Raw genomic sequence first — 72,089 nt, 5'->3', positions numbered from 1 at the left:
AGGTATTGATGAACCTCTGAATTTCTGCTGGGTCTGTTGTAATTTCACCCTTTTCATTCTTAATTGCATGGATTTGGGCCTTTTATTTCCTTTTTCTGATAAGGTTGGCTAAGGCTTTGTCAATTTTGTTGATTCTTTCAAACAACCGACTCTTGGCTTCATTGATTTTTTGTATCATTCTCTTAGTCTCCATTGCATTGATTTCTCCTCTGATCTTTATAATTTCCTCCCTTGTATGAGCTTTGGGGTTGTCCTGCTCTTCTTTTTCTAGAAGCTTGAGGTGTAGTATCAGGTTGTTTAATTGAGCTCATTCTGTTTTCCTAATATGTGTATTCACTGCTATGAATTTCCCTCGGAAGACTGCTTTCATTGTGTCCCATAGATTCCGATATGTTGTATTGTCATTGTCATTTAATTGAAGGAACTGTCTGATTTCTTCTTTAATTTCCTCTGTGACCCATTGGTTATTCAGAAGTGCATTATTCAATTTCCATGTGTTTATGAAATTTTTGCATTTTCTTTTGCTATGGATCTCCAATTTCATCTCACTATGGTCTGATAATATACAGGGGATAACTTCAATTCCTTTGCACTTATTTAAACGTGTTCTATGTGTGAGCATGTGGTCTATTTTGGAGAATGACCCATGTGCAGCTGAGAAGAATGTGTATTCTGATTTTGTGGGGTGGAAGACTCTGTAATCATCTGTTAAGTTCATTTGTTCAAGAGTTTGATTGATTTCTAGTATTTCATTACTTATTTTTTGTCTAGTTGATCTATCTATTTGTGTCACTGGGGTGTTGAGGTCCCCCACTACAATTGTATTAGTGCACATATGACTTTTCATATCTGTTAGTATTTGTTTTATATAGTTGGGCACATTAGCCTTTGGTGCATAGATATTTATGATTGTCATCTCTTCCTCTTGGATTCTTCCCTTTACAAGGATGTAGTATCCTTCTTTGTCTCTCTTAATCAGTGTTGGTTTGAAATCTACTTGATCTGCAAAGAGGATAGCTACTCCTGATTTTTTTCAGGTTCCTGTCACATGGAGTATTGTTTTCCACTCTTTCACTTTCAGTCTATGAGTTTCATTTTGAATTGTGTTTCTTGTATGCAGCATATTGTTGGATTTTGCTTCTTGACCCATTCTGCCAGTCTGCTTCTTTTCATTGGTGAATTGAGACCATTAACATTGATGGTTATAACTGAAATGTATTGACTTGTCATTGCCATGACTTTTTCTTTCTGTTGGGTTCTCCCCCTCTACATTTAATTTCTTGTCATGCCAGATGGGTTCATTCTGCTTTGCTTCCTGGGGTTGTGATCCTCACTCTATGTTCCTAGGATATTGTGTAAAATTCTTTGGAGTGCTGGTTTGGTATTCACGAAGTTCCTAAGGTATACTTTCTCATGAAAGTATCTTATTTCTCCATCCATTTTGAAAGATAGTTTTGCAGGGTACATCAATCTGGATTGGAGGCTGTTTTCTTTTAGGGCTTGGAATACATCACTTCAAGCTGTTCTTGCCTTGATGGTTTGTGTTGAGAAGTCTGCTGTGATTCTGATGGGCTTTCCTTTGTATGTGATTTGTTTCTTTTCTCTAACTGCTTGTAGAACTTTGTTCTTTTGTTGAATTTCTGGAATCTTAACAATTATATGCCTATGTGTACTTTTTTTTGATCAAGGCTATTTGGAGTCCTATATGCCTCACTTATCTGTATGTCAAGCTCTTTTCCCCTGCTTGGGAAGTTTTCTGACATTACTTCTGTGAAGAGATTTTTTTATGTCAGCTGCACTCTCTCCTGTTTCTTCATTGACTCCAATCAGTCTTATGTTATTCTTCTTTGCATCATCTAGCAGGTGCTGGATTGATTTCTTGTGTTCCCTTATAATTTTGAAGCAATTTTTCTTCTCCTGGTCATTAATTGCAATCTTATCTTCTATATCTGAAATTCTGTCCTCACATTTGCTCATTCTGCTGTGTAGACTTTCAGTGGAGTTTTTCATCTCTTGGAAATCTATTTGCATCTGTTTTATGGATTCCATTTGTTTCCTATGTTGGGATTCCATCATGTTCCTGAGCTCCTCTCTAGATTTATTAATTATGTCTTGCACTAGGGGCACAATTTCTCCTGTTATCTGAGAAATTATTTCTGATTTCATTTTTTCCAGATCCCCTTTTGTTGCCAGGTCAGTGGGTCCAGGTGGTTGAGTATCAGAGTGTTCCATCTCATTTCCCTTTGGGGTTGCTATAGGTGATCTGGAAGTCTGGTTTTGAGACTTATTTATGTGTTTTCTCATTTCGATTGGGAGGGCAGGGTGGTTCTGTTGGCCCCCGTGAGGTTCACCTTCTCTGAGTTGGGAGAGGTGGGACAGGGGCCGGGAGCGGCAGTAGGGATGGTGGCCTGGAAGCCCCTTCCTCTGTGTTGGGAGCAGCGGGAAGGATGGTGGCTGGGAGGCCCATTTTTCTGGACCAGGAGGAGTAGGATGGTGGCTTAGAAGCCCTACCTCTGGGCGGGAGCCCCTTCCTCTGGGCTGGGAGCGGCGGGACAGTAGGTGGTCCAAGAGCCCTTTCCTCTGGGAGCAGCGGGAGGGATGGCAGCCAGGAAGCTCCTTCCTCTGGACCAGGAGCAGTGGGAAGGTGGCTCAGAAGCCCCTACCTCTGGGCCGGGAGTGCTGGGACCTAGTTCCGTGGTCTGGTGGTCTGGTGTCCTCTGTGTCTTGGTAGTTTGGAACCAGGTGGGTGTACAGAGGAGTGGGGTGGTGGGGGCGGGGGGGAGGTGTCCAGTGGATTGCTGCCTGGTGTGGGCTGATTCGGCATGTTCTGCATGACTCGCAACCTCTGTAGGGTGTCCACAGACCTGCCTGTCTGCAGCGGGCTGATCCGGTGCATTCCGTGCAACTCCTGGCTTTTCTTTTTTGGTAGTTATCTGATAGGTGTTCTTTTTTTTGTTGTTGTTAATGCTCTGACCAAGCTGGAGACTGGATACTAAGCAGTCTGCTAATGGGTAGACAAACAAGAAAAATTCTACATCAAGACCTTTTATTCTATATACTTCTCCACATATGGTACTCTGTAACCTGAGTGTTTCTCCTAGGTCATTAGCAAATGAGGAGTTTCAGATAACTGGAATACTCAAGCATGTAAGCAGCCCCAGGCCTGAGAATCTTGGCGAGTAGAGCAACTCCGGCTAATTTTACCTAGGCAGCAGTCTCTACTGTTGGACATTCAGCAGCATGTACAGAATTTTCCCTGGGCAGAGAGCTGAAGGTGCTAGAAGACAAGGAAGGCCTTCTCATCTATTGGCCCCATGCCCAGAGAATCAGGCTACTGCCTGAAAGATAGTACCAAAAAGGGTAGGATAACCCCACCTGTCTTTAAATATATCACTTGCTGGGGTTGTCCTTTTGTAACTTATTACTAAAATGAGATAATGACACAGAAAGACAATATCAATGTCATAATTTATATAGAATTCTTAGCACAGTGTCTGGCACATAATGAGAAGTCAATAAATTTAACCCATAGGAATATTATTGTTAGCTGTCCCTATGAGGTAAGTCATTGAAGCTACTTTAAACAAAGATCAGCATAGTGAGCCATGAACAATCATTAACACTCAGCTCAGCAGTGGCTCTGTAGATTCAGTATGGAGCCCAGATAGGAACACAGGGAACAGTACATGAAAGAAATGGGATGGAATTCTATAATTTGAAAGATTCTAGAAATTGATAAGGACTGTGGGGTTCAGACCAGCATTTTAATGGAGACTAGATGAGGATACCAGAGCTCTGTTGGGAAAACAAGACTTAAAAGTGGAGTAGAAAGGTGAAAGTCACATAGGGTAACTGATGAGTCATTGCTCAATAACCCAAGATTCAGTCCCTATGCAAATCCAGGTCCTGGTTAGCTGTGTGACTTTCACAAGCCACTTAGCCTCTGTGGGTTTTAGTGTAGTCAATGTACAATGAAAGATGGGATTAGATTACCCCTGAGGGCCCTTCTAGGAGTAAAAATGGCAAAACTTTCCTCACTTTCCTCAAACCAGCCACTATACATAATAAGTTCATAGTATGCAGGGAAACTTCAAAAAGTTCTGTAAATATAAACACAGAGCTACACAAGGTGACTTATAAAAAACATTTAAAAGTCTATATCTTTAAAACCACGTACAGTGTCTGCCGTCCCATGGTTCCAGTCAATTTTATCCGTATGCTGTATTCTTGTGCAGTTTAAAACCAGTAAAGGCACATTGCAAATGATCTTTTTAAATAAATATGTTTAACTGGCAGGAAAGTAGCATGTCAGCACTTTTGTAAGCAGACAGAGTTTGAAAATAAACATTCTAACATTGCATGGTTTGTTTTTATTCATGATACATAATTTATTTTGAAGTTTTAAGTCATGTTAAAGAAAAGCATCAAATTATATTTATCAAAATTAGAAGATAAATCATCAGAAAGGAAAAAATTGGTTGTTTAAGGCAATATGTTTTTATTTTTCTATTTTCTAAAGAAATTAAAAGCTTTCTATTAACATCTCTCTCTTAATTAAATAATGACCTTAAAGTTTTGAAATGTTCATACAAAATAGAAGTGAAGGGGAATCTGAAAATTTTACCAAGCTCAACCCAATGATTTATGAAGATAAATGTATAAAGGACAAAAGGAAATGATATAGGATTATAATGACTCGAGTCAGATTCCTGGGCCATTGACAGGAAGTTGAGCATAAAACAACTGAGCAATCAATAAGAAAGTTGTATGTAAGTGACACCCTTGAAATTCACTTTAACTTCACGAAAATATAGTCTCCCCCATCCCACATGTACCACAATCATTGTCAACTTATGTGCAAAGAGCTTTAGCATCAGGTGCAATTGAATAGCCATGTCCATCTAATCACAGATACAGAAGCCACCTCTGTAATTAATTCCTTAGAGTATGGGCTTTGAGTTGGTTTGCTTGCCTGTGTGATACATGGGCTTGCAACTATCTATTCCCATTCTTTAGTCCAGGAGAAATATATTTGATTGCAAGCACAAATGTGCAGGCACTTACCCAAGGTCAGAATTATGGCTTGTGGTCCTGCTTCAGAGTACAGGTCATGTCTTATAGTGGGGATGAATCTAACCACTATGGCAGTTGACAATATTCTGATCAGTCTCCCTAAAATGCCTCTGATCATTTCATTACACTAGTCATTCACCTTGTGTGGCCACAGGACAACAAATTAATATATAAAGCAAAATATATTCTTGTAAACTGCAGCAAACAATTGAAAGATGGAACTTTCAGGTGTTATTTATAATAAAATAAAAATAGTAAATATTTGGGAATAAATCTTTTTATATAAATGACATTCAAGACATGAAATTTGTAGAATATTGGTCAGAAAAATTAAAGAGAATATTTTACATTTGATTGAGTACTGTATTGTGATAATACCAGTTCTCACCAGATTGATCTACAGCTTCAGTGGAATTCCAATAAAAAATTTAAAGTTGATTCTAAAGTTTATATAGAAATATGATGGACCTGAGTAGCCAAAATAATTTTGAAAACAAATGGCAAGTTTTGGGACTCACACTACATGAATCCAAGACAAACTACAATGCTATAGAAATGGTGCAAAGGTAGGAAAATATACCAACAGCAGAAAATTACAGCTACAGAAGTAGGCCCAAGCCTGTATGATCAATTGACTTCCAAAAAATCTACAAGTATTTCAATGAGGAAATGAATGGTTTTTTTGCAATTAATGCTGGAAAACTGGATAGACTTAGGAGGGACAAATAATAACAAACTTCACCTGCCTTTATACCACACAAAAAAGTTAATTCTAGGTCAATCACATATCTAAGGATGAAGTTAAAACTACAAAATGTCCAGTAGAAAACTTAGATTGGGGGGTAAGTGAAGATGAGACAGGATCCAAAAAGCTACACCCTTAGAAATCAAATTTTGGATTTCATCAAAATCAAAACTTCTGTTCACCCAAAGACATCATTAAGGATATAAAGAGGCAAGCAACAGGCCTGTTAATACAAATGAATTACAAATATACAGAATTTCAAACAAGAATATATAATGAACTCATACAACACAATTAGAAGTAGACAAATTACTGGGCATGGTGGCTCATTCCTATAATCCCAGCATTCAAGAGGCTAAGGCAAGGAGAATGACCACAAGTATAAGGCTAGCCTGGACTAGTGTGAGACCATGTCGGAAGAAAGAAAGGAAAGAAAGAAAGAAAGGATGGAGGGAGGGAGGGAGGAAAGAAAGAGGGAGGGAGGGAGGGAAGGGAAGAAGTTAAAAGAAAATAAAGAGGTAGAGAGCCTAATAAAAATGACTAAAAGGCTTAGACATCTAACAGTAACAACAAAATTTATGTGAATGACCAACAAGGGTATGGAAAGAAACTACATTAATTATGAAGGAGATGACAATTAAATTAAAAGCATGATCAGATATCTTTTCATACCTGCTAAAACGACTGAAATTAAAGGAAAGAGAAGGAGGGGGGTTGAAAGAGGAGTAAAAATTATCAAAATGCAATATGTATATGTACGGTTTTCCAAGAGGAACATATTCTAATATTTTAAAAATAAAATGTTCATTTTGAAAAATAAGAGCCAAGATTCATCATGTACAGGTACATGCACCCAATGATAAATGTAAACATATTATATACCTAAAATGCACCAATAAAAGAATCTTTAAAAAAAACAAGTGTATTACATACATGTATGAATCTTCCAAAATGAAATCCATTATGCTATGTAACCAATAAAAAAAGAGGGAAAAAAGTGTTCAGAGGCCAAAACCAAAATAAAATAAGACTGTCAACACCTAGTAAAAATGTAAAACAGTGAGATTTCTCATCCTGCTTCTTAGAATGTAAGAGTTCAACCACTTCAGAAAAAAGGCATTTTCTTATAAATGTATATCTAATCTTTGGCCATAAATTCCATTCTAGAGTTATTTACTCAAGAGAAATAAAAGCACATGTTCACAATAAGACGTGTACAAGAATGTTTATGCCAGTTTTATAAGTAACAGCCTCAAACTAGAACAAATTAAATGTTCATTGAAAGGGAAGGGACAAATAAGCTACAATATATTCTTACAATGAAATACTAGTCAAAAAATTAAAAGAACTATTGACAATGCAAAACATGGATGAACTTCAAAACATGCTAAATGTAAAAGACTGACATGAAAGAGTACTGTATTATCCCATTTTTATGAAGTTCCAGAACTTACAAAACCTTTTTATGGTGAAAGAAGTCACAGCATTTGTTGTCTATTGGGAGGTGAAGACTGACTGGAAAGAAATGTCATGGGAAAATGCTCTGCTTTGTTTAGAGAGTTAATTTGATTACATGGAGATATAGATATCCATATATCCACATATATTTTTTTCAGAACTCATAGAATTTAACACTTACAGACTGTGCATTTCTCTGTACACAAATTTTACCTCTTGTTACAGTATGGTTTTGGAAATCATGCAAATCTAAATTCAAATCCCAAATTTGTCACTAACTAGCTGAGTGTTCTTAGAAAAAAACCTTAAAACCTCTGTAAGTTTCCTCATCCATAAGATGGAAACAATATTGATTTCAAAGGGGAGACATGAGTATAAAAATGAGATTATATTTTTAAAGATGTTAGTATTGTATGGACATGAAATAAATTTTATTAAAGGTAGTTCTAAACACAAAAAGCAAACATTTTAACCTTACATTCAAGACCTTCTTAATTATGCCTATACCCTGTCTTTCCCTTCTTTCTTCCACTACTCTTCTAATTTCATTTGTAACCAAACCACAAAATACTTGGGAGTAGAATGCCTCTTTCCATCCACCCCATTCCCAACTTCTCAGCTCTTCTTTTCATTGGCTACGTAACCCTAGAAAACTATTTTAAACTCTATGAATCTCAGAATCCCCATTTAAAAATTGGTATCATGGTACCCATACCACAGAGTTGTTACAGGGATTAGATAGACAGATTCATAGATACTTAGATAAATAGATACATGGCAAACCTAGCAGAGTGCCTGAAATGCAATATGCACTCATTACATGGATGCCCTCTCTCTTCACCACCTATCTAACTCACAATGCATGACACTGTGACCTTACATTATCTTAATGCATACTTGAGTGGAAAAAGCTGCTCATAATTAGGAGAAAGAATCTCAGAGGCATCTGGAGTGATATAGTGGAAGGATATGGTTAAAGGTAAAGAGGCATAGGTTAAAAAAAAGTAGAAGCATCCCATAACAAACAGATCATTTACAGAACAAATCATCTGAGCACAGCTCCTTAGTTATTGACTTCACACAGCTATGAGTCTGATTAAAAGCTTAATACAGTAATATACATGTCCCTGGGAATGTATGAATACATATATTTATAATGTTCACACACTCAGTGAAGCACATATAACACTTGGGCAAAACTAAAAGCTCTTTGTATCTGTAAAACAACTCACCTTTTTGTTTAAAAATATAAAATAAACCTGCCTAGGTACTTCAACTGTACAGAAATTATTGTACCAACAAAGCACAAATGAAACGTTTTATTTCTTTAAAAACAGAAAGAAAATAGGTTATTCTGAAGATAGCAAACCTAGAAAAAAGAACACTGGTAGGAAGTTAAGAAATGTTTTTCAATGTCGTGATGCTGCTAATAGTAACTTAGACAAGCTTCCCAATCTCTCAACATCGCTTCCTTCAGTGGCCACACTAATTGGTCTTCAAGCTTCAGCATTTCCATGGTAGAACTTCCCCTCTATTGTGTCTTATGAACCAGAAAATCTGCCCAATCCTGTTGCTAATAATAATAAATATTGAACTATTGCTATAATTTAGATTGAGTTAGTTGACCACATTATAAGTAAGAATTACAAAAAAATTACTAATAAAAGTCCATACATTTGCAAATTTAGAAATGAATAGGTCAAAGAAAAAATAAAGAGGTAAAGTTTTAAAATATTTATAATGAAGTAATAATGAAAACGATATTTTTCAAGACTAATAGATGTAAATAAAGTTATTTAGGGGAATAATTTGTGGCATTAAATTTGCTTATTATTAAGCAAAATAGTTAAAAATTAATGAGCTAAGTGTCAAGATTAAGAATTATAAGAAGAAAATCAGAATAGACACAAAGAAAACAGGAGAAAAATATTAAAGATAAGAGGAGACACGAAGACAGGATCTGCAAACCAAATATTTAGTCATTGACTAATAAAATTGACAAATTATTAGAAAAACTAATCAGTGAAAGAGGAAGAAGACAAATGATAAGTGTCAACCTGCAGATTTTATAGAGATTAAAATGATAAGATCAAATGAAGAATTATGTGTCAAAAATGTGAAAACAAATAAGGAAAAGTCCCTAGAAAAATATAATTTACCAAATTAGCTTAACGGAAAATTTAAAAAGCCCTGACACTCTAACCATTACAAACATTTAAAAATTTTTCCCATACATGTAAAGCAGGTTGGAAAAAGTAGTACCAAACATTAAAAGAAAAAATAATCTGAAACATATGCTAACTAGTGTAGGGCACAGAAAAGAGGAAATATTCCCTAAGTCAATTTATGAGGATAGCATTGTCTTCGAATTAAATTGACAATAATATAATAAAAAGAAAATTAAAGGTCAGTCTCATTCATGTAGTTTTAAAGATTCTGAAGTAAAATTCTAGTAAACTAAATTTAGCCATATATAACAATGTCTAAGAAAATAATGCATCAAAGATAAGTTCGGCTTTTCCTATTTATTGGTTAGAATTAGTTAACTTCTATAATAAATTCTAAAATGTATACTGACTCACATGTTAGAGGTTTTCTTTTGCTCACTAATGGCCAAAAATGGGTGATTTCCTTCCATAGAGAGATCAAGAGAGCCAAGTGCCTCTCATCTTCCAGGTCCACTTTCTTTAGTGAATGGCTTCCAACGTCTCATGGACAGTGGAGAGATGAGAGCACACTGCGGATAGTTTCAGGTCAAGCATTGAAGGGATGCTTGTCACTCGTAGCTCACTGGCCTAACTCAGTCTCATATGCCACCTGACTGCAAGGGTGACCAGGGATAGCTGTGTGCTCAGAGAGAAGAGGAATAGATTGGGAACACAGCTAACTTGTACTTGCAACATCCCATTGATAAATTTGCACATTAACTTCTAAAAGGGAAGAATACATACAATCATCAGAATGGATACAGAAAACAAACATATAATGTGTCATAAGTTTATGAAAAGAATGTGTCAAACTAGGAAGATAGGGTCACTACAAAAAAATAAATAAACCCATGGCAAATACTATATTAAAAATTTTCTGATAGGAGAATCAAGATCAAGATAAAAAATTCTCATGATTGCAATTTATATTACATGCTACATTGGAGCATATGGTAAATACAGGAATAATATACAAAAATCAATAACGTGATAGATTGGAAAGTAAATAACAAAACTACCATTTTTCACATATGATACAGTTAACTATATAAGAAAACCCAATGGATACTAGAGAAAAATAGAATTAAGAGAATTTAGCAGGCTTTGTGGATAAAAAGGTAATATAAAAAATCTATTATATTTTATATACCAGCTACACAGATCAAAATACATGACTTAAAGTGCCATTTAAAATATTACATCTTTAAAAATATAAAATATGCAGGAATGACTCTAACAAGTGATGTCAGAACTTCATGGGAAATTATAAACTTTATTAAAAGAAGAAAATGAATATACTGTGCAAGGAAGACTTACTATGTATGGCAAGGAAGTCTATTCATTTTAGTGGATGTAGAGATTTAATGCAACATCAATTAAAATCCCAGTAAGATATTCTTGGTCTTTGACAGGATGATTATAAAATTTAAGAGAAAAACCAAAATATCAAGAGGTTTTTAAAAGTCTGGTAGAAGAAGAATATTGTGTAGAGATTTTTCTGATGTATCAAGAGTTATTACAAAGATATCAAATTTAGTTTGACCAAGACAGACAATCAATTCAAGGGAAAGAGCTTAGAAACACACCTATATAAGTCCTCTTTCCATTAAAATTCTGTGGAGGAAGGAGAAACTAATTAGTAAATAGTGGCTGGATAATGAATTATCCTTATGCAAAACAATGATAATGAATTCTTATCCAACCTAATCAGTTCTGAATGGATTAAAGCATAAAGGTAAATGGCAAAATATGAAATTTTAGAATAAAATATAGGAGAATATATATGACTTCATGTTAGGGAAGGATATCCTACAATACAGACCAAACATCAAGTTGATAAATTCAACCATATTAAAGATAAAACTTGTGTTCCTTAATAAACAGAATGTCTTTTCTGTTTGTGAAATTCAACATAAAGAAAATGTTCAGGAAATCCAGAAACTAGAATGAATATATGTAGCATTTCATTAGTGAGGATTACTATTTTTAACATATTAAGATTACCCAATAGCAAATGAGTAAGTATGTAATAGAAGAAGAAATAAATGGTAAATAAATATATGAAAATATACTTATCCTGATAAATAAAACCACAGTGAGGTATCACTTGGGAAATGCTGAGAAGCTGACCACACACAAATGTTAAGATTGAAGATCAAAGGCATCACTTTATTAACTGATAGGAGTATAAATTGGCAGAGTCACCCTGACAGTCATCTGGCATTAATGGTATCTGGAGAAGTTGAGCATGTGGTACACTGAGAACTTTTCAATTTCATTTCTTTAACTAAAACCTAGAAAAGCTCTTATATGTATCATAAGGCATGGGCAAGAATGTTCAAAACAGCACTGTTTGCAGTGGTAAAACTGAAGACTACTTTTCACAAACAGAAGAATAGTAACTGAATTGTCAGTGTAACATAGCACTGTGCCAGACAGAAACCATCTGCAGTAGGTTACATGCACCCATGTGGATATATCTCACAAATGTAAATTGAACCTAAGCAGCAGATTGGGGACTAATGTGCTCAGTATGGGCCCACTTATAAGAAGTCAAGGGAAATTAGGGTATGTGGCTTTTTTAAAAGAAAAAGCCCAGGAAAGATAAATACAATATTTACCCCAGTACTTAACTCTGTAATGGGAAAGGGAAGGGCTTACTGGGCCTTCAAATGATCTATTGATAATTATCTCTTTCCTGTTTTGGGGTGGTAAGTGTGCAGATGTTCCTTTTGGTCTTTTTCTTAATAATTTACTCACATGCAACAAATATACTTTTGAATACATAAGAATTTAAATATTTTTAAAATTCTCTGATTTTCTGTGCTTGTTAATCCTAGATATTTAACAGAGGTCACTTAACCCCTGACCACAGTGGTATGATAAAAGACAATATATTTTTTTCAGCATAACTCCCTATAATTAAATGTCTTTTCCTTTTTTTGTTTGATTTGACAAGGGATAAAATAAATATCTTTTAGGGAAAAAAGAGATCATTCTAGATATCACCTCTGAATTTTGAGACATAGTCACTCTTTAAAGGACAAACATCCATATCCTTTGGTTGTTTTTCCAAATTAAAAAGTAGATAGAAAAAACAAGGATCAAATCCCAGCCATGAAAACACAAGACCAGCCATAAAATGTCTCTTACTTTTTTAAGAGCCTTTATGCCATTAAGTTAATTCTTAATACATACATTTTACCAGTGAGGCTTATAAGACTCAGAAAAGAGAAATGAGTTGGATAGAACTATCAGCTTTTCAGAAGAGAATCAAGCAGGGGATTCAATGTCCTGAATCCTAATCTTGCATTCTTTTCTTCAAAAAAACACATTAATTTGTACATGAAAGATAAATGCACCAATGATTCAAAGAAATAGCCAGCTAAGAACCCAATAAAATATTTTTGGGTGAAGTATATTTGCCAAGCCCACTCACATGCAATCATTCCCATTTTCTCTTCCTCCCTTCCTCTTTTTCCCCTCTCTGTTTTCTCTTTCTCTTATACAAACACACACACACACACAGACACACACATACACACACACACACACACACACACACACACACAGAAGAGTGGAGACATTTCTGTCTACACATCCATTTTTTAATGGACCTTAAACTACACCATAGGCAGTTGTTTTAATTTTCAGGACTAAATGATTTGCTTAGTATGCCTCTATCAGCTTGCATGATCAGGCCCTTCCTGCTTCTTCCATAAAAAGCCAGATCTACTTTATCTCCCCAGCTCTTTCCAATATGGTCTTATATGGTCTTATAATCTCTTCCTTCAGGCCAATGCTTTTTCCTTCTTCTCTCCTGGAAAAGTAATTTAATGTGAGCCTCATTTTCATCTTTTGGAAAATAAAAATTTTATCTAGTAGTATCATCAGTTTGTTACAAGACATTGAATGTTCCAGTGGGGAAGATGATAAACCATGGGGAGAAAAACACAATAAAAATAGAGACTAGGATGAGGGACAAGGGAATCAGGAGGAAGGGTATTATAATTGTGGTCTACAACTTGTGGTGGTAGCTCCATAGAAATATCAATTTTCAAATTCATATTTAAATGTACACTTAAAATATTTCCATTTGTTTGCATATATATTATACTTATGTAAAGTTGACTAATAGGAGCTTACCTCCAAAAATTTGAATCATTCACAATGTCCTCCCCTAATTTCTAAAAAAAGACAGAATTGACTTAAGAAAATTCAATCACTAGTACCATATGGCATCACCTCCCTACTCTCAGGCTACATGCAAAGAGAATAGGGACAAAGGAAAAGAAGGGGGCAGATTTGAGCTGAAGTCTGGAGCCCTATCTGTGTAATCAGTGGTAAGTGAATGGAAGGATAAAGAGGAGTCTTCTCCCCAAAGCCAGAGGAAATACTGACATTCAATAGAATCACTCATAAATACGGGAGTGCCTCCTAGATTCTTGCTGAAATACCGAATCTGCAGGTCCACCTAAGTAGGACATGATGAAGAAGTTATGGGAAGGACCTACCTTGTTTCCATGAAGTTTTGAGATATAAACATAAAGGCTGGTGCCTTTTTCTTTCTGGAGATTTCTGAAGGAGGAAGGCTTGCTGGATAGCTCACCCCAGCAGTGTAAGAAGAGTTCCTGGTTTACTGTACTTAGGATGAAGATGGAAGCCATCAATCTATTCAGTTCCCACGGGCATTGGAGTATGAGACAGATGACCTCATGATCCACTGGAAGGAGTCCATGTCTTAGAGGAGAAAGCAAAAATTATATGAGCCAAATGAGGCAAAGCTTTATTGGCAAAAGGGTTGGGGATGTGGACATACCGGAGGAGTAGATATGAAGCACTGACTCCCTCCCTGAAGGGTCTTAGATGCTAAAGAGATTCAAGGTGAAGCATTTATAATTACCCCACCCCACCCTCTTGAAAACATACTAATATCCTACAACTGAGCTATCTGGAGCAAACAGAACTCAACCAAACCATCACAGGGCCTGGGACACTTGGCCACCACACTATGGCCATACCCCTTATCTTTTGCTCCCATTCTCATGGGCAGGACTATCTCTTCTGGAGGAACAGGTGAGGAAGCATCTTAGAGTCTGGCCATGCTTACTGCTCCCCCATCCCATACTTGAGGGAGAGGGAAAAATGAGTCTACAACTAAAGTTTAAAAGTAGACAGAGCCCGTAGTAACACAGAATGACCAAAAATACAGCTTGTGACCACAATGTCATAAAGAAATTGGGGAAATATTCAACATAGCCCAGTTGGAAATAGTGATCTAAAAAAAATAAACTCATTTCATTTTTATTGCCTCCTGAGATGAGATGAAATGAGATGATGAGATGAGATGAGATGAGATGGTTACATAAGAAAAGACATAATGTTTGGTAAGTCCTTAACCAGTCACCTGGTATGTGGATGATAATCATTATTTATTCAGGTTTAGAGGCGCCATTAATAAATGCACCTTGAGACCATAATGTTAAGTGAAACAAATCAGACACACAAGCTTAAATATCGCATTCTCTTATATGAGAAACTCAAAATGTAAATAAAGAGCAAAATAAAAGAAAGATAATAAGAAGTATGGAGATAGATCTTTCTCAAATTTGAAGGGGTTCAAAAAATGGAGGGAGTAGGGGAAGGATAGGAAGGGGATGAAAAAGGAATTGAGGTGTGTTATGTGCACTTACTAACTCCCCGCAAGGGATGTAATCATTGTGTACCACAAGCATGTACTAATACAACTTGTAATTAAAATTTTAAAATAATATTTTATTAAATAGTTCTTAAGTGTTAGGATATGACCCTTGCTCACAGAGCATGTTACATGCCTGGCCCACAAGGACCTATGTTGACAGTTTTCAACAGCATCACCTTTGCCACACTTCATAGACCCTTACCCTCACTCCTGCTATCTCACCTCTGGGACATGTTTCTTTCCCCAAGAAAGTCTCCCCTTTGCCAGTCAGACAATTTCTCACATTTTAAACAACACTTTAGAAACATAAATCTTCCCCTGTATATTGGAAAGGTCACAGGACTTCATGTCAGATTGGGTTGAGTGGGGGCTCTGAGTTCCTGTTCCAGCAACATTTCTTGCCAGCTGGATGGCTTGACTGTGGGCAGTCGCTACCCCCATGAGCCCTACTATTCTTGGGGAGAATAACATCTCCACTTCATAATGGGGCTGTGAGCATTACATGAGATACTGTATATAAAGCACTTAACACTTGGTAAATGATACTTATTATTATCATGACACAGGTGAATTTGAACAAATCACTTAACCTCACTGAACCTTAGTGCCCCTGCCTTTAAAACAGAGTTATTAATAACAGACTTGTCTACTTCATAAAGTTAGTGTCAGAGCCATTGAGGTAACAGACAGGAAGGATATTTTATGTATTATAAAAAGCTATTCAGCGATAATCTATTGTTAGCATTTTCAATGATACACTGAGCTGAAAGCATCTTTTTAAAAAGTCTCAAAAGAAAAATGAAAAAGAGGAAATACAGCTATTGTGTTGCTACTGCATTTCTGTAACATTTATAAGCAATCTAGAAACCATTCAACTTCATGAGTTAATTTAATTCTGTCTTGAACTGTGTAATTGTGGACTTGCAGTCTGGGTTACCCTTCTCCAGTCCCTTTTTGACATTTCCAGAGCCCACTGAGAGAACATCGAGTCTGAAATGGACTGGAGTCCTCCATCATGCTTTGCAGCAGAGTCTCTGCTAGCTTTCTTTGGACACCACCCTGGAAGATTCCATCTCTTTCAAGAGTTTAGAATCCTCTCATGAGAGAATTGTAAGCTCTTATGAAATGAGGCCAGAGTGTAGTATTGTTCTGTCAGATGCAGAAAATAGTCCCACATAGCGGACTTGGTTCTCTCAGGCTGGGAATTGTCATGATTGCTCCAGGGAGAAGCTATTATCTGCCATGGGAAACACCCTTCCTTCCCTGGTTGGCCCTCCTGTCCAATGGGAACATGTTTCAGGAGGTGGGAGGAGGTACTCAGTTTATGTTACATTTCTGTAAGCCCAGGAAAATGAGGCTCCTGGTGCTTGTTTACTCAGCCACTGCCAAGTTCTAAACTTTATTCTCAGAATGGCAGACCAACTCTTTAGCCTCTCAGGCTCCAGGGAGAGCAGAAGTAATACTTGTTCCTTCAGTTACAAGGTGTCAGCATAAAAAGAATAAATGCTTAGAACAATGCCTGATAGATATGAAAAGTTTTCCATGACCATATAATGTATCATCTACTATAGTTTCTTAGGCCATTTTTTAAGAGAAAAGAGGCACGGCCTATATAACAAGACTTTCACAAGCAGATCAGGAAGTATGGGACACTTAGGACATGATATAAGCCAGTATTGGTCATAGATTGGATATGCAGACATCAGTGGTGGGGAACCCATTGCTGTTGGTGTACCTGAAACAGTTCACTGTGTCACCAGAGTCACTGAGCACTGCCTGGTGCACTGGCAAAGGTGGGTCTTCCACAGATCTGCCTGGCCTTCTAGGAATGGTGGGAAGAGCAGTTCTTTCTATATTTCTAGAGGAATCATCCTGAAGCATCTGGATTCTATCGTGGGTGCTCTTAGGGACTGGGGCTAAGAAAGCAATATCAGAATCTCTCTTTCCTCTATTGATATTCTACAAAGATAGAAAAGGAAAAAATACAAAAATTCTCTTCTGCCCAGCCTATTTGTGAACCAGGTGGGGTGAAGATGAGGAATAAATGTGCTCTGATACAGATATAAAATATTTCCCTACTCATTACATGCTGCCAAATTGGGAGATTGGCATGAGGGTAGTTGAAAAGCCCACCTTCTATGTTCTCCAAACCACCCTCCATCATGGCCACAACTGGGAAGCACACTAAAGTATCTGGGTGTGGACACTTTATTTTGCAGTCTACTTCCCTCTCACCTACCACATTCATTAACTCATTCGGTCATTCAGCAAGTAGGTATTTAAAAAACTTCTACATGCCAAACTCTCTTCTAAACACTGGGGATATAGTGATGAATAAGATACAAAAGGCCAAACTCTTATAGTCTAAACTTATAGTCTAGAGTTTTGATGTTCAGTATGGTGGCCACTAGCTACATGCAGCTATTTAAATTTATAGTAATTAGACAAATTATAGTAAAAGTTCAATTTTCTTAGTTACTGCAGTCACATTCCAGGTGCTCAGTAGCCATGTGGGGCTATTATAGCAATGAGTTCAAAAACAGAATATTCCCATTATTACAGAAACCTCTATTGGATGTCACCCTTATACAAGGCAATGATGAGTTGAAAAACAATAAAGAAGCCCCTAAACATATATATTATAGGTCAAATGGCTATGAAAGTGCTTTGGAGAAATATTAAAATGAGGGGCCTAGAGATATACTAGAGTATGGGAGATGGAGGATAAGGTGGTAGGAGATGCCTTCTGATAATCAGAGCTGATTGCCATACTTGGTGAAATATTACACTATCTTCTTATCAGTTGTTAAACAAGCATGTCTTGAAGTTTTATGATTGGTACCCTCTGCACCAAGTTGACTCCTTTCTTGAAACCCTCCCTCACCCAGTTCAGTTATTAAAAAATGAACTCCTGCCTCAACAGTAGACAGCCAGGGCCATGATCCTGCTGTGTGTCTTTGAATGTCATGATTTTTCACTTCTCATGCAATAATATTTAAAATGTATTTTGCATTGTACTCTAGCTGAATTGTCATCTAATTGGGTCTTAATAGAAGTAAGAAGAATAGCCATGGAGATATGTAGAGAAAATCATTCCAGGCAGAGTAAATAGCAAGCACAAAGGTCCTAAGGATGGAACATACTTGGCATAGTAGAGGAAAAGCAAGGAAGGTGGGACCAAGTTTCTGAACAGAGGTAAAAAATGATATCAAAGATGTAAGCGAAGTTGCAGATTGTGTAGGGCCTTCTAGGCCATTTATATCAATTATTACCACAATGATGTTACATAAAAACAGCCACAAACCCCAGTGCCCTAAATGAATATTCATATTCTACTGTTCATGAATCTATGGTTCAGTTGAGATCTGATCATCTTGGCCAGACTTGCTATATCACAATGAGATTTGCTCACGGAAGGTCAGATGTTGGCTTGGCCCAAGGCTGGCCATCTCAGATAGACTCATTCCCACTTCTGACTGTTGACTAGCTACCAGCTGGGGGTGAGAGTGACTAGATGACATGTCTCATCATCCTGCAGACTAGGCCAGGCTTGTTACATGGACACATAGTGTCCCAAGAAAGTCCAGGCCAGGAATGTCACTCTGTCATTTATGTTGCATTCTGCAGGCCAATGCAAATCACAGGGTCAGCCCAGATTCAAGGTAAATAGATTCCACTTCTTTCTGAGAGAGACTATATAGTTGCTTTGCAAAGGAAGCAGATATAGGGAGGAGTGGAAAATTGCAGCTATTTATGCAATTAGTTTACCAAGCCAGTATAAAGACTCTTACCTGAGTATCAAAGGATGCCACTAAGGTCTAATGGATCGTCACCTGATTCAGCTTAGGTTTAAAGTAACCTTTCTAGGAGCTGTATCAAGAATAACCTATAGAGAACAGGGAGACCTGTTAAAAAAGGGTTGCAACAAACTAAGAGAAAGATAAAGGTGATGTGGGAAATAATACTAGAACTGAATGCAACATTAATGAAATGAGAGTGTTCGCTTTCTGAGCCTGGGCGTTGGTAAAATGTAACAGACTCTGGATTAATTTAAAGTTAAGAAATGAATTAGATGTTCATTAGATTTCAGTATCAAGGATGGCTCCAACCTTGTTGGTCTGAGCAGCTGGAAAAGTTGAGTTAGCAACTATAGTCAAGCAGGTTTGTCAGAAAAGATTAAGAGTTTCTGTTGGACATATTAAGCTTCATCTATCTATTAAACGTCAAAGTGGCAATGTTGATTACACAATTAGACATACTAGCCTGGATTTAGGATGAAGAAATAAATGTGGGAGTTATTGGCATATAGGTGGTATTTAAAGGCATGAGAGTGAATGAGATCACCATGGAAGTCAGAATCCTGGAGCCCTCCAATATGAACAGAAGAAAATTTCAAAGAAGCCAGAAAAGGAAAAACTGGTGAGGCTGGGGGCAAACTAGGAGGGATGGTGTTCTGGGAGCCATGTGTGGAAAGCATGTAAAAAGGGAAGGAGCTGATCAGCTGGAACTTCACCACGTCCAACTTCTGCCTGAGAAATTCTTAAAAGATGAAGGGCTTTGGAGTGTTTCTCTGGAATGAAGAGATGTCTTTCCTCAATCTTGTGTATATAAGTAGAGAAACATGTGGCCTGACTCTTACCCTGAAGGTGACAGTGAAAAACAAAAGATTATTCAGTTCCACAAGAGAGACCCTTCAATTTCCTGTTGATAGAATTCTTCAAGGGGCCCTCTCTGGCTCCCAGGACAGGAACATCAGTCTTGAGGCTATGCGGGAGCTCTATCCTCCTCCATAGAGAGTAAAGGGGAAAAAAGTACACCACCTAGACTATTGTTCACACTGAGAAATGCTGACTAAAAAGTGAGGAAGTGGATGAGTAAATGAAAAGTAGCTGTGGTGAGAAGCTACAGTTAGTGGAAGAGAAAATGAAAGTAAACAGGCAAATATTGGGGTCTGAGAAAGAAACTGTATGGGGGACTTGAACCAAGACATTTCCTATAAGATTTGCATTGTTCACAGCCCCAGCCTCTGCCTCCTCCAGTCTTCTTACCCTCTACTCCATCCTCAGAGACCAGCTCCCTATTTCCTCTTCCTCATTCTTCAAAAGTTCCTGGATCCTCTGGAGAGGTAGATGGACACTGAATATGAGTATAACAACCTCAATTTTAGAGCCAGTACTACCAAATACTATCTGAATCATAATTTGAGTTTCATAGGACTGCTACAAATATTTTTCTATAACAATGCTTATGAAAACATCTTGTAAACTGTAAAGCATCATCCAAATGTAAGAATATGTATTTTGCAGAGAAAAAACTGGGAATTTCTCACTGTCAAATAGCATTAGAGGAGAAAAGAGAGTTAAAAAAATAACTTCACACTGAAGAAAGTGTGGGAAGGTGAAAGCCTAGCTGTATGAGAAAGAGAAAAAAGCAAGAAGAGGAGAGGTAGTTGGAAGACAGCAGCAGGAGTTGTATGAGGATAATGTCATCACCCCCACCCCCAACTCATTGGTGAATTTGCTGCTTTTGTGAGATTCTTGACGTAAGAGGATTTTATGTCTCCCCAGGGAAGTCAGCAACTTGGAGGTGGATAACGTGGGATAGGGGAGACCATGCAGTCTCAGGAGTAGAAACTCTGAGAATCTTGAGGGAGTAATACTGGGAAGCGCGGATAGTATTGTAAAGGGGTTTTGAGGGGTAGAAGTTAGGAGAAGGTAGAAGACTCTCTGAGGGAAAACAAGCTTAGGGCAGCATTGAGGTAATAAACCCATACACAATGTGAGATGAATTGTTTGGTGTATATAACAGGTACCATACAACTTCAAATGAAATGGCTGAAGCAATCTAGAAGGGACTTATTGAAGAACTATTTAGTCTCATTTTTTAGTGTCTATCTTTTCTCTTAAACTTTAAATCAATTTTTAACTGATAGATAAAAATTGATCATAATAATGAGGTACCATGAAATGTTTTATACTTTTATTTATTGCATAATGCCTTAAAACTACCATATAACTCAGGAATTTCACAACTGGGGGTATATATCCCAAAGAAATGAAACCAGTATGTCAAAAAGACATTTGCACTCCCATATTTATTACAACACTATGTACAATATGCAAGAGATGGAAACAACCTAAGTATTTATTGACTGATGAATGAATAAAGATAATGTGGTACATGTCCACAAGAGAACATATTATATTCAGTCATATAAAAAAGAGTGAAATACTGTCATTTGTGACAACCCGGATGGAACTGGAGGTCATTATGTTAAGTGAAATAATCCAGGCTCAGAAAGGCAGGTACTGTATGATCTCACGTGTATGTGGAATCTAAGATAGTTGATCTTATGGAAGTTGAGAGTAGAATGTTAGTTATCAGAACCTTGGAGAACAGAGGAAGGGGTATGGGGAAAGGTTGATAGATATGTTAAACATGACTTAAATGCCACTTTTTTCTGTCTTCCTTTGATTGTCTCTCTTTTCTCCCTCACCTTGCCCATGCCTTAGAACAGCTTTACAGGTTTGATGGCTGAATCTAAACAGTTATCTCACCAATACCCTCATAGTTTCCCTCTCCTCATTTGCCCCTACCAATATTTGTGCTTGGAAAGTGCCCTTTGATTACAACTCAGGCTGCTTTGAATTGTGCATGGCCCTTTTCCCACTCCATTCTCATGTCATACTATTCACCCTGTTAGAGAAAAAGAAAAAATGGCACCACCAGGATAACATACAACAATGTACAGAGTTTCCAATATAAACTGTGTGGCTCAGGGCTCCTACTCTGCAGAGCATCTAATAACTTCTGCTGAGTTATCCAAGCCCAAGGAAAAATAATCCACTGTGAAAGAACAAAGGTGGTCTTAGCTCAGGCTTGTGGTCACCACTCAGGAGAGGCAGGTGACAGCACCTCTGGGCAAGCACAGTCCGTGGCAGACTGCCGAGCAGGCTGTCCCAAGCATGACAAAGCAAGGGAGGGACCCCAGTCAATGAGAAACATATCTGCCCTAAAAGTAATAATGAATGAAAAGGGACAGTTACAAAATCTTGCATCTAAGCTGGTTTGGCACACAATCAGACCAAATGATATGTTCAGAAGGAAAAATTCACGGTCAGGATTTGGAATCCTTTGAGCCAACTAGTCATCTGAGAGCAAATCCAAGGAACTTGTTAGTTTTACTAGAGGCATTCCAAGACAGGACTTGTGGTCCTGACTGGTGTCCTTCGGCAAATTTCCAGTACTGCAGTGATGGTGAAGCAGCTTATTTGGAAGTGGACAGATGGACTAGAGACCACATAAGGTTAAACATTTCCAAGTCAAAAAGGCAGTGCTAATGAAACTATACCTGTGACCAAGCCAGAGCCTGTTGGCATGCAAATGGAAGAATAAATCAGAAGAAGGGAGGGGCTGGGAATGTAGCTCAGTGGTGCAGCACCTGACTGGCAAGCTTGGGGCCCTGAGTTCAAGTCCCAGTACCAAAAAAAAATAAAAAATAAAAAGAAGAAGGGAGGAAGAGGATGAGGGTCCTTCTCAGTTCTCCAATATTGATTGAACTGACTTGTCATTTCTTTGTGTGTGATTTTTTAAAATTAATTTTATTGGTACATTTTGGGTATACAATATAATGACATTCATCATTGGAAATTTTCAGCTTTACATAATCCATCTTGGTTCTTATTTTTCCCCCCTTCCCCTGCCCTCCCTTCAACTCCTCCGTCCCTCCCTATTTACAAAAAATTTGTTTCCATGTTTTTCACTTTCTCATATTAATTCCATTTCCTTCTTTCCTTTTCCCTACCCCTCCCACTTCCCCTTCCCCTTTGCCCCTTTTCTTCCTATTTCACATTATCTATTATACCTTTTAGTCCTAATTTACATTTTCAGTTTCTCACACTAGAGAAACTATTTGGTATTTACACATGTCTGTCCTATTTATTTAACTTAAGAATACGGCCTGAATGTGCATCCATTTAGCTATAAATGTCTCTAATTTCTCATTTTTTATGGCTGAGTATACTCCATTTTATTTTTTTTAAACCCCACATTTTCTTTACCCAGCCTCCAGTTGATGAACAATTGCGCTGCTTCCAAGTTTTAGCTATTACAAATTGCGCTGCTATGAAAAAGGGTGCACATATATCACTGTAGTATGATTCTTTTAATTCTTTGGGGAAGATACCCAGCAGGGGAATAGCTGGGTCAAATGGGACTTCCAGTCCTAGTTCTTTGAGGTAACTCCACACTGATTTGCACAGTGGTTGCACCAGTCTACACTCCCACTAGCAGTGGAACAGTGTTCCTCTTTCCCCACAGCCCCGCCAGCATTTATTATTGGTTGATTTCATGATAGCAGCCATTCTTTCTGGAGTGAGGTGGAATCCCAGCGTTATTTTCATCTGCATCTCTCAAATAACCAGTGATGTTGAACATATTTTCATGAATTTATTTGCTATTTCTACTTCTTTGTCTGAGAAATGTCTGTTCGTTTCAGATGCCCATTTTTGGATTGGGTCTTTAAATTTGAGAGGTCTGATCTTTTTAAGTTCTCTATAGATTTGAGATAGTAGACTTTTGAGGAACAGCAGGTGAAGATTTTTTCCCACATTGTGGGTTGTCTCTTCACACTGCTGGTGGTTTCCCTTGCTGTGGAGAAGCTTTTTAATAAGAAGAGATCCCACTTGTTGATTGTGCTAGTTCACGGGCAACTGAAGTTTTGTTCATAAAATCTTTTCCTACACCAATGTCTTCAAGAGTTCTATGTAACCTCTGTTCCAGCTGGTTCAGAGTTTCTATTTTAATATTTAAATCTTTAATCAATTTGATTTTAATTTAGTGCATGGTGAGAAATATAGACCTAGTTTTAATCTTTGGCAAGTTGAAACCCAATTTTTCCAGCACCATTTATTAAAGAGGCTATCTTTTCTCCGGAGAGGGTGTTTGGCTCCTTTATCAAAGAAGACATGGCTGAGTGTGTCTGGCGTTGTTTCTGCATCTTCTAATCTGTTCCACTGGTCCTCAGGTCTGTTTCTTTGCCAGTACCATGCTGTTTTTATCAAAGTAGCTTTGTAGTATAGTTGCAAGCTGGGGATTGGAATACCCTCTGGCATGTCTCTGTTACCTAGAATTGCTTTTGCTATTCTGGGTCTCTTCTTGTTCCAAATGAATTTTTGGATTGTTTTCTCAAGGTCCATGAAGCATGTTGTTGGGATCTCAATTGGAATTGCATTGAATCTATCTAGCAGTTTTGGAAGTGTGGCTATTTTCACTATATTAGTCCCTCCTACCCAGGAGCAGGGGATGTCTGTCCATTTTCTGATAACATCTTCAATCTCTCTTTTCATAGTGCTATAATTTTCAGAGAAGAGGTATTGATTTCTTCAGTTAGGTTGATTTTCTAGGTATTTCAGTTATTTGGATACTATTTTGAAAGGAATTATTTGCCCTATTTCTCTCTCAGTGAGTCTGTTATTTGTGTAGAGGAAAGCTATTGATTTTTGTGTGTTGACCTTGTATCCAGCTACTTTACTGAATTTGGTTACTATGTCTAGAAGACTTTTGGTGGAGTTCTTAGGGTCTTCTATATAGAGTATCATGTCATCTGCAAATAATGACAATTTGACTTCTTCATTTCCTATCTTTATTCATTTTATTTCTTTCTCTTGTCTAATTGTAGTGGCTAATGTTTCCAAAACTGTATTGAACAAGAGTGGTGATAGTGAACATCCTTGTCTTGTTCCTGATTTTAGTGTGAACAATTTCAGTTTTTTACATTTAGTATGATACTGGCTGTTGGTTATTTATAGATGGCTTTTATCACATTGAAGTAGAGACAATCTATTCCAAATTTTTGTAAGGTTTTTATCATAAATGCATGTTGGATTTTGTCAAATGCTTTTTCTGTGTCTATGGAGATACTCATATGGTTTTGTCCTTGGCTCTATTAATATAGTGTATTACATTGATTGATTTGTGTATGTTAAACCATCCCTACATCCCTGGGATGAATCCCACTTGATCAGAGTGTATGATCTTCTGGATGATCTTCTGCATTCTATTTGCCAGGATCTTATGAAGGATTTTTGCATCTATGTTTATTACTGAAATTGGCCTAGAGTACTCCTTTTCAGTTGGGCCTTTCTCTGCTTTGGGGAGCAAGGTGATGTTTGCTTCCAGGAATGAATTTGGAAGTATTGCTTCCCTTTCGATTTCATTGAAGAGTTTAAACAGTAGTGGCAGTAGTTCCTCTCTAAATGTCTTGTAGAATTCAGCAGTGAAGCCATCAGGACCCAAGCTTTTCTTAGTTGATAAGTTTTTAATTATGCTTTCAATTTCATTTATTGATATTGTGTTGTTCAGGATTTTTAGGTCTTCTTTGTTCAACTTTGGTAATTCATATGTATCTAGGAATCTGTCCATTTCTTCTGTGTTTTCCATCTTATTGGTGTATAGGTTCTGGAAGTAGGTATTGATGATCCTCTGGATTTCTGCTGGTTTTGTTGTCATTTCACCCTTTTCATTCCTATTTGCATGGATTTGGGCCTTTTCTTTCCTTTTTCTGATAAGGTTGGCTAAAGGTTTGTCAATTTTGTTGATTCTTTCGAAGAACCACTCTTGGCTTCATTGATATTTTGTATCATTCTCTTAGCCTCAATTGCATTGATTTCTCCTCTGATCTTTATAATTTCCTCCCTTCTATGAGCTTTGGGTTTGTGCTGCTCTTCTTTTTCTAGAAGTTTGAGGTTCAGCATCAGGTTGTTTAATTGGGCTCATTCTCTTTTCCTAATATGCGTACTCACTGCTATGAATTTCCCTCATAAGACTGCTTTCATTGTGTCCCATAGATTCCAATATGTTGTATTGTCATTGTCATTGTCATTTAATTGAAGGCACTCTCTGAATTCTTCTTTAATTTTCTCTGTGACCCATTGGTTATTCAGAAGTGTGTTGTTCAATTTCCATGTGTTTATAGAATTTTTCCAGTTTCTTTTGCTATGGATCTCTAATTTCATCCCACTATGGTCTGATAATATACAGGGGATAACTTCAATTCCTTTGCACTTACTTAAACATGTTCTATGAGTGAGTATGTGGTCTATTTTGGAGAATGACCCATGTGCAGCTGAGAAGATACGTGTATTCTGATTTTGTGGAGTGGAACACTCTGTAAACATCTGTTAAGTTCATTTTTTCAAGAGTTCGATTGAGTTCTAGTATTTCACTACTTATTTTTTGTCTAGTTGATCTATCTATTTGTGACAGTGGGGTGTTGAGGTCCCCCACTACAATTGTATTAGTGCATATATGACTTTTCATGTCCATTTGTATTTGTTTTATATAATTGGGTGCACTAGTGTTTGGTGCATAGATATTTATGATTGTCATCTCTTCCTGTTGGATTGGTCCCTTTACAAGGATGTAGTGTCCTTCTTCATCTGTCTTAATCAGTGTTGGTTTGAAATCTTCTTGATCTGCAAAGAGGATAGCTATTCCTGCTTTATTTCAGGTTCCTGTCACATGGAGTATTGTTTTCCACCCCTTAACTTTCAGTCCTTGAGTTTCATTTTGAATTAAGTGTTTCCTGTATGCAGCATATTGTTGAATTTTCCTTCTTGATGCATTCTGCCAGTCTATTTCTTTTGATTGGTGAATTGAGACCATTAGCATTGAAGGTTATAACTGATGTGTAATGATTTATCATTGTCATGACTTTTTCTTTTTGTTGGGTTCTCCCCCTTACATTTAATTTCTTGTCATACCAGATGGGTTCATTCTGCTTTGCTTCTTGGGGTTGTGATTCTCATTGTCTGTTCCTAGGATATTGTCTAAAACTTTTTGGATTGCTGGTTTGGTATTCACAAAGTTCCTAAGGTGCTCTTTGTCATGAAAGTATCTTAATTTTTTTTTTGGTACCGGGCATTGATCTTGGGTCCTTGCACTTGCGCAGCAGGCGGCGAAACCACTGAGCTAAATCCCTGGCCAAAAGTATCTTATTTCTCCATCAATTTTGAAAGATAGTTTTGCAGGGTACATCAATCTGGGTTGGAGGCTGTTTTCCTTTAGGGCTTGGAATATATCACTCTAAGCTCTTCTTGCCTTGAGGGTTTGCATTGAGAAGTCTGCTGTGATTCTGATGGGCTTTCCTTTGTATGTGATTTCTTTTCTCTTACTGCTTGCAGAGTTTTTTCTTCTATTTGATATTTGGAATCTTAACTATTATATGCTTATGTGTAGATTTTTTTTTTTATCAAGGCTATTTGGAGTCCTATGTGCCTCATTTATCTGTATGTCAAGTTCTTTCCCCCTGCTTGGGAAGTTTTCTGCCATCACTTCTGTGAACAGTTTTTTTATGTCATCTGCACTCTCTCCTGTTTCTTCATTGACTCTGATCAGTCTTATGTTATTCTTCTTTGCATCATCTAGAAGCTGCTGGATTGATTTCTTGTGGTCCCTTACTATTTTTAAGAAATTTTTCCTTTCCTGGTCACTAATTGCAATCTTATTTTCTATATCTGAAATTCTGTTCTCATATTGGTTCATTTTGTTGCATAAACTTTCAAGGTAGTTTTTAATCTCCTGGAAATCTGTTTGTATATGTTTTATGGATTCCATTTGTTTCCTATGTTGGGATTCCACCATGTTCCTCAGGTCCTCTATTTTTTTCCCTGTGTCCTCTCTAGATTTATTAATCATGTGTTACACTATGGGCACAATCTCTGCTGTTATCTGAGAAATTATTTCTGATTTCATTTTTTTCCAGATCCTCTTTTGTTGCCTTTTCAGGGAGTCCAGGTGGTTGAGTATCAGGGTATTCCATCTTGTTTCCCTTTGGGGTTGCTGTAGTTTATCTGGAAGTCTGGTTTTCAGATTTATTTACATGTCTTCTTGTTTCAGCAGGGGTTGGGGGTGTGCTGCTAGTGCCCATGTGGCTCACCTCCTCTGTGCTGGGGGTGGTGGTATGGTGGCCCAGAATGCTCCTCCTCAGTGCTAGGGGTGGCTCTGCTCCTTGGCTCTGGGGGCATTGGTTTGGTGGCCCATAAGGCTCACCTCTTCCTGGGCACTAGGTGCGGCTCTACTCCTTGGCACTGGGGGCACTGGTGGCAGTGGTATGGTGGCCCCAAAGACTCCTCCTCAGTGCAGGAAGCATCAGAAATTTGTAGTTCAGTCGATAATCAGCCAATGCCAAGCCAGGGATGACAAACAGGCATGGTAGAGCAGAAACAACATGGCACACAAAGGCAACAAAGGTAACCTATTGCTGGTTTCTTAAGAAATGAAGTACCATAGGCCACAACTTATGATAATTAGGTGACTCTTTAAGCACATATTTTGTTCTACATGATAATGTATGGGAGTTAGTTGTAGGTCAGCCCCTTTTTGTGAAGTTTAAGATTCTAGAGATTAAGAGTCAATTAGGAGAGAGAACAAAGATGTACTTGTAATAATAAACTTTATAATAATCAGAAGTAACTTTGACAGAAAAATTACTATGTACTTAATTAGAGTAAATATGAGGGCAAATTATTTTATCCTAGAATCCCAATATTTAAGCCATAATCTGATACAAGTTGGCATGTTATGCAACACAGAGTGATTTAGGAACCCAGCAATATTCCTGCTGTATAGCAGGTCTGCCTTCCCTCAGGCTTGGAGCTCTCTCTTGAACCCTGTGAATTCACTAAGCAGATGGGAAAAGAGAAGGTGTAAGCATCATAAGGGAGATTCTAGGGGCAAGGTTTAGACTATCAAAATACATCAGTTGCATCCATATTTTATGACCAGAACTCAGTCACAGAGCCTGGTCTAGATTCCAGGAGCCTGGAAAAGACAGTCTGTAGATGACACATGAAGAAAAAGAAGCAGGTTTGTTTCATTTCTAGTATGTCTCTGCAACATGCACTAATCCATTTAACTCTCAAGACAATCTAGTAGAACAGGTATTATTTTTATTCCCGTTTTGTAGATGAGAAAACTGAGTCTCAGAGACTAAAGTAACTCCAAATGTCAAATATCTAGTAAATGATAGAATTTAGTGTTCTACACCAACTATACTATGCTTTTTCATAACTGAAGTTCAAGTATTTTGCTCTATTTCAGTTTATTGTCTTTACCACACAGATCCTCATAATGCTGATTTTGCCTTTCCTGGATCTCATCTGCTAATGATACTTAGCCATTTGGCACCAGAGTATGGGTTATCTTATCTATTTCTCATTGCACACCCATGTGGTAGGAATTATTATTAGCTCTACTTCATCAGAGAGGAAACTGATATTAATTATACAACTCGGCCATAATCAGACAGCAAATGACAGTCACATTTGAACACAATTAAATGCTATACTATATCTTGCTCTTTGGCTTGGACTTTGGAAGACCTTTCCTAAAAATTCTTTTAAATGCTAAAAAGATTAAATTCTTTAAAAATGCAACTTTCCCATGGAATATCCCAAAGTGTTTAGCATCTGCAAGGTCTGTGACCTCAAAATTGATATCTCCAAAATCATACAACTCTTTACTCTTTGGGCCTGATCCATATTCTAGGTGGGAAAATCATGAACATTCAGCAGCCTCTGGCCTTGTTAAGTGTAATTAGATTGGTGCATCAGTGTTAAGATGTTCTTCCTAGTCAAAATCATCCAGAAAATGAAGGGTCAGATAAACAACAATGCTGATGCAAGGTCAGAGGAAAACTCCAGACTCAATGAGAATAGTAACTCCAGGCCAGCAGCATTATTTATGGCTGGATCACTGGGTCCAGACAAGGAAGCAACAGCTACAAAGACTTTGTCTGCCAGGCCCTTTTCTTTTCTCACTCACATTCCTCCCCAGGATGATCTGGCCATCTTTGCTCCTCAGCATTACCTCATGAAGTTTGTTCAGGCATTCAAGTGCCATCAGACATTATATACTAATTCTTATGGGGAGAAAACAGGAAATGAATCAAATTAAAACTGCTGTACTTTAAAGAAGCAATTCATGATAATAGCAGCAATGCCATCTGAGGACTTGGGCAAATTGGGTAGAGAAGTAAAATAGATTTTTTAAAAAGTAGATTATGAGTCTTTGGGCCATTTGACTTAACAATATCTTTAGTTATAAAAGATGCCCTGGTCATCAAAACACACTAAAAAATACCAGAGCCTCCAGGATGCTAACTCCCTTTCCTATACCATTCCAGGCTGGATTTCTTTTTTTCAATCATAGCTTTAGATACTCCTTGGTAAGGAATTCTTTACCCCCATCATTTATGTTCTTAGACCAGTTCATGAAATTGACTGCTATCCTCTTTCTCACAAAATAAGACTGAGCTGGAAAATAATCCACTTTGAAAACTAAAGATCAAAAATGTCAACATTAGTCAGCCTATCCTTGCCTTACCTGCCATCACTATTCTCTTGCTTGGTGTCTACTCTGTAAGGCAGGTAAAGATTAGCATAGTTTTCATAGGACCCAGGACCCCCAAAATGTGAGCCTCCAGATATGGAGATTCTCTCTGCTTGACTACACTTGGGTGTACAACACCAGGTGTACAAAATCATTACAAATCTACTGTATCTTTCATTAAAAATAAATAAAACCATGCTGAGATGTTTTGGTCAAAGGCTCTCACATTACTCCTTGCTAGGTGGTTGAGAATCACGTAGTGTTCCTCTCTGTGTCTAAAGTGAACTATAGACCCCTCCCTCCTTCTCAGGCTCTTACAGGAACCTGGGGTTTGTAATTTCCCACTTCTCCCTATCGAACTGAGTTTATTTGCTATCTAACTGGTCTTTCTTTTGTCTTAATTTTCATAGCAATGAACTCACCTCCCACCCCCACCCCTGTGCCTTCCTCATACTCTGCCAAGATCTATGATCCCCAATTTTATTAACTCTCTATATCTATCCCTTCCTCAATTTAACCTTTCCTGATGGAGACAGAAAATCATTCTTAATGTACACCCTGAAAGTGTTCAGAATAAAAATAGGATCAGAGATGATTTCACCAGGTCTTGCATAAGGCAGCTACTGCCAGCCCCACTGCCCTCTTCCACCACTATTCTGCTTCCCCAGCATTGGCCTCTGTTCAATTCCTAAGAACACTAAGCTCTCATTTGCCTCATGGACTTCAACATGCTATCTCCTCTGACAAAATGTTACTCTAAACTCATGTTCTCCCTCCCATTCCTACTTCCTGGTAGGCCCTTCCTTATCCTTCAAGCCTCAGCTAATGCATTACTTCCTCTAGGTAACCTGTCCTCACCCTTCTAATTAGGTTAGGCACCTGTAATAAATGCTCTCAGATAACACTGTATATCCCCCTCATCATACATGTGATTACACAATTATTTTTAAAATTGTATCTGTCTATGTCCTAACTAGATTGTAAGCTGTGTGTGTGAATAACCAGCAGGGGTTGATGTTGTAGATAAGTGTTTTAAATACAGCTCTTAAGAACTATTAGCTGGTACTACTTTAACATGTAATTATTTGCATATATGTCAAAGTTCCCCAAAAAAGTTTAAATCCTATTTTGAATAAATCCTACAGTGAGGGACATATAATTTATATTTATTGAATAATGCACAGAGGGATGAATCTCAATAAAGCTCTCATAAAAGCTTGAGGGGAGAGATAGAAGTACTATCTTGCTAGTGAACTCTTGAGAACAGACATAAAATATTATAAATGTGGAAGTGTAAAGCTATCTATTATCTCTATGAATTCTGTGTTTTTGTTTCTCTTTTCCAAGAGGTGCTACATTAGTGCATTATATTCCTGGTTCCCAAAAGTTGTGTTAGTTTTCTATTGCTGTGTAAAAAAATCCCACAAGATTAGCAGCCTAAAACAACATGCACTTATTGTCTCACAGTTTTTATGAGCAAGAGGTGTAGGAACAACTTAGCTGAGTTCTGCTTAACATAACCCAGGCCTAGGCTCTCATCAGAGACTTGATTAGGACAGGATTGACTTCCAAGCTCACTCTTTCAGATTGTGACAGTACTTAATTCCTTGCAAAGGTAGGGCTCATAGTTGGTAGTTTACCATTTCAGAGTCAGTAGCTGAGAGAGTACAGTTTTTCTAGCAATCTGGGCACCATAGTCTTATGTAATCACATGTACCTGATGATGGACATCCCTTCATTTATGCCACATTCATTGATTAAAAGCACTCAAGGGGAGGGGCTTATACAAAGGCATGAATATCAGAAGTCATAGATCATGGTCCACTTTAGAATCCACCCATTACAACCTTTTAAGACAAGGGGATAAAATATATATATATATATATATATATATATATATATATATGCATTTGGTTATTATTCAGATACTGGTATATGTACCTAACTCCTATGGTAGATAGTGTACTTCTTGAGGGCATGGTTCAATTATTTCTAATTAATTAGTTAATTCATAATTAATCTCTTTCTAATTAATTCATCTCTTTCCCCAAACTGCCCAACACAGTGGAATATACAGAGAAAAAGCTCACTTGTTAATCAAATATTCTATATCCTGATGAGTTGTGTGAAACTGGATATTACGTTAAAACTTATCTTTACCATGATTTCCCCATTATCTTTAACATGATTTTAAAGCTTACTCTAGAACTTAGATTCTAAGAAGAGGTTTTGATAAGGCAATTAGGATTGCAAACAAAAGGGAGGAATGTTTTTTAACCTATTTTAAGAGAACAAAATGCTTTCAAGTGCTTTAGAGGTGTCTATTTTTACACAAATGGGATCATTAAAGTATCAGTAGAGCCAGCTGCCACCAGGCAAGTGCTTTGCTTGTTCTCATTACAAACCCTTCTTACCCACCAAACTCAGAAAGCCCCTTCTCTGGTGAACAGAGCTTCTCTTGAAGTTGGTAACTTCAAAGAGGCAACATGGTGTACTGAAAGCCCTCAGATCTCTTATCTGAAAAACGGTAAGTGAATCTGATGATACTCAGGAAGTCTAAAATAATAGTAGGAGCAGCTCTCACTCACTTGGCCTTTACTATAGTGGTTAATCTCTAAAAAAACCCAAAAAACAAAAAAAAATATTGCAGTTCTACCTGATGTATGGAGGAGCATCCGGACAGAGCTAGCAGTTCTGGGTTTAAGCATTCCTTTTCTCTGCCGTTTACTGGCTGTGTGACTTGGAGCAATTGACATGTTCTTTCTGACCTTCAGTTTCTGTCTAGATTTGTCCTTCCATCCTGACATCTGTGGTAAAAATCAAATGAGAATATGAAGTGATGGGTAAGTGAACTCTGTGAACTGTAAACAAATATACAAATATTAGTTCCATGTTATTAAATATCTCATGGATCCCATTGTTATTTAGAGAGCATAGGCCATTTCCCACAAGCAAGTACAAGTCCTGGGAATTTGGATAAATTGTGTTACACAATTACATAATCAAATACATATCTAATTACTGGATTCTTATGCAGGCAGTGTGAGGCAATCTGGCATGATAGCAGTGTGCCGTTAGAGACAGCTAGACTTGCATTTGAGTCACAATTGTATTATTTACTAAGACTGTGGGAAAAACACTCTCCTTGCCTCAGTTTCCTAACTTGAAAAACAGTATTAAATATGAAAAAAACTTATATTATGGACTGAATGTTTGTGTTCCCTCAAAATCTTTAATCCCTAATGCTCAGTATGATGGCATTTGGACTTGGAGCCTTTGAGAGGTAGTTAAGATTAGAGATCATGAGAGTGGGTCCTCATGATAGGGTTAATACCTTGTAAGAAGAGATACTAGACACCACCCTCCAGTGTGTCTTGTGAGAACATAGCCAGCAGCAGAGATTATGTGTAGGCTGAAAACAGAGCCTTCACCAGAACCCTACCATGCTCGTACTCTGATCTTGGATTTCCAGCCTCCAGAACTGTGAGAAAATAAATTCCTCTTGTTTAAGCCATCCAGTATATGGTATTGTATATGGAAGCCTGAGCAGATTAACAGAACCTCATGGAGTAGAAAACAACCAGAAAGAAAGAAATTGGTACTGAAATCAGAGAGATTTTAAGCCAAGAAATTAGTTATACAAGTTCTAGCAGTGCTATAAAGCCAGGAGGATGGTGAAGAAAGGCAGAGATTAATAGCAGTGAGAAGCCTTTTCTACCCCAAGACAAAAGGATAAAGGGAGAAAGTAGGGTTACAAGAGCTAAGTGGCCAGGTCACCCATCAGGCTGGAACCATATCAGGCTGCCTAGAGGGAGGAGGAGCATTAAAGAGGTGCAGCTGCTGCTGTGAGTGGAGAGAAAAAGAGTGCAATGCCCTTGCTTCTCCTTTCTTCTGCCTTTGAACTCATCCAAGTGCCTCTCATAGTAAGCCACCAGCCATGTCCAGGTAATACTGACCCTTGGAACCCATAGACACCTAGTTATGACCCTCTGTGTATGGAGCAGAACAGGGAAGTGAGGAATGGGTTATATACAAGCAACCAAGGATGAGCACATCCACCTTCCTGTTTTGATATTAACTGATGATTGTATGACAGATTCTGATTATTTCATTTAATATTTCATACAAAATAACACAATGCTGAATTACAACATGGTAGTGGTAGATCTATAAGACATCCTGAGTGTCTTCAGATACCTCTCACCCAGGAAATCTCATTTAGTTCCAAATGATTATGTTCATCTCTGTTTTTCCTTCTCTCTCCTGGGAGGTCTTGCCCATGAAAACTGATGGGTACCAAGTCATTGGGTTCAGAATTTGGCCCTCCATAATCTAGCGCCAGCCTAGCTTTTGAGGAGGAATATCTTGCTGTCTTTACCATGAGCCCTATCCTGCAATAACAAGAGCTACTACTGGTTCCCAGAGGGCCCACTCTTTCATACTTTCCAAAGATTTTCCTACTGTCCTTGCTGAGAACATCTTTTATTTAAGACCAGCTCATTGTCACCTTCTTCATGAAGCTTAGAATCTAATACAGTGGTTAAACTAAGCACTTCCTTCTCCAACCTCCTAATATTCCCTTGACTTGCTTCAAAGATCATTGCTGAGATTATCTAGTTGCATATTGAAATACAGGTAGCATCCTCTTTCCCTTCTAAATGATGAGCTTCTGGTGGACAGCTCAGGAACATGGCATCTGGGAGTTGAATCCTGGAGAAAGGGCTCTACCTAGTGTGGCACAAGGATGTATATAGCCTGCAAGACCCAAGTCCCAACCTGATCTCTGCCATGTCCTAACTGGGAATTTAGACAACCAAATTTATCTTTGAGCCTTGGTTTTTTTCTGGCTAACATTGGGGTAACAAGTTCAAAGCATCTTTCAGGTTCATGCCAAGGAGTGGTGGTAATAGGAGGTTGTTATCAAAGGCTGATCCTCCATTTCTTTCTCTCTTACAGCTAACCTTAGGCTACTGGGGACCAAGAATCATGCCCAGGCCTGTGCAGGGGAAAGTGGATACAGAAATAAATATTTTATGTTTTGTCAGCCACATTCAGTCTTGGTCACATATTCTTCCTTTTTTTGTTTTGTTTTACAACCCTTTAAAAATGTAAAATCCACTGGGTAATCCAAAACCAGGTCATTGGCCCAGATGTAGCCCACTGTCTGCAGTGTCGATCTCTGATATTATATAATACATGCAGAGGATGCAAGGACTTACTCGACCTTAGCCTGTTACTGTTCCTTTTCTCCTTTTTTTCCTTTCCTTTCATTTTATCCATTTTCTTTCAGTGTGGGAGTGAAGAACTCAAATCTGAAATCAGACAGGCCTGGCTATCAGTGTTGGCCTCATTGCCAAATAAACAGTTTGGCAATTGTAGGCAAGTTTCTAAATGTCATTTTGCTTCTGTTACCACACTTTTAACAGGACTCAAAAGAAATCAGACACACAAACTTAAATATCACATGATTTCGCTTATATGAGAAACACAAAGCATAAAAAATTAAAGAGCAAAATAATCATGCCTATAATCCTACTACTTGGGAGGCTGAGATAGGAGGATCACCATGAGTTTGAGGCCAGCCCAAAATACATAGTGAATTCAAGGTCAGCCTGAACCAGATACTGAGACCCTGTCTCAATCCCCCCATATATATATATATATGTATATATGTATATATATATGTATATATATATATATACACACACACACACACACACACACACACACACACACACACAGGGTGATAGATCTTTTATAAATAGGAAAGGAACCAAAAGATTGAGGGAGAGGGGAGGGGGATATAAAAAGAATTAAGATGTGTCAGCACATGTACCAACTACCCACAATGAATGTATTCATTATGTACTGCAAGCATGTATTAATTAAAAAAAAGAAAACCTGCTAAGACCTGGGGACATTAGACAGAGAGAGGATGATCCTGTAACAAATGCTGGAGATAACTCCAAAGGCTTCTCTGAGCTGAATTGTAAAATTCTTGGGAAATTTCCAAGCCAGCTCTAAAACTATAGGTCACCCAAAGTCAGCCACAGTGAGCAAACTTACATCACCGAAACTGGCAAGCATACAGCTTAGCCTTCCTCCTACTCCCGAGTCAGTCGTTAAAACTTTACAGTCTACCAACTTACTCAGAGAGGTTTTTCCTCACTCCACTTGCCTCCTTGCATCTTTATTTCCAGTTTTTCCCTGCAAGGAATAAAAGATATACCAGGGAGAATCTTGAGAGAGGAAAGCATTCAAACCTCCCAGGAAACTCTCAACAGAAAGATCTGCCGGTGTCGCACATCCCTTTCACCACTGTCAGGCTCTAGTTTGCTACCTGCTCTGTTAACACCAGTTATGTGGGAAAGCATTTGCTTTTTCTGTGGTGGAATTAAAGCTTTCCTATAAGCACCAACAGAAGAAAAGGTGGGTTGCTCTATGATTTTTCAAAATGCTAAATGCAGTGAGAGTAAGAGTCAGTGCAGTTTCTGCTGATGCATTGGAAGTTGACAGATTATGTTAATGAACCCAGGAGGAAAAGAGAATTAGTGCAGGGGAAAGATTAAGCTAAACTGTATAGGAGTTTTTGAACTAAAAAGTCTTTTGAGGTATACAGAGTTCACCAAAAAAATGTATACACATTTTAGAAAAAGAAAAATTTATATAAATATTTTAATACTAAATTTATTGAGATATCACAAGATTAACACAAGTTACCTTTGCCCTCTACAATTACAAGAGATGCTCAAATCGGTGGCCATTCACTTCCAGACACTTATTAGTACAGCAAACTGCTGCTTGAGTAACCTTGGTCATTGAGATTCCTGCACATGCATTTTCAATTTCTTCTCTAAGGACTGGCAGTGTAGTGGGTTTTCTGTGATACATGACATCTTCTAAGATCCCCCTTGCAAGGGTAACACAATCTGTTGAAAAAAACACCATAATATTTTTTTCCTGAGGTGTAATATAATTTTTTTGGTAAACTCTATTCTTCTTCCTATGAGTAGAGCATTAAAGTTTAATTATATGGTGCCATATAATAGTCTTCTTCTTCTTTTTTTTTTTTTTTTTTTTTGGTACCAGAGATCAAACTCAAGTCCTTGTACTTTCGGGACAGGCAGCAGAAACACTGAGCTAAATCCCCGGCCCTGTCTTCTTTTTCTTGACTTATCATGAGTTCACTATTTGACCCAGAAGATGAGGATGCAAGATTTAAATTCATTTCACAAAATCCTTTGTTTTGTTTTGTTTTGCCTCTGTTTTTGCTTTCCTTAACAGACTATCCTCTATCAGCTGGGAATTGTGCTTGGCTTCAAGCCACAGAGACCAGAAAGGACAGTGGTTTTAAAGAATTAAAACCCTTTTTCACTGTCATGAGAAGTCTAGAGTTAAGTAGTCTAGAACTATCATGACATTGGTTTCTATTCTTATTTCCTCTAATCATAGTACAGGGCATGCACCCTCAGTGTTCCTTCATGGCTCAAGAATCTATCAGAGCTTTATTTTCCAGTTTGACATTCTAGGCAGAAAGGTGAAGAAGGATAAAGAACATCTGTCTATATTTCTTCAGAGATTTTTCTAGCATTTCCATTCAGCAATTTCGTCTTAATCTTACTCCCAACCACAAGGGAAGTTTGAAAACAGCTTGAAACTGAACATCACCACCCCAAATAAGGTCAGAGATCAGTCAGTGTACAGAAAAGGAGGGAGTTATTGAGTGGATGAGCAGCAGTGTGCATCTGCCACAGGTGTTCTTTGCTCAGATGTCTGTGTAAGAAAGCAAGAGAATGAGAGCATTTGTGTGTGTGTGTGTGTGTGTGTGTGTGTGTGTGTTTGGAATGTATGTGTCAGAATAAAAAGAGAGAATAAGGTATTCTGTAATTTCAGAAATGTGCAGTCTGATCAACAAAACATGCAAATAAACACACATTTACACATGCACAGCAGCTGATAAGAGGTGGAGAAAATACATGAATTAAAGAAGTATAATGAAGAACTTTGGAAATACTATAGATTCACGCTGCCAGTGTTCCACAGTTCATTAGTGGTATACTCTCTGCCCTGTTCCTCCTTGTTGGACCTAGAGTTTGTGAGTATATTTTTGTGTGTATATGTTTGTGAATGTCCTCTCTCTCTCTCTCTCTCTCTCTCTCTCTCTCTCTCTCTCTCTCTCAAAGATGGAAGTGGACAGAAAGTAAAATGGAGAAACCTTTTCTCCAATTTCTTCTCTTTTCCTTCAGGCTGTTTTACTGAATTAAGAAAAAAAGTATTTCAGAGCCATTATGCATGTGTGAATGTATAAATATGTTATCCTTTATGTCCCTTTTTAAAAGCAAGGGTTTTAGGTCTACAGAAAGACACATGAAAAAATATTTTTTAAAAAATCAAGAAATACTGAAAAGAAAATCACTGGGGATAGGGGGTCAATATAAAAAGTGGCTAGGGGCTTAGATTCCAGGATTTTTCTCCAACCTGGTTACCTTTCCTTATTAGCTACAGATGACATTTCTGTGCATTAATTAATCCACCTGTATAATGGAGATTATAATAACACCTACATTAGCTACATTAAGTGAGTTTATGTAAACAAAACTTAGAACAGTGCTTGGCACGTAATGAGAGATACATAGGTGCTTGTTGTCACTTATAGGAAAATAAGTTGAAGTCAAGATAAGAACAGAACTCAGAAATTATACTATTAAGTCTTGTTATAAAACCCTCATTATCACTATAGTTCTGTGATTAAATTCCTCTGTTTCATTTATCTCCCTATATGACTTAAAAACCACAGAGGGTGATCACAAGTGTTAAGTAAGACAGTTTTGCACAGTGTCTGGCACAGGGGAGATGTTATTACATATTTCTTCTCTTCCCTTTTCAACATTCCAACCCCATAGGTACAGGACCAGTGCTATCTTTTACCCTAAATATCACAGATGACTGACTCTCATTTCCATTATAGATTAGGAAACTTCAGGTACAGCTTTTGTCAGATTAATCTTGTATTTCCACATCAAGCTCTACATCCTCAACACCTAACAGGGGCTAGATTTTAACTGAGTGAGTGTACATTTGATAAAGGTAAATGAAGCTAAGTTGGAGAAACAATGGATCTAGTTAAGAGCAGAAGTGGTCTCTGCTCTTGTAAAGCGTACAGTCAAGCACTCAGAGACATATTTATAGATTGCTATCAGCAACTGTAGAATTACAGCTGTGACAAGTGAGTGCTTCAAAGGGGGAGGAACATAGTGACATGAGATCTAGATTATGAAGGACTTTGAATTCTGGGCTCTATGTCTATCCATTCAACAGCTCCCACCTCATTTTCAAGGTTTTCAGAAGCAAGCAAATGTAATTTACCAAGGCTCTTTGGTAATACACAAAAGCCTAGGAAAATGAGACCCACCACCACCTCTGAAAAGAAAGGAAAAGTATTCTACATACAGGGTCACTGGCTGAGTAAACCCTTCTCCTGGATACAGGCTCAGAATGAAGTCACATGGGAATACTCAGGGTCTGATAATAGGAGAAATACTCAAGAATCCAATGGTAAGGGCACCTGTGCCTCTAAAGGCAGATGGGCATTTTTCCAAGCAACTGAATATTTTCTTACATGTTTTTGGAGGCAAGCAGAAAAGTAGCAATGGCAAGAAGTCATGCAAATTTTCCTAACCATGCCTTTGCTAGGTAGATTGTCTGACTCCAAGACACCTGCACTGAAATTATTTCAGGCTGTTGCTGACTGAAAATAGAATTCTAGAGACAGTCTCCAATCCCATGATTTAAAACCCTAAAGAGGCCTAGGAAAATTATGTTAAACAGCACAAATGGTTTAGAAATCTAGGATGGTCTGGTGGGGAGAGTTACTTACGTGGCCTCAGATGCACAGAAAGCTGGAGGTTCCCAGGCCAACCATAATCCCTCAGGCTCACATCCCCTGGCATTTGTGCACATCCATGCTTCTGATATTCTCACCCTGCACAGGACTCTTGAACTCATGCTATAGTATCAGAAAATGCCCCTGTATTCTTCAACTTCTTCTATAAATTTCCCTTTCCATTATGGATGTGTCATACAACTCAGAAAGGTACTGTCAGATTATCTTCTATGGAAATGGTACCCTCTACTCTGGATGATGCCATCAACACTGCCTCCATCTGTGGATCTATTGTATCCTGACTCTTGGGAGTAGAGGCTATATTTTTAGTTTTTTACCTAATTCTTGCTTTTGACTTTTACTTCAATACCATATTCTTCCTGCCTTCAGAATCCCCAGGTCCTTTAAGCACCTATTCCTTATTTCTGTTAATTACCAGCTTCTGAGAGCTCCTTTCTTCAGTGATGACTTTAGCACCAAACAATCTTCCATTCCACTGCTAATCTCATCATCATTGCAGAAAACTTCAAGATCCATGTAGAGAATCCATCCATCATCTGGACCACCCCTTCTTAACTTTCTCACTTCCAATGATCTATATTCCTTCATTCTACCTCATTTGTTGAGTTCCATAATCATAAACTCTGTGATCTTCTCAATTTCAAGTTCCCTATTTTCTAATCACCATTGTTGAGACTTCTAACTCACTTCCTCTAAGTACTTTTACTATAAAAATTCTTTAACTTCATTAGGATGACCAATCCATTGGTGCTACAATCAATGAATTTGTCTATGTCTTTCATTCTTATCCAGAGATGAGTTCATGGTCCATTACTATAATCATTCCTTTAAAAAGTACTGTTAAGGGCCGGGGATTTAGCTCAGTGGTTCCCCTGGCTGCCTTGCAAGCATAAGGACCCAAGTTCGATCCCCGGTACAAAAAAAAAGTACTGTTAAATTGCCAGCCCCCTTCTTTCTGTAAAAGCAACTAGGCTAAGGATAGCCTGGTAAAACCCTGCTATCACCTATTCTGATCTTGGAATCCTAACAGCTGAATGTTTCTGTTAAACACAAACACACACACACACACACACACACACACACACACACGACCATGAATTTCACATGGGCACTAAAGTAGACAATGTACAATTTTTCACAGCTGTTTCTTTTTTCCTGCTCCTCAAATTTCATGCACCTGTGGCCTTCTACCCTTGACCTTGTATTATATTTCACTAAGAAAATTGAAGCAGACATTAAACAAAGAACTCCCTCTTCTTTCCATCTCCTAGCTCTTAACCTGCCTGCATCAGAGATGCTATTTCACCTAATATTAGTTTGAACAAAGGCTCCCAGCTCCTAGCAAAGGTAATACCTCTGTTTTACCACTGGACCTCAACCTCTCCACTCCTCCTCCTATCTGTTCCTCTAATTATCCCTTCTCTCTTCTCCATTATGGAGCTTTTCCTCTCTATAATTTCATCTCAGTCATCATAATTGCATATTCAGAAAATATCAATCTCATGTTCCCTCTTTTGCCTAGCATTCTTTGTGAAATAGGTGACTGTAGTCACTGCTTCTCATACTGCCCCCCATTGTCTCCTCTATTTATTGCACTAGGGTGAATCCTTACCACACTACTAAGCCTGCCTTTATTGAGATCAGCAATGACCTCCATGTTGTTGGATCCACAGATTACTTGTCTATTTTTATCTGACTTCTTCATATCAGAAATGTTTAACATAGTTGGCCACTATTTTCTTGAAACATTTAATTCTCTTGGCTTTTCCAGTCTCAAAGGATACTCTTCTCCTGGATTATTCTACTGTTCTTAATTTCTGAATATTTTTGAGTACTTTTGAGTACTTCCTGGGTTTTGTTCTCTTCTCTGTCCTTATACTTTCCAATGTGATAACACTAGCTACGTATAGTATTTTGTTCTTGAAATGCAGTTACTACAGATTGAGATGTACACACATACACACACATCAGATTTCAAAGCCTTAGTTTAAAAAATTGTTAATAAATGATTTTATATTGATTGCATGTTAAAATTATTACAGTATGAATATTTGACTTAAATATATTATTAAAATTAATTCCCTGTTTAGTTTTACTTTCTTAATGTGGCTATCTTTTCTTAGAGTAACTATCAGAGAATTTAAAATTGCAGGTTGACAGCATTATATTACTATAGGACAGCTAGCCTTGAACTCACTAGTTCTACAGCTCTAAATATGCTAAATGTCATCATAGGCAGATAAATACCCCTTAACTTTGATAAGCCCAGGTCTGGTCTTTCCTCAGAACTCCACATTGCTATATTCCATTGTCTATTCATTAGCTCCATATGGATATTTAAAAAGCATCTGAAAATTATCAAGGCCAAAACAGAACCATTCCCTATCTATTTCCCCAAATGGCGCTTCCTTTGACTTTTTTTTTTATCAAAGTAAATAGTGCTATTATAGTTCTAGCTAAAAATATAGGTGGTATCCTTGATTCTTTCCATTTATTTTCTTCCTTTCTCAAGACCACCAGCAAATCTTATTGATTCTACCTCCCAAATGCATCCTAAATCCATCCATCTTTCTCCTTCTTCACTACAACTAATCTGATACAAACCTCTCCCATCTCTCCCAGCTAAGCTTGCGACTCAGTACTTCACTTCTACTTTTGCACTTTTCTATTCTGCAAACATTAGCATGAGTGGTATTTTGTAAACATAAATCATATCACATGTCTCCTTGTTTAAAGCTCTCCAGAGGCTTTTGATTCCATTCAAAAACTTACATCAAGTTATTCACCCTACTTCCTGAACCCTGGGTGATCTGGACCCTGCCTGCCTTTCTGACTTCAGTTAATTCCTTCCTCCCCCTCCCCCATCAAATTTCAGTTACTTGACCTTTCAGCTCCTTTAACTGGCCAAGTTTGCTCCTTCCTGAAGACCTTTGCACTGGCTGGTTCCTCTCCCAAGACTGAACCTCTCATATCCACCCCCATATTTGCATGACTGGTTCCTCTTATTCACAACTTAAATCCCAGTTCCTTAAAGAAGTCTTTTTTAACCATTCAAAGTAAAATCCCTGCTGTATTGCCACCCTAGTTCTCTAAATAGCACTTACTACTCTCTGATATTTTTCCTTAAATTCTCTTTTTTCTATATTGTCTTTGTCTTCTTTTTATAAGCATCAGAAGAGTAAGGAATGATTTTGTGGTGTTCATCCTTATGTGACCATTACCTAAAACTGTGACTGGACTTTAATATGTTCTACTGAATGTGCACCCACTGAATGAATCTAGTGAATATCTGGTGTTGTGTGAAGAGGCTATAGTTGAAGCCCCATTAGAAACTTCAATCTCAAACTCTCCTCAGAAATCCTATTTCTTCTCAACAATTTTACACTTTCTCCTAAAAGCAGAGATCTTGTCTTTTCTTATTTCATATAATAACATGTATTGTGCTGCTAAACTTACAGCTGGTGCTCAGCACATTATGTGTTAATTGTGCTGCCAGAAATAATTTTAAATGATGAAAAGTGGTGCTTTACACTTGGCCCGTTTGGAATAATATACCTGAAAAATTTCTTTAATGGTTACATAGCCTGGAAACATTTTGTCTAAGAAGTAGACAAAAAGAACCCTGAAAATACAAAATAGATGTTACAAATTTAATATGCTAAAACACATGCAAAGTCCAAAGAGCAAAGCTCTTTACTCAAAACCATCTGATTTTTCTTTCATGGAAAGTGTAAGAAGTTTAATTGACTTACAGTTCTGTCCAGTACTACATTTCCATTAATTCAGTGAGTATTTATTGAGTTGCTTCATGTAGTAGCCATTGAATAGAAATCCAGTGATGAAAAAATAATGATCTTTGCCTTCAAAATGGTTGTAATGTAATAAAGAAAGAAGATCTAAGTAATTTGAAGCATGTAGACTAATATGTAATTATAAAGTAACATAAATGCCATGATAGAAACGAACAAGGCAGGAATTATTAATCTTTGTTTTCTTCCTCATATATTTTGTTATAAAAATATGTTTATTGTGAGAAGAAAAAGTGCATAAGAAAAAATTTATAATCCCTTCAACATTTGTCTTTCAGAGTAAATTCAGAACCCAAGATAGAAATGATAAGAAATGATAGATAGCATGCTAGTGATACAGAGGAACTTATAAAATCACATATAGAAAGTAACACAAAACAAATGCCTCAGGTTACTTTTATCAATTGCTCCTATTATATCCACTAGGTTGTATAGACAATACAACACTGGAAACAAGCCATATTTGAAGTTTATGACAAGGACCCTGATGCATCTCAAAAAAAGACATATATATATGGAAATTTAGACTATGTGTGAAAAAGAAGTACTATATTTTAGAAAGATAACTCATTTAAAGTTTTTAAATTATGTTTTTTATGTTTCCTCTAAGAAAACTGATCATCTTAAGGCATTAAAGGTATTTTACTAGAAACCTTATATTTATGATCTGCCTCAAATCAATTTTTGTGACTAGAGTGAGGTAGTTAAATTTAACTCATTATATCAGTGAGACTTTTTAAGCCCATACTTTCTCGTAGATTCTACTGTTTCATTACTTCTGAATTGTTAAAAACTTGGTGCGTCATTTAAGTCTTGCTTGGCCTGCGTCACACAGTCCATCATTATTACTGCACGGTATAGTTTTGTTGGCATTAAAAAAGCATTTATTCTCTTTATTAACATTTTATTGTAATTTAATAGAACCCACCTAGTGTTTATATCTCCTATTTAATGAGAGATAAAGTCATAATTCTTATCTATTCTCCTGAGGACATTTAGTTAATTTATTTTATTTGAGCATGGTGTTGAATCAAGTCCTATTTGGTCATGGTATGTAGCCACTGGGAGTATTTACTTATTCTATCTCCTCTCTGCTTGATTATTAGAAGTGAATGCCCATACCAAGAAGTTGCTCCTGTTCTTGATATAGTTAAGGAACAAATAGCACCCATATAATTAACAGGATAGAATATATATGTATATTTGTATATATATTCAACTCATATATAAACAAGCACATGTATGTACTGTATATATATTTGTAAGTTCCCCCTTTCAATACCAATACTGATTAATTTAAAAATATTCTAATGTAGTTTGGTAAATATAGATTACAACTGGAATCTAAAAAGCCTATGATATCACTTGCTAATTGAATGTGATCTTTTCTATGCTTAGAGTTCCTTATCTGTAAATATAGAATATAAAATAGACCTTCCTTCCTAAGATAGTATAAGGAAGAGAACTAATTGTTCTAAATCTAAAAACAAAAAGCCAACATGAAATTCCTTTTTGTTAAACTCCATAAATGGGTCAATGGCTACCATGAAAAGCCCTCAAAGATAGTGAGCCTAAACACTAAGGTTTCAGTGAATAGAAATCATGAGATGTTCTTAAGAGTGAAAAAGATTTGTGTACTTTTGTTCATGCTTCTGGGATGGACTACCTAAGAGTTCTTTCTGTCTATTCTCTCACTTGTTTTCAACATAGCTGAGCCCAGAACCTAGGACAATGAAGTCAGCCCCAGAAAATGGCTATAGCACAGAACTCAGAATCCTGCAACATCTTCCCACTTCACTGAGAACGAAAACCAGAGCCTTTACAGGGTCTCCCATGCCCTATCATGTTCTGGCCTTTTGTTGCTCTCTGACCACAGTTCTCTTTCACTCCTACTGGAGTCCGGCCACTTCCACCTCTTTGGTGTTCCTGAAGTGCTCCAGACATGCTCCCAGTGCAGGTCCTTGGCACTGCTGTTCATCCTTTCTGAATGCTTTCCTCCAGATACTCACAGGCTTCCAGTCTTTGTACAAATATTGTAATAAACCCACATTAGCCAGCCTATTGAAAACTGCAACAAGTCTCTGACTTCTCTGGACTCCAAATCTCCTTCACTTGGCTGGAGTAGATGCTGTTCATATCCTGCCTATTACCCCTCAGCCCATTGTTGTATCTCACCTGCAGCCATGATGGCCATTACTCCAGGAGCTAATGGCTTTCTGCATTAAGAAGCCACATTTCTATTTTACTTCCTGAGGTTTTTCTCCAGAACTAAAACAAGTTGAGCCTGCTGGGGGCAGCCCTGAAGGGCAGAGGATTTAATGCCCTCAGGGAATACTCCTCAGCTAATAAGGGACAGAATTAATGGATAAATAACTCAGATTTCCCAGCCCTGGGGTGAACAATGGTAAGAGCATTTTGCATGATATGTTAGTGGGTCTCCAGCAGGATTGAGTTCTCTGCTCAGTATAACAGTAAACTTTTTATTACATAATAGTTCATTGGCTTCACTCCCTTCCCTGTCTCTATTTTCCTTTTCCCTCAGTATGGTTTCTGGGATTATTTTCTAAAAAGCTAATTGCACAAAGCTCTTGTCTGAGTGTCTTCTTTTGTTGAACCCAAACTGAGACACTACTTTTCATTTTTTTTCCATAGTGGTTTTCATCCTCTGACATAATACCAATTTTACATACTTTCTTCTTCTTTGTCTATTTCTCCCCTCCAATGTGTAACCCCCATTGTGATATTGAGACATAATGAGAAGTACTTATATTGGGTCTTCACACTGAGTTTCAGACCCAAGAGCCTCTAAGTCATTCACATCTCTGGAATCATAAGAGTGTCTTTTTGCTAATGAGATGGCAAATAGCATGGAAGTCTCTAGACAGCTTCAGAGTGAGAGCTGGTTGGCAAAGAGATGAAAGACATGTTTAGGAGTTCTGAACTTTCAGCCCCAGGAAAGGAAGAAAATCTGGAGGTTGAGTTGATCATCAATGGCCAATAATTCAATCAGTCATTCCTATATAATTAAAATACTATTAAAATACTAAATGATGGATTTAGGGGACTTTTCAGGTTGGTGATTGCATCCATGTGCCAGGAGGATTATCTTAGTCACTTTCTTATTTCTGGGACACAATATCTGAAACCCACAACTTAAAGGAAGAGATGTTTATTTTGGGCTACAGTTTTAGAGGTCTCAGTTGTTACATGAACAGCTGGCTCCAAGGCCAAAATGGCACAGTGGAAGAGCCTGGTGGAAGAAAGCTGCTCCCATCATGGTGGCCAGGAAGCAGAGAGAGAAGAGATGACCCAATCACCTTCCAAAAAGCCCTGCATCTGAGCACATGAGATTTTTGGAGGTCATTCTTGATCTAAACCATAACAAGGATGATATATTCCAGCTCCACAGCACAGAAGTTCCCATGCTCAGGACCCTCCCAGACTTCACTAAATGCACCTGTTCATCTGGCTGTTCTCGTTTATGATGATCCTTTGTAATTATCCTTTATAACAATCCTTTGTAATAAGCCATCTGTATTTTTTATTACAATCCCTCATAATAAACTAGTAAAATAAAGTATTTCCCTGAGTTCTGTGAGCCTTTATACTAAATTGTTGTACTTGAGGAAAGGGTTGTGGGAAGCCCCACTTTGTAGCCAAGTCATCAGAAGGGAGGTAACTTTGGCACCTATTACTTGTGATTGGCATCTGAAAGGGGGGTGTGCTTTGTAAAACTGAGGCCTTACCCTGTAAGGTCTATACTAACTCTATGCAGTTAGTGCCAGGATTGAATTATAGACTTTGTGGAGATGGGAAATATATCTGGGGATGGGGAGAGATGGGAGGGAGGAGAAAAGAGGAGGTAAGAAGTATCAAGATATGAAATATATATATATATATATATACACAAATTCTCCACAATGAATGCATTTATTATGCATTGCAAACATACAGTATACTAATAGAAAAATTTTTAAACAATTGAATTTTATTATATGATGCCCAGTCTGCGGAGAGTTGCTTGGTGAGAAAACCAACACATTGAAAACAGAAGTGCTGTGAGCAGAGGAACAGTTTACTTTTGTTTTTTAATTGTTATTCATTGTAGTGCATTAATCATTTTCTTTCTTTCCTTTCTTTTTTTTTTGTACTGGGGATCAAACCCAGGGCCTTGTGCTTGCGAGGCAGGCGGTGGAACCACTGAGCTAAATCTCCAGCCCAGAACAGTTTACTTTTACCATTAACACAGGGACTTCTGTAATTTTGTTCATTGATATATTTCAAATACATAAAAGAGTGCCTGTTATATAGTACGTGCTCCAAAACAAAGTTGGCAGGAGTAATGAAGGAATGAGTTCTGACATCTTAGACCTTAAAACTTTTATAGAACAATACAAACTGGAGGTGTATAAACCTCAGATTTTATTTCTCACAGTTCTGGGGCTAAAATCTCCAAGATCATGAGCTGGGGATTTAGCTCAGTGGTTCCGCCACCTGCCTCACAAACGCAAGGTCCCGAGTTTGATTCCCAGTATCAAAAAAACGCCCAAAACTCCAAGATCACAGTGCCAACAAATTTGGCACTTGCTGAGGGATTGCTTTCTCATGGATGTTCATCTTCTCACTGTATCTTCACGTGGCAGAAGGGGCCATGGATCTTTCTGAAGACTCACATAGAAAGGCACTAATTCCACTCATAAGAGCCCCACCTCCATGACCTAATCACTTCCCAAAAATCTCACCTCACAATATCATCACCTGTCATTTGATGTATGAATTGAGGGGGTAGGGCAAAAATATTTAGACTATACTACTTACTTAAATACATTCTTTAGAAATTACTGTGTCAGAATGTCTTTGACAGCAAATAATAGAAGAACCAATTCAAAATGGCTTAAAGAAGTGTAATTTGTTTCCTCACAAAACTAGAAGCTCAAAGTTAGCATGGGCTCAGGAAGAAGGAAGGTGGAAAGGGACATGGGCCAAGGTGGGGTGGGGGAACCAACAATGTCACCTAATGTATTAGGGACCATAGTGAGTCTTCCCAACAAGGATTTGGGGGAAAAAAAATAATGTTGCCTTTTGATTATTTAAATTAGTTCTGTTAACAAATGGTAAAGGACACAGACTGTCTCTCTATTCAAGTATAAAGTTAGTATTCTTTGTAGGTAAAAAATAGAAGACATAGAGGACAAGATGTGTGAACAGAACAGAGCACAACCAGAAGTCGATGCAGGTGAGTAGAGCTGGATCCCAGCTGTGTTTGAGGAGTCTGAATTTACCCTGTAGAAACCAAACTCTCCTCCCCTCACCCATGTACCAGAGTGCACTCAGAACTTAACTTGTTACCTTCTCATTCCTATTCACAAATAACTTCCTAGTTCCTGACTCAAGTCCTGGGTTACCTCACTCCTGCTAGGTGCCACTGACATCCTGGTGACTGGAGCAGTAGTCCCTTGAAAATTCTGTAATTCTTATCCTTCACCAAAAGTCCTATCATCTCTGTTTATATTAATCACTCCAATTTGGGTTTCTGAAAGGAGCGGTACTATTGCATAATAATTAGGCACACTAACTTTGGAGTTAGAAAGACATATGTCTGAATCCCAACTCTAGAGGTATTTGCTGTGGACTTTGAAGCAAGTTGTTTGGCTTTCTGAGTCTCATGTAAGATGAGCTAATAATATTTTTCAGGGTTACTGTGGGTTTAAAAAAACAGTGTATGAATGAGCTTGGACATGGTGACATAGAGTAGGAAGTGCTGAATAAAGAGGAGATCTTCTAATCAAGGCCATGGTAGTCAGGTAGCCAGAAAGTCATCCCCTGGCAATTCTTCTATCCCACCACATGGCATCCTTTTAACTAACTTCAGCCTCCTGATAAGAGTCTGTTGAGGAATGACTGGACCAATGGAGTGTGTTATTATTCCAATGCCATATTTGTCTTGATGGCTAACTGTGTATCACAGCCGTGGTTTCTGTGCCTGCTTTCTTCATCCATTATGTCTATACACATACATTTGTAAGCACAGTACCCTATTGTCCATGCAGATAATACCCACAATCTCCTGGTAAACAAAGACCTATTCGGTACCAATATAAGATTTGGATACCTGATGGCAAACAAAAGTGATTTACTTCATTTACATAGGTGACTCCAGCATGCTTGTTGCCTCTATGCTGATTCTGAATAAAGGAGTGTTTACTCATAAACCTATGCTCGGAATTTTAGACAATTTGATTAAGTATGCACAGTTCTCATCCTTTCTTCCTACAACCTCCACCATTTCATTATTGATAGGTAGCAGAAGGAAAAGAAGCAGAAGGAAACAAACAGGCCATAGGTTTCTCCTCTTCCATTTCTTTGAATTTGACCTCAAAGGCCTACCATTCTTACCAGAATTCTTACCAGATTTGCAGATTGCAAACCCAGTTTCTCTAATGTTATAACTAAGAAATTGTGTCTAAAAATCATCTTTGTGGCAGTTTTTCTGGGTAAACATAAAATATAGGAGTACCCTCAAGGAGAAGTAATTCTGTTGTTCCCTGTCAGATAAGGCTCAAAGTGTAGAAGGAACTGTAAGTGCCTTTTCTGTACTGTCAGCCTTTCTTTCATTGTGTTCACTCTGTCTTCCAAGATCTTAAATTGATAAGAAGATTCTCTTTATCTTTATCAGAATTGCACTTTCCTACCCACACTTGAACTTGGACTTCAGATAACCCTAGAATCTTGGATTTAAAAGATCACCCATTCTGACTTTCATCTCCAGCCTCTAGAGCTGAAAAAGGATCTTCTATCTTTGAAAGCAAGTCCAGTAGAAATGACTATAAGGATAATGCATGGGGATACAATGACAGCCGGAATCAAACAGCTGAAAATGAGGCCAGATATGTGTTGAAAAGAGCCCAGGTTTACAGCCAAAAGTAGTCAGGAGCCAAATTTGGAGATCTAAATGGGTCTGAAAATGAAAAATTAAGAAATAGTATAGTGTACCAGAGCATGTAGAGGGCAAACAGAAACATGTGGGAGATGGATAGACACAGCCTGCCCCTTTTATGGTATGCATTTGGCAAAAGTAGATAGGGTTGCTTCAAGGAGCCAGGTAAGACAGAGCCAACTTATCTGCAGAAGGTTTCTTCAATCCCCAATAGATGAAACTTTAATAACACTTCCCTGTGTTTTCCTCCCCCATGGCAGTCAAGGTCATCAGTAGGTCAAGTATGAAGTTTCCTACATTATGGAAATGATGAAGGGCATGTGTTCTCTGAAGCTGGGAATAGAGATGAAGGCACCAAAATCTTAGAGGATTTGTAAACTCTCTAAGGATTTGCAAATTCTACTCAGGCAAGTAGTGTATGAGGCCAATACATCTGAAAATGAAGTCTGGACCATTCTCCGAACTAAGGAATGAGAAGCAAATAAATGTAAGAAATCTGTGAACAATGGTTCCTAAAGTGAGCAAATAGCAGAATGTGACCATGGAAAAGGGAACTGTGATAAGTCTGGGGAGCTGAAAGAGCAGAAAGGTTTACAGCATTACAATAGATAGGATGGAGATCATTCCTCATCACTACCTATAGCCTGTTTTAGACTCAGAGAACCAGACTTAGCGATGCCAAGTGATGCTGTGAAAAGAAAACAGATAGTCCTTAACCAGTCGTGCAACTTAAGTACTCCTACTGATGGGGCAAAGTTTGCAACTGAAACTAATAAAGCCTCTTTGTTTATCTTTGATGCTATTTTGAAAAAAATAGTAATCATGAAAATATTAATGTTGAGCCTAAAGTTTTCAGATGTGAGGTCATTCGGGTAGCAAACTCATAATTGTTTCCCCAGAGAAGTAGAGAGACTAGAATTGGCTATTTCTCTCCACGTACCTCCAAGGGTTCTGCTTTGTTCTTTGGGTTGCAGGAGAGGACAATCAAGCTGATGATAAAAGAGCAGCAATACTGAGCACTGAGAACCCTGGTCCTGTATACAACTTAGCTCTCTAAACAAACCATTCTTATACCAACAAGCATTTACTAACCTACTTTGTCCTGGAAAGAGGCTGAATTTTGAAGTATAATTCTCTGACTTTGAGCTGTTGATACACACAGGTAAAACAAAGAGCAACTCTGATACTGTTAGGAAATGACTATAAATACAATAGACCAAAGGAGACAGAGATACTATAGACTAGTCCATTCCTTCCTTCCCCCCCTCCTTTCCTTCCTTCCACATTATCTATATGGTAACTATTTAGAAATATCACTGTGGTTATGAGGGGAAGCCAGATAGTCTTCTTTCTTCCTTTAATAGTATCTATGAAGAGCCTGTGCAAGAAACTATAATATTCAGTAAACAGGGCAGAAAGAGCTCTGCCCTCATGGAGCTTAAAATCTAGTCTGAAAAAGTTCATAGCCTCAACAAGGAGGGAGTCAAAAGAGCAATTTCAGTTGTCTACCCACTGTTCTCTTCTTTGTCTTCAGGTTTATCTTCCTCAAAAGAATGGTTTCATTCTCACAGATTCAGATTTCTAGTTTGGTTTTTACCTTCCTCGCCCTATCTGATTTATGTTAGCTGCTTACAGTAAACCATTGTCTCTCCAGATGCTGCCAGTAGTAATGAAAAGAGCCCAGTCTGGGAACTGGTTGACCTGGATAGATGTAAGTGTGAGAATATGGAAATGAAGGGAGAGGAGGTCACTCAGGCACTGTAACCAAAAACATACAGTTCAGAAGCCAGGCACCTTTTCATCTAGACAACTGCCAATGATGACTCAACTTCACCAAGCCATGTTAATCGGTTACCTATGTACCAGGTGCACTGGGAGGCAGATTTGTGGGTAATCACTGTGATCTGTTTCCAGTCTCTGAGACAACTGAAATAATAATAATAATAATAATAATAATAATAATAAACTGTTCTAGAATATGAAGTTTGTTTGGGAATAAAGAAAGGGAAAGCTGTCTACTTTAATCAACTCAAAAAAACTAAGAAGGAAGAAGTGGACTAAGTGACCTAGGCCAGGTCGATATCTGCTATACAGTAGAATCTGTGGCCATCTTTGCCACACCATGTACTTAACCTGCACTCAAGCTAGGCCATCTTCTAGATATAACTAGTGTACATCCGTGGTGGGTGCCTCCTCAAATGACAGTTGGGGTCACCTAGTCAAGATGAAAGGCCTAGATGAAATCAGTTGAAATGATTATTCCATAACTTGTGGAAATTCAAAGACATTTTTATTTTTAAATATTTCCGTGGACTCATTACCTCCCATATACTCTGTTTGTTTCAAACTAGAGTAATTTGTAATCAAACCTCATCTACTTCCTTTATTTAGAAGACAAAAGCAAAACAACAACAAAAAAACCCCTTTTAAATGCTGAAACATTTGTGAATATAAAAATTAGGATTCTAATAACGCAACTAAAGAGCTAGCAAATACAATTTTAAATTGAACATTAGTCATCTCCCTTCATAAATTGCTTTTCAGCCCTTCAACTCTGGAAAATTTTCCCTGGCCACTTGCCCATGGCAGTCTCCCATAATCAATTGCTTTTTCTCAATATTAACTTTTGTACTGTTCTCTGTCTGTCCCCTTCCCTTCCTTTCTCTTCTTTCCCTCCTTCTCTTTCTTCTTCCTCTCTCTCCCTCCCTTCCCCCTCCTTCTCCTCCTCCTTCTTCTTTTGTGTGTGTGTGTCTCTCTCTCTTTTTCTTTCTCTCTCTCTCAAATGTTGAAAGCCATGGTTCTTCACACAGGCAGATTATACTACAAAGAAGGTCTTAGTATCAGGGTAAGCGTGGCTCATAAAGAACCTCAAAATGTTGACTTACAATTCTTTCATTCTGGCCTTTGGTGTGTTTATAGGTTTACAAGAAGGTAAAGAATTGGACACAAATCAAAATTTCATCATCTTGGATTACACTTCCTGCTCTCTTTTCCCTGATAATAAGTGACTAAGCCAAGAAGTTGGTCGTTTTTTCTGCCAACTTTACCTTCCTTGATTCAGTATTTGATCAATTTCCACAAGGTTTTGCAGTATCTTAAGATGCCAGGTCTCCCTCCAGATGTTTTAGCTTTCCCAGAGGGCACTTAGTCCATAGGCAGATTGGGCTCAGTGAGGTGACCATTGTTTTTGGCTGTACAGCAACAGGAAAAGGGGACGCATTTGACCCAGGCCTGATAAATTAGAGACCCACCATCCTTGTGGTTAGAAGAATGTGTCCAATTACAGGATTATGGGCCATGCTGAATTTATCCTAAAGCTATCTTTTCAAGGTAATACTCTTACTGTATATAATGTTTCCTTAACCTATTTTGGGTGGTTTCTGGCACTTTCACTATGAGTACTGAAAAGCACAGCTAATATTCTACTCTAAAATATAGAGAACAACCAAAGGTCATCTGAACTTTATTTCCATTTGGCCAGAGTCACAAATTATTCTGCAGTCCCCTTATATTCTAGACCTAGCAGTGGTAAAAACAAAGGTATTGAAAGTTGGAGTTCTTCCCTTGATTATTGGTATAGTCTTGTCTCTTGCAAAACAAAAGTAAAAATTTACTAACCTTTGAATACATAGAGAACCAAATACAAATTTAAATTTACCCAAAATATTCCAGATCACCCTTATTCAGCCCTAGTTTTCTTTTTTGTTTATAATTACTTGCAAGATCTTGTACTAAATATATATATTATATATTATATGTTATATACTTATATACTATATATTTTATATATATATTATGTATATATATTTTAAGGTCAGGGATTATTTCTCACTCATTTCTGTAATTTCCAAAATACTTAAGATAATGATGTCATTAATCCAGTGTCCACTAGGCACTGTACATCTCATGTGATTCATAGATTAAGACACAATTTTAACAAAATTCTAAAAGATGAATATTATTATCCCCATTTCTCAGATAAGGAAACTGAGATTCTACAAGTTTCTTAAAACCATGCAACTACTAAATAACAGGGTCAAAATTCAACACCAGGTCATTATAATTCTAAGCGTATGTTCTACTGCATGGAACTTAGCACAAAACAAGAAAGCATTAAATTATCATTAAATTGAGTTGGAAATCAGAGTATCTTAGTGACTAGATAGAAAATTACAAACATAAAGTCAATGGCTTCCAAAACAACATAAATTAAATTCTAGATATTTCTTGTGGGTTATTTTTTCAATTGAAGGGGAAAATACCATATCACTGATTTATATAATCTGGTATTGTCAATGGGTGCTGCAAACATAACAAGAATTCTGGAAATTTTTATTTAGTTGAAGGTCTCTGAATGCAGTTGGAACCTCAGTGTTTAATGACATCCATCCCCTTAGAATGGCTATCTAGCAGATACAAGCAGGAGCACAATCAGTAATTAAATTCAGTAAAAGAGAATACAAAGTGCTACTGACTCCCTTCATCACTAACAAGGAAAGTGTAAACTTTTCTCAAGTCACACAGTTAATGGAGGTTTCAGCACATCCTTGAACATGTGACCCTTTTTGTCACATGCCTGCCAAGACCTGTGTTCTAACCTGCAGGTTATTGTTTTACTTGCTGCATTTGCCATAAACATTGCTGACTTCATCAGCTATTGAGAACCTGGGTACAGGTCTCAACAGGTAGGAAGGCTTGAGCTTTCTATCTGTGTAGCTCTGCAGACTCTAAACTTTTCAGGTATTTTAAATTTCTAGCAGAGAAATTAATTATTGATGCAAGTAGTGGGGGAGAAGGCTACCTGGCAAAAGCAGGAAGTGGAAAGAGAGAGGGAAATAGCTGTCAAAACTGTTGGAATGTTTTGAAGTTTCCGCTTCTTGGGAGGAATCAAGCTTACCACTTTGCCTATAATCCATTTCTGACTTCCCAATGCCCTCTTAATGCTACCGTACATGGTTCATGGTTACAATGGCAAGAAGATAGAAGCAATAAGATGAAGAAAGTGGCACAGAAATTTTAGGATGACCTGGTGCCCATGTTACCTCTGTAATGCTTAATTTTTCATCAGAGTCGACCTCATCTCCCCATCAAAATTAAACCTTTGCGGAATCAGGGAAATGTGTTTTTCTGAAATCCACAGTGCTAGACTGAGCAGATATTTCAGAATAATGGACAAAGAATAGTTTTCTGGGTGCAATAAACATGGCCTATCATTTTCTAGCTGTATAATTTTGACTTAGTTTTATCCTTACCTGCTCTATCTTAAAAATTAGACACTAATAACTATTTTACACCAGTGAATGTAGAAGGTTAGACACCTAAAGTGTCTAAGACAGTAGCAGCTATAATCATCATCATTGTTATTTTTATTATTATCTGAGTCTATATATTTACAGTGATATTTAATTCTATGAGGACCTATTGATAAAAAAAGCTGAACAGGTCATTGGGCTTTGTGGCTGTTTTCCCTGAAATGAATCTTTACTTTCTTGTGAAAGAGGGCTTTCAGGTATGATGAAAAAGTCAAGATGGAAATAATGTGGTTAACCAGAACTTAAAAAGCTATATCTTAGTGCTAGATAAGGCTGGAAAAGGAAACCAGTCTTAAGACTTGTCTGGAAGAAACAGGGTGTGGCTGGGTTGTATCTTAGGGTTAAAAGGATAGCCTTCAACCACTACAGTATGGATTGACAATTCTGAAATCCCAAATTTGTTGCAGATCTGGAAGGTGATCAGGAAACCATGATGGTTACGTGTAGCTAATGATTCAGCAATTTAGCTAATGTGAAAGCCAAAAAGGATATTAATAGTCATTGAATTCAGGCCCCCTTCCCTGGTTCTATCCTAATGCTCTAGATTTCAAGTATAAGTAAGTACTGATTCTAGAAATTTTATATATACTAGAGTTATACTGCCATGGATTTAGAATTGATGAAATCCAGGATTCTTTCCTGTCAGTCTCTTCAACCACGGAGTCAGAAAACTGCCATCATTCTAAGTGATTTACTATAATAATGCTTAGGCTCAAATTGGATCCACTGTGGTAATGGCAGTGGTCATCACTACTGGGAGGTATATTGACTCAGAGAAGGTCTACCCACTTAGACCTGCTACATTGCTTGTTTTTAGGCATCCAAGAGATCTATCTCTTGAAGCAACCATAGAAAAATGTCCTTTTATAGGCACCTGAGTTGTCAGTTGCAATAATTTATACCGTGACAGTGGTCCACAGATTAGTTTAGATGGGCAGTATCACTGGTTCCCAGAACCAGGACACACCAGTTAAGTTCAAGGGATCCCAAGAAATTAGGAAATTCAGGGTGACTATATATGTACGTCTGAGGGAAATGAGCTATCCATTAGAGAATAAACTGCAAGTTATTACCAGGGAGGTCTGCACCTCTGAGTCATCTGTCCACAGTGTTATCTGGGTGAAAATGGGGAAACCAGCCAACAAACATGTAAAGAGCTGCTAAGCCTCACTCATAACTAAATAAATGCAAATTAAACCAACAATGACACACCATTTTTTACCTATCAGATTGGCAAAAATCTTAAGTTTGATTATGCCCATTACTGACAAGGAGGTGAGCCAAAAGTCATTCTCATACACTTTCCATGAAATTCAAGTTGATGTAACTTTCTGGAAGATAATTGAGTAGTATCTGTTATAATTAAACACACATGAAACCACGTAAGTAGTAACTTTCCTGCTAATAATTACCCTATGCTATGGTTGTATTTGCAACAGTCTATCAATATGTACGGATTAGGATATTCTTGACTCTAATTTATAAGAGAACAGCAGTAGAAGCAACCCAAACATATAAAAATAATAAACTGGTTAAAAATAGTGCATCTATAATATTATATACCTAAATTGAAAAAATGGAGTTGAGAGTCTAGAAAGAGCTCAAAGTAGTTAAAGTTCACAGCACAGATTGCAGGAGAAGAGAAGGTTTTTAAAAAAGAGAATTCTGGAAATCAAAGTTAGCTTCCCTACAAGTATTTAGTAGAGTTCTGATCCATATCCATGGATAAAGATACTACCCAAGACATGCAATATTAACACAGGGCTAAAAATATCACCTGTTTACACCAACTAGACTGAAAAATCTTTTAACACCTAGGACATTAGTAGAGTATTCTAAAGAGACTTTCAGAGATGGGAAGTGCTTAGCCCTAAACTAAACATAGCTTTGGTCCTACCTAATAATCTTTAAAGAAGGCCCAAATGGATCAAAAGGTCATTAAGTGATTTGACTATGTCCCAGAATAAAACTAAAAGGTAATCAGAAAAAATAAAAGATATGCAGCACCTATCAAGATAAAAATTACAATATCTGACATTTAACCAAAGGTCATCGAGCATGCAAATATGCAGGGAAATGTAGCCCATAATAAAGAGAAAACTCATTCGAGTGCAACAGATAAAGTACTGAAACAGATGTGAGAATTGGTAGACAAGAATTTTAAAATAGTTATTATAATTGCGTTCCATATGTTCAAAATGTTAAAAATATTGATGATATAAAAAAGAGCTAAATCTAACTTCTAGATACATAAGCATGATGTGAGAACCTGGAACTCTCATACATTGATAATGGAAATGTAAAGCGGTGCATTACTTTGGAAAGTAGTTGCAGTTTCTTAAAAACTCAACCATGTATTCCAGATATTCTGTTCCTAGGTATTTATTCAAAAGAAAACACATATTCAGATGAAGTTCTGAACACAAATGAAGAGTGAAAGATTACAAAGGGGCATGACGAAATTCTTGTCAGGCTATTGCATGTGTTCATTAAGTTAATTGTAGCAATGATGTCATAAATGTTTGTATATGTTGAAACTTTATAACATATAGTTTAAATGAGTTCAGTTCATTATGTGTCAATTATATTTTTAAAAAGCTGTTAAAAATAAAAGAAAGAGATAGGGTTATATGTACTAAAATGGGAAGACCTTCAAAGTACAGAACAGTTTGTATGGTGGTTTTCCTTTGGGTAATTTGACCCATATCTAACATATATAATGATATATGCATGAATTTTTTAAACTATAAATTATCACTCCTTATCTTAGGAAGATGGTATACAGAGAGAACAAAGTTTTATAATCTTTTTTGAACTTTTTAAATTGTCTTACAATTATATATTTGTTTGAAGTCAATGTTAGCTAGGTTTCACAAGCAAAACTGAGAAACATTTTTGTTTTCTTTTTCTGTTTATGTATTAAAATATTTAAAGTCTATTTTTAAAAATTGAAATATACAGACTCTTTACAAAAGTGTGTTAATTTCTTAAAAAATTGAATGCATACTTGTAATAAAAGCCACCAATTACACTCCTATGAATTTACTCAAGAGAAATTAAAACATGCCCACACAAAAGCATGCATGATTTTTTTTTCCCCATCAAGTTTATTGGTACATTTTTGGTATAAAATACAGTTACATTCATCATTGGGATCTTGTACCATTACATGAGTCTCTTGGTTCTTTTTTTTCCCCCTTCCCTTGACCTCCCTTCACCCCCTCCACTCTTCCCTATTTGCAAAGACCTTGTTTCCATTTTTTTTCCTCTTCTCATATTTTTTCCTTTCCCTTTTTTCCCTTCCCCTACCCCTCCCAATTCCCCTGCTCTTTTAGACCTTTTCTTCCTGTTACACAATATCAGTTATACATTTTTTAAATTATAATATTAAGATCTAGGAGACATTACCACAGATTTTACAGAATTTAAAAGGATATAGAAACCATATTACAAAAATCTTTTTTGAAATAAATTTGACAACTTCTAAGAAGTACCTTGGAAGACGAATTAATGAAACTAACTTTGGAGGAAACATAAAATTTGAATAACACCTATTAAAGAAATATATTCCTAGCTTGAAAACCTACCTATATGACAACAGCAGGCTCATAAACATTTTAACTGATAAATTATATCAAACAATTAAAGTAGAAAAAAGAAGGAAAACTTCTCCCCTCATTTTAGGAACTCAACATTATGCTAATCCTAAAACTGGATAAAGACAATAGAAGAAAAAAGTATGAACATAGATAGAAATTTGTTTAACAAAACAAACTATTGGACGTCAGCTCTGGCAGGATGTAGAAAGTGGTTTTGTTATAGGGATGGCAGTGTTGGTCCAGCATTGGAAGATCCACCCCCAGAAGTCATCATTTAAACAGAGGAAAGGAAAAAGCCGTAGGATCCTGTCACTAGCTGGAGAAAAAGTATGAAACTAAATTCAACAGCTGTTCATGGTAAAAGCTATCAGGAGCCTAGAAGTAGAACAGAACCTTCTCAACAGATTAAAGACATGTACTCCATACTTCCAGAGAGAACGCCTTTTATGAATGGAGAAGATACAATGCTTTCTCCTTAAGGTGGGGAACAAGGGAAGATATGCTTACTCTTTATCTGTCCATTAAACTTTGAAACCTAGGCCCCACCAAAATAGTCTGGCAATAAAATGACACAACTAGGATAGGATTGGCACAGCAGAAGCATAATCTTTATATGTAGATGAAATGATCATCTACAGAGAAAAATACTACAAAATCTCTAGGAACCCCTAGAACTTGTACTTGAAGTTAGAAGGATTAGAAAACACAAGGTATATATAAAAATTCAGGTCTGTGTATACTTGCTATAAATGAAGAATTGGATATTGAAATTTAAAAGTTATGCAGGAGTACAAAGGACCTAGAAAAGTTAAAAACAAAAAGAAAAACAGTGTTGGAAGATGTTTAGTACCTAATTTTAAGACTTCTTCTAAAGCTACAGTAATCAAGGAAGTGTTGGTGTAAGGAAAGACATATAGATCATTGGAATAAAACAGAGAATCTAGAAATAGAACCACACATATATGGTCCACTGAGTTTTGAAAGATTATTTAACATTAGCATTTTATGGAATATAAACTCAATTCAAGAGCCGAGGAAGAGATAGTGTTTTCAGCAAATGGCACTAGAACACCTGGTATCTGTATATAAAAAATTAACCACAACCCTTTTTTTCCATACATGAAAATAACTTGAAGGGATCTATGAACCTAAATAAGAAAGCCTAAAAGTATAAAACTTTAAGAAATTATAAGGGAAAATATTTATGAATTCCGGGTAGGCAAGAACTACCTAGGATACAAAAAACATGATGTATAAAAGAAAAACATTGATAAATGAGATTCCATCAAAATTTAGAACTTTAAATGACATCATTAAAATGAAAAATAGTCCTTAAACAGACCATATTTACAATGCATATAACCTATGACCAGAATATATCAAGAATTCTTAGAGCTCATTAATAGACAACTCAATTAAAATGTAGACATAAGAAGATGATAAATAGCAAGTATAGCACAAGGAATGGTGTGCAACTCTAGAATCAGAAAAATACTAATCAGTACAATAACAAGATTGAATTATATACTCATTAGGGAGATGAAGTTAAAAGTTTTAAAAGCCTTGTCATGACTTTTTCTTTTTGTTGGATTCTCCCCTTTTGCATTTAATTGGTCACGCCCAATGGATTCATTCTGCTAGGTTTCCTGGGGTTGTGATCCTCATTGTCTTTTCCTAGGGTATTGTCTAAAATTGTTTGGAGTGCCAATTTGGTATTCATGAAGTTCCTGAGGTGCTCTTTATCATGAAAGTATCTTATTTCTCCATCCATTTTGAAAGATAGTTTTGCAGGGTACATCAATCTGAGTTGGAGGCTGTTTTCCTTTAGGGCTTAAAATAGATCACTCCAAGCTCTTCTTGCCTTGAGGGTTTGCATTGAGAAGTCTGCTGTGATTCTGATGGGCTTTCCTTTGTATGTGATTTGTTTCTTTCTTCTCACTGCTTGTAGAATTTTGTTCTTCTGTTGGATTTCTGGAATCCTAACTATTATATGTCTATGTGTAGATTTTTTTTAATTAAGGCTAGCTGGAGTCCTATATGCCTCACTTATCTGTATGTCAAGTTCTTTTCCCCTCCTTGGGAATTTTTCTTCCATCACTTCTGTGAACAGTTTTTTTATGTCATCTGCACTCTCTCCTCTTTCTTCGTTGACTCCAATCAGTCTTATGTTATTCTTCTTTGCATCGTCTAGCAGCTGCTGGATTGATTTCTCATGTTTCCTTACAATTTTAAAGCAATTTTTCTTTTCCTCCTCACTAATTGCAATTTTATCTTCTATATGTGAAATTCTGTCCTCACATTGGTTCATTCTGCTGTGCAGACTTTCGATGGAGTTTTTAATCTCTTGGAAATCTGTTTGTATGTGTTTTATGGATTCCATTTGTTTCCTATGTTGGGATTCCATCATGTTCCTCAGATCCTCTATATTTTTATCTGTGTCCTCTCTAGATTTATTAATCATGTCTTGCACCATGAGCAAAATCTTTGCTGTTATCTGAGTAATTATTTTTGATTTCATTTTTCCCAGATCCTCCTTTGTTGCCAGTTCAGAGAGTCCAGGTGGTTGAGTATCAGAGTGTTCCATCTACTTTCCCTTTGGGGTTGCCATAGGTGATCTGGAACTCTGTTTTTGAGGCTTGTTTATGTGTTTTCTCATTTCCACAGGGGGTTGTGCTTCTGGCACCCACGCAGCTCACCTTCTCTGCCCTAGGAGCCTGGGATGGCAGTGGGGGAAGCTTCCTTCCAGTTGCTGGGACAGGCTCACCTTCTCTGCCCTCAGAGCCTGGGATGGAGGTGGGGAGCTTCCTTCTGGGTTCTGGGACTGGCTGAGCTTCTCTGCCCTAGGAGCTTAGGATGGCAGTGGGGGAGCTTCCTTCCAGGTGCTGGGACCATCTGAGCTTCTCTCTGCATTAACTGTGTAAAGCAGTATTATGTATTATAATTAAAAAATTGTCAATTGGTGAATGGATAAGCAGTATGACATCTATATGATGGCATATTAACATTTAAAAGGAACAAACTACTAATACATATTACAACATGGATGAAACTCAAACACATAGTAAACTAAAGAAGACTGATGCAAAAAAATATGTGCTATGGTTTATATCTAGATGTCCCCCAAAGCCTGATGGGCTCATAGGTGGAGCCCTGGGAAGTGACTGGATCCCTGGGGGCATGTTATTCTTTAGTGGATTATTTCACTGATGAGTTTATAGCCATATGTGATGTTGGGAAGTGAAACCTGGTCAGGAAGTAGGTCACTGGGGACATGGTGTGGAAGGGTATATCTAGGGTACATCTTCCTCCCTCCTCCCTTGTGTTCTCTCTCTCCTCTCTCCTCTCTTCTCCCCCCCCCCCCGCTGTCATGTCATGAAGGCACTTTCCCTCTGCAATGCCCCTCTGTCATGCTGGCCTGTCTTAGGGCCAGACAATTATGCACAGAAACCTCTATGAACTGTGAGCCAAAATAGACCTTTCTTCCTTTAAATTGTGGATGTTGGGTTTTGTGAACCAGCAACAAAGAAAGTAACTAAGATACCAAATATTTTGTAATTAGATTTATATAAAATTCTAGGAGAAGCTCAAGTGGATCAAAGGGAAATTTTATATAGAGAAAATGTAGCTTAGTGATTACCTGAGAGAGGAGATGGGACTAGGAAATAAACATAAATAGTCACAATAGAAATTATTGGTGTAATGGAAATGTTCTAAAATTGGCAATAATTGCACCACTCTATAAATTTACTAAAATCATTGAATTTTAGACTTTGAATTCACAAAATTTTTAATTTTATTGTACATAAATTACACTTTGATAAAAGGGTTAAAAGCAAAAACCAACAATAATGAAGCTAGGAATCAAGGCAGTAGCTGCAGAAGATGCTTATTTTTCCCATTCAAACAGATGGAACTAAGTTTAAATGCTAAAACATACAGTAGTAGAATCTTAATGCTCCTGGGCCTGACATCAGAGGTCCCAAAATTGCAACACATAGATATGGCTGCACCAGCTGGATACAAACAATTGGACATTGTCTTTTTTGGATGAAATGTACTTTCATTTTCATTTCAAAAGTTGCAACAACAGGACTGGCACATATCCAATATAAGCACAATAGCCCAAAGTAATAGCATAAAGTGGTTAAGGAAGAAGGCTCTGGAGCCAGACAGTTCTGGCTGCAATTCCAGTTTTGTTGCTTTACTTTGTAGGATCCTTGTGAGGCTGAAGTGAGATGATGTATCTGATATATATGACACATAGCAAAATCACAGAGTAAAATCTTTCATCTGCATGTCCTTAGAGCAGCAGGGATTGGCTTGTGCTGAGTCATCCACACTTTTTTGCTGAGTTCTGCTATTACCAGATTACCAGCAAGGTGATGGGAGCTAAGAAGCTGAGGCAGTAAACAAAGATATCCACTCTGCCATATAGCAAGGTCTCTTCCCAAGATCAATTCACTGCTTTATGTGAGTTAGATCAGGGAGTCTTGGATTTTGTGGATCAATAAATAATTAAGATAACGTGATGCCCTAAAATATTGTAACATTTTAATTCAACTTTATTTTTATTTTAAGTGTAAATTTCTATGGAGTCATAAGACATAATACTGAAAAATTCCTTGTATCATTGTGAGGGACTGCCTTTTTGATTATACCCAAAGCAGACTGTAAGCAGTGCAGGCTATAAAGAGTTAACCCCACAATTGTCTTGTTCTGAGAAGAGAGTCCAGCTGAAGCCTACGTGCCCAGATCTGATCTGAATGACACTTACCCAAATTCCACTCCAACAATTAAAACCTTCTTAACTAAAAAGACAAGGTTATTTGCTAACTACAACCCTTATTTTGTTGGTTCTATTCCTAATTCGAGAATGCCTTGTCTTTTCCTTTATAAACCTTACCTGTATTAGTATCCATAGCAACTGCACAGCTGCATGTGCTCACACATAGTTCCCCTTTACCCCAATTTGATTACCAATGAAAATTAGTGGCTTAGACTGACCAGGGTCTTTTCTGGTTGCTCAGCACTGGTCATCCTGGCTCCCCACTTTTCTCTTTAATTCTGTCTTTGACTCTTTCTTCAACCCTGCATTGTACACTGGGCAGGAGACTGAAATCTATTGCAGAGGTCTCAAGTATACCCTCTATCCAATTTCCCTCAATAACATCATGTGAAATTATGGTATGTTTATATTAAATTTATATGGTTTTCTCTTTTTAATTATTGTTGTTTCTATTATTTGTTTTGTTCTTGGTTTGTCTATGTTGTATGTATACATATTACTGAAGATTGAACACAGGGCCTTTGCACTGAGCTATATATCTCTACCCCTTTTTTATTTTGAGATGAGGTCTTGCTGAGTTGCTCAAGCAGAGCTTGAAATTGTAATTCTTCTGCCTTAGACTCCTAGAGTGCTGGAATAACAAGAATAGACATGCACAACCACTCTTAGTCTCCTAGTTTGTAGATTTATTCATTATTAATTTTCTATTTTCTTAAGGTAAGAACTTTGATTACTGATTTGAGACCTTCCTTATTTTGTAATTAACATAAGTATTTAATGCCATAACTGTCTCTCTCTCAACACCACTTTATGTATGACCTGCAAATTTTGATACTCTGCATTTTCATTTTCACTCAGTTTGAAGTATTTCTTTATTTCCTTTGAAACATCCTCTTTGACTCACAAATCATTCACAAGTGTCCTGTTCAATTTCCAAGTGTTTGAAGATTTTCCTGTTTTCATTTTATTATTGATTTCTACTTTGATTCCATTATGGTAACAGAAGAAACTCTACATAATTGCAATTATCTTAAAGTTACTGTTTCTCTTATGATCTGCCTCTATTTATGATCCACAAAACATGGTCTATCTTGGTGAATGTGTCACAGACATGGGAAAAGAATGTGTATTTTGGTTGTGTTAGGGCTCTATATGTATTAATTAGATCCTATTGGATAGTGGTGGAGTTAATATTTTTTGTGTGGCTTTGCTAATTTTCTCCCTAATAATTCTATCTTTCCTGAGAGTGAGGTGTTAAAGTTGCCAGCTAAAATTTTGGACTTGTTTATTTCTCTTTTTAGTTCAATCAAATTTTGCTTGAGGTATTTTGAAGCTCTGTTGTTTAGTATACATACATTTTTAATTACTGTATGTTTTGAATGAGTTGATCCAATCCCTTTATTGTTATATGATGCTCCTCTTTGTCCTTAGCAATTTTCCTTGCTTTGATGTTTACTTTATCTTATATTACTATAGCCATTTTTGTTTTTTAAATTAATATTAGCATGATGTATCTTTTACTTTAAACCTACCTTAAACTATTATATTTCATGTAAATTTTCTTACAGACAGCACATATTTAGGTGATTTTTTAAAAAATTCATTTGCAAATGTATCTTTTAGTTCATATTTAGAACATTTACATTTAAACTAATTTTTAAATCATTGATATTTTAGGATTTTAGTCTACCATTTTATTACTTTTTTCTGCTCCTCTCCCCTCATTTCTTATTTTTCTCTGCCTATTTCTTCCCATCCATTCAGTTACTAGAACATTTATTAGAATTTCATTATTTATACTGCTTTTGTTTTTATTTTTATTTATTTAGTTTTTTGTACCAGGGATCAAAGTTGGGACCTTGTGCTTGCAAGGCAGGTGGCAGAACCACTGAGATAAATCCCCAGCTATATTGCTTTTGAACATATTATTTTTGATAATTTTTAGTGATTATTATAGATATTACTATGTACACATGTAAAATCACACTTTGTTTATGGCTGTATTTTACCATTTCCAATAAAATAATGAAACTTTATATACATTTAGGTCTTTTTATCCTCCCCACATTTTAAATAAAACTATTTTAAACACAATTGTTTTAAACAGTATCCTCAACATGTTGAGAATCACAACAGATATTTTTATAACTTTTATTTCAATCATTAAGTATGACTAGAAGTATATTCTATAATATTTACCCCATATTAACTAATTTTATTAGTCTCATTTTTTTTTCTTCAGACAAGGTCTTGCTATTCAGTTCAGGTTGACCTTAAACTCAGTATATAGCCCAGCCTAGCCTCAAACTCCTGGTAATCCTCCTGCCTCAGCCTCCCAAGTGCTGTGATTACAGGTATGTGCCACTATGCCCAGCCTATTCTCTTATTCCTTCAAAAGTCTTGAACCTTCTACTGTTATCATTTTGTTCTGTTATTAGAACCTCCTTATTCATTCTTCAAGTGCAGAACTGCTAATAATAAATTATCTTAGTTTTCCACCATTGGAAAATGTCTTTATTTCCCCATCATGTTTGAAGACTAGTTTCATTGCAACTCCCAGCCCAGAGGAAAGGACTTTTGGGCAGCCGTCTATCCCACCTCTCCTGGGCCACAGGAAGGCGCTTCTGAGCCACTGTCCCACCACTCCTGGCCCAGAGGAAGGGGCTTCTGAAACCCTGTCCCACCACTCCCAGCCCAGAGGTAGGGGCTTCTGAGTCACTGTCCCACTGCTCCTGGCCCAGAGGAAGGGGATCATGGGCCACTACCCAGCCCACCACTCCCAGCCCAGAGTAAGGGGCTTCCTGGGGACCATCCATCCTGCCACTCCCAGCCCAGAGGAAAGGGATTTTGGCCGCCTTCCATCCCACCACTCAACAACCAGAGGAAGGGGCTTCTGAGCCATTGTTCTATCTCTCCCAGGCCAGAGGAGGTGAGCTGCACTGGCACCAACAGCACCAGCCCCCCACCCAGGGGCGAAATGAGAAGACATGTAAATAAGTCTCAAAACCAGACATTCAGATCACTTTCAGCAACCCCAAAGGGAAATGAGATGGAACACTCTGATACGCAAACACCTGGACTCTCTGAACTGGCAACAAAAGGGGATCTGGAAAAAATGAGATCAGAAATAATTTCTCAGATAACAGCAGAGATTATGCTCATAGTGCAAGACATGATTAATGAATCTAGAGAGGTACTGAGGAATGTGATGGAATCCCAACATAGGAAAAAAATGGAATCCATAAAACAGATGCAAATAGATTTCCAGGAGATGAAAAACTCCACTGAAAGTCTACATAGCAGAATGATCCAATGTGAGGGCATTATTTCAGACATAGAAGATAAGATTGCAATTAGTGACCAGGAAAAGAAAAATTGCTTCAAAATTTAAGGGAAAACAAGAGAACAGCTGCTAGATGATGCAAAGAATAACATAAAACTGATTAGAGTCAACAAAGAAACAGGAGAGAGTGCAGACGAGATAAAAAAAAACTGTTCATAGAAGTAATGGCAGAAAACTTCCCAAGCAGAGGAAAAGATCTTGACATACAGATAAGTGAGACATATAGGACTCCAAATACCCTTGATCAAAAAAAATCTACACATAGGCATAAAATTGTTAAAATTCCAGAAACTCAACAGAAGAACAAAGTTCTACAATCAGTTAGAGGAAAGAAACAAATTAAATACAAAGGAAAGCCCATCAGAATCACAGTAGACTTCTCAATGCAAACCCTCAAGGCAAGAAGAACATGGAGTGATATATTTCAAACCCTAAAGGAAAACAGCCTCCAACCCAGATTAATGTACTCTGCAAAACTATCTTTCAAAATTGATGGAGAAAGAAGATACTTTCATGACAAAGAGCACCTTAGGAACTTCATGAATACCAAACCAGCACTCAAAAAAATTTTAGACAATACCCTAGGAACAGACAATGAGAATCACAACCCCAAGAAGCAAAGCAGAATGAACCCATCTGGTATGACAAGAAATTAAATGTAAGGGGGAGAACCCAACAAAAAGAAAAAGTAATGACAATGATAAATCAATACATTTTAGTTATAACCTTCAATGTTAATGGTCTCAATTCACCAAGTGAAAGAAATAGACTGGTAGAATGGGTCAAGAAGCAAAATCCAACAATATTCTGCATACAGGAAACACACTTAATTCAAAATGAAACTCAAGGACTGAAAGTGAAAGGGTGGAAAACAATACTCCATGTGATGGGAACCTGAAAAAAGGCAGGAGTATCTATCCTCTTTGCAGATCAAGAAGATTTCAAACCAACACTGATTAAGACAGATGAAGAAGGACACTACATCCTTGTAAAGGGACCAATCCAACAGGAAGAGATGACAATCATAAATATCTATGCACCAAACACTGGGGTGCCCACCTATATAAAACAAATACAAATGGACATGAAAAGTCATATATGCACCAATACAATTGTAGTGGGGGACCTCAACACCCCACTGTCACAAATAGATAGATCAACTAGACAAAAAATAAGTAGTGAAATACTAGAACTCAATCGAACTCTTGAAAAAATGAACTTAACAGATGTTTACAGAGTGTTCCACTCCACAAAATCAGAATACACGTATCTTCTCAGCTGCACATGGGTCATTCTCCAAAATAGACCACATACTCACTCATAGAACATGTTTAAGTAAGTGCAAAGGAATTGAAGTTATCCCCTGTATATTATCAGACCATAGTGGGATGAAATTAGAGATCCATAGCAAAAGAAACTGGAAAAATTCTATAAACACATGGAAATTGAACAACACACTTCTGAATAACCAATGGGTCACAGAGAAAATTAAAGAAGAATTCAGAGAGTGCCTTCAATTAAATGACAATGACAATGACAATACAACATATTGGAATCTATGGGACACAATGAAAGCAGTCTTATGAGGGAAATTCATAGCAGTGAGTACGCATATTAGGAAAAGAGAATGAGCCCAATTAAACAACCTGATGCTGAACCTCAAGCTTCTAGAAGAAGAAGAGCAGCACAAACCCAAAGCTCATAGAAGGGAGGAAATTATAAAGATCAGAGGAGAAATCAATGCAATTGAGGCTAAGAGAATGATACAAAATATCAATGAAGCCAAGAGTGGTTCTTCGAAAGAATCAACAAAATTGACAAACCTTTAGCCAACCTTATCAGAAAAAGGAAAGAAAAGGCCCAAATCCATGCAAATAGGAATGAAAAGGGTGAAATGACAACAAAATCAGCAGAAATCCAGAGGATCATCAATACCTACTTCCAGAACCTATACACCAATAAGATGGAAAACACAGAAGAAATGGACAGATTCCTAGATACATATGAATTACCAAAGTTGAACAAAGAAGACCTAAAAATTCTGAACAACACAATATCAATAAAAGAAATTGAAAACATAATTAAAAACTTATCAACTAAGAAAAGCCTGGGTCCTGATGGCTTCACTGCTGAATTCTACAAGACATTTAGAGAGGAACTACTGCCACTACTGTTTAAACTCTTCAATGAAATTGAAAGGGAAGCAATACTCCCAAATTCATTCATGGAACCAAGCATCACCTTGATCCCCAAACACAGAAAGACCCAAACGAAAAGGAGAACTATAGGCCAATCTCACTAATGAACATAGATGCAAAAATCCTTTATAAGATCCTGGCAAATAGAATGCAGAAGATCATCAAGAAGATCATACACCCTGATCAAGTGGGATTCATCCTTGGATGCAGGGATGGTTCAAATGCACAAATCAATCAATGTAATACACTATATCAATAGAGCCAAGGACAAAAACCATATGATTATCTCCATAGATGCAGAAAAAGCATTTGACAAAATCCAACATGCATTTATGATAAAAACCCTATAAAAATTGGAATAGATGGTCTCTACCTCAATGTAATAAAAGCCATCTATGAGTAATCAACAGCCAGTATCATACTAAATGTAAAAAACTGGAATTGTTCACACTAAAATCAGGAACAAGACAAGGATTTCCACTATCACTCTTGTTCAATATAGTTTTAGAAAAATTAGCCACTACAATTAGACCAGAGAAAGAAATAAAAGGAATAAAGATAGAAAATGAAGAAGTCAAATTGTCATTATTTGCAGATGACATGATACTCTATATAGAAGACCCCAAGAACTCCACCAAAAGTCTTCTAGACTTAATAACCAAATTCAGTCAAGTAGCTGGTTACAAGGTCAACATACAAAAATCAATAGCTTTCCTCTACATGAATAACAGACTCACTGAGAGAGAAATAGGGCAAATAATTCCTTTCACAATTGCATCAAAAAACTGAAATACCTAGGAATCAACCTAACAAAAGAAATCAAAGACCTCTTCTCTAAAAACTATAGCACTCTGAAAAGAAAGATTGAAGATGATATCAGAAAATGGACACACATCCACTACTCCTGGGTAGGAAGGATCACTATAGTGAAAATGGGCATACTTCCAAAACTGCTATATAGATTCAATGCAATTCCAATTGAGATCCCAGCAGCATACTTCACGGACCATGAGAAAACAATCCAAAAATTAATTTGGAGCAAGAAGAGACCCAGATTAGCAAAAGCAATTCTAGGTAACAGAGACATGGCAGGGGGTATCACAATCCACAACTTGCAACTATACTACAAAGCCACTGTGATAAAAAAATCATGGTACTGGCAAAGAAACAGACCTGAGGACCAGTGGAACAGATTAGAAGATGCAAAAACAGCGCCAGACACACTCAGTCATCTCATCTATGATAAAGGTGCCAAACACCCTCACTGGGGGGAAGATAGCCTCTTTAATAAATGGTGCTGGAAAAATTGGGCTTCAACTTGCCAAAGATTAAAACTAGACGTATATCTCTTGCTACACACTAAATTAAAATCAAAATGTATTAAAGATCTAAATATTAAAATAGAAATGCTAAACCTGCTGAAACACAGGTTAGGTAGAACTCTTGAAGACTTTGGTGTAGGAAAAGATTTTATGAACAAAACTTCAGCTACCCATGAACTAGCACAAACAATCAACAAATGGGATCTCTTCTTATTAAAAAGCTTCTGCACAGCAAGAGAAACCACCAGCAGTGTGAAGAGACAACCCACAATGTGGGAAAAAATCTTCACCTGCTTTTCCTCAGA

At 37.3% G+C, this 72,089-nt stretch overlaps 1 long non-coding RNA gene across 1 annotated transcript; it reads right to left on the bottom strand.

Moving 5' to 3' along the window:
* Nucleotides 1-13,106: 13,106 nt before the first annotated feature.
* On the bottom strand, nt 13,107-33,376 carry LOC110347692 (uncharacterized). Its single transcript, XR_002392417.2, has 3 exons — nt 33,231-33,376; nt 13,998-14,223; nt 13,107-13,303 (listed from the first exon to the last, which is right to left on the bottom strand). It is a non-coding gene; the product is annotated as an uncharacterized LOC110347692 (long non-coding RNA).
* Between the last annotated feature and the right edge of the window lie 38,713 nt (nt 33,377-72,089).

The sequence above is a fragment of the Heterocephalus glaber genome, unplaced genomic scaffold (assembly GCF_053883595.1).
Source record: "Heterocephalus glaber isolate CG9 unplaced genomic scaffold, H.glaber_assembly_v1.0 deba00001429, whole genome shotgun sequence".
Lineage (NCBI taxonomy): Eukaryota > Metazoa > Chordata > Mammalia > Rodentia > Bathyergidae > Heterocephalus > Heterocephalus glaber.
This window is presented reverse-complemented; position numbering and strand designations above follow the sequence as displayed.